This window comes from Rutidosis leptorrhynchoides, chromosome 4 (assembly GCF_046630445.1).
Source record: "Rutidosis leptorrhynchoides isolate AG116_Rl617_1_P2 chromosome 4, CSIRO_AGI_Rlap_v1, whole genome shotgun sequence".
NCBI lineage: Eukaryota > Viridiplantae > Streptophyta > Magnoliopsida > Asterales > Asteraceae > Rutidosis > Rutidosis leptorrhynchoides.
This window is the reverse complement of record NC_092336.1, coordinates 51,700,558-51,772,646: the sequence shown is the minus strand read 5'-3', so window position 1 is coordinate 51,772,646 and position 72,089 is coordinate 51,700,558. Positions and strand designations below refer to the sequence as shown.

General features: G+C 34.3%; 3 protein-coding genes and 1 long non-coding RNA gene across 5 annotated transcripts in view; 1 reads left to right on the top strand and 3 right to left on the bottom strand.

The window, feature by feature from the left end:
- Nucleotides 1-30,689: 30,689 nt before the first annotated feature.
- LOC139840207 (uncharacterized) lies at nucleotides 30,690-34,425 on the bottom strand. The gene is made up of 6 exons (XM_071830433.1): nucleotides 33,942-34,425; nucleotides 32,720-32,848; nucleotides 31,701-31,821; nucleotides 31,529-31,610; nucleotides 31,280-31,433; nucleotides 30,690-31,188 (listed from the first exon to the last, which is right to left on the bottom strand). Exons 1-6 carry the CDS (start codon nucleotides 34,233-34,235, stop codon nucleotides 31,063-31,065), a joined length of 906 nt encoding a protein of 301 aa, XP_071686534.1. The 5' UTR covers nucleotides 34,236-34,425; the 3' UTR covers nucleotides 30,690-31,062.
- An 18,415-nt stretch (nucleotides 34,426-52,840) lies between these two features.
- Nucleotides 52,841-53,951, top strand: LOC139839521 (uncharacterized). The gene is made up of 3 exons (XR_011756976.1): nucleotides 52,841-53,211; nucleotides 53,561-53,724; nucleotides 53,809-53,951. It is a non-coding gene; the product is annotated as an uncharacterized lncRNA (long non-coding RNA).
- Nucleotides 53,952-54,057: 106 nt separating this feature from the next.
- LOC139839520 (omega-3 fatty acid desaturase, chloroplastic-like) lies at nucleotides 54,058-57,087 on the bottom strand. The gene is made up of 8 exons (XM_071829600.1): nucleotides 56,574-57,087; nucleotides 56,292-56,381; nucleotides 56,102-56,168; nucleotides 55,912-56,004; nucleotides 55,284-55,469; nucleotides 55,074-55,154; nucleotides 54,478-54,615; nucleotides 54,058-54,374 (listed from the first exon to the last, which is right to left on the bottom strand). Exons 1-8 carry the CDS (start codon nucleotides 57,038-57,040, stop codon nucleotides 54,195-54,197), a joined length of 1,302 nt encoding a protein of 433 aa, XP_071685701.1. The 5' UTR covers nucleotides 57,041-57,087; the 3' UTR covers nucleotides 54,058-54,194.
- A 9,158-nt stretch (nucleotides 57,088-66,245) lies between these two features.
- Nucleotides 66,246-72,089, bottom strand: part of LOC139839518 (uncharacterized) — a 10,579-nt gene continuing 4,735 nt past the window's right edge. The window contains exons 11-24 of one of the 2 annotated variants that reach the window (XM_071829598.1): nucleotides 71,929-72,045; nucleotides 71,576-71,648; nucleotides 71,017-71,144; nucleotides 70,624-70,909; nucleotides 69,975-70,186; nucleotides 69,774-69,898; nucleotides 68,904-69,021; nucleotides 68,730-68,785; nucleotides 68,506-68,599; nucleotides 68,228-68,423; nucleotides 67,651-67,722; nucleotides 67,460-67,569; nucleotides 67,308-67,370; nucleotides 66,246-66,688 (exon numbers count right to left, since the gene is read on the bottom strand). In XM_071829598.1, the coding sequence (XP_071685699.1) occupies nucleotides 66,581-66,688; nucleotides 67,308-67,370; nucleotides 67,460-67,569; nucleotides 67,651-67,722; nucleotides 68,228-68,423; nucleotides 68,506-68,599; nucleotides 68,730-68,785; nucleotides 68,904-69,021; nucleotides 69,774-69,898; nucleotides 69,975-70,186; nucleotides 70,624-70,909; nucleotides 71,017-71,144; nucleotides 71,576-71,648; nucleotides 71,929-72,045 (1,758 nt within the window). In that variant the 3' untranslated portion in view covers nucleotides 66,246-66,580. The remainder of the gene's footprint in view (nucleotides 66,689-67,307; nucleotides 67,371-67,459; nucleotides 67,570-67,650; nucleotides 67,723-68,227; nucleotides 68,424-68,505; nucleotides 68,600-68,729; nucleotides 68,786-68,903; nucleotides 69,022-69,773; nucleotides 69,899-69,974; nucleotides 70,187-70,623; nucleotides 70,910-71,016; nucleotides 71,145-71,575; nucleotides 71,649-71,928; nucleotides 72,046-72,089) is intronic. The other variant, XM_071829599.1, reaches the window with a different exon arrangement.

The window sequence follows — 72,089 nt, the reverse complement described above, 5'->3', positions numbered from 1 at the left end:
TTTTTAGAAATCTAGGGTTTGTGTTCTTGAGCAATTTGGGGCTTTTTGATATAAACAGGTTATGGCCGATTTTTGTCATGAATTATTGCTAAATTGAGTAGTGTAACATGTTTAGATAGTTAAATGATCCAAACATTGATCCTAAACATGATTTTTGGAGATTAAAGTGAACTTTTTAAGTCCAAAATTCATGAACTTGATTAATTTGATATATTTGCCATTTGAGACTTGTTTAATTATTAGTAATGACTATTTTGACATGATATTTGAGTTAAATGCTTATGAATTTTGTATACATTTTTATATGTGCTTATTTGAAAAGTGTAGAATTGTGAAAATGTGTATAAGTTTAATTTTGATTTAACATGTTATAGTGATTATTTTAAGTTGTTATTTTGCTAACACTAATGCATATTTGGATGCACAAATTTTGTGTTTAATGTGTTTTGCAGAAAGCCGATACTGGAGGTTCAGGAGCATCATCATCTAGACGACCAGCACCAGCACCAGAACCAGAACCAGAAATGCAACACGAACAAGAACCATAACAACAGCCTGATCAGCACATACCTTATTATGATCCGGTACAGTTTGTTGATGAATTCATAGTATTCCTAATGAGGCCGCCAGTAGAATTCCCAACGATTCCTGAGCACACTCTGCATTCTAATCTGAGATTTGATAGGAGATGGAGAGATTACGAGACATATCAAAGGAACAAATTCAAATTGGTAACAAAAAATGTAGAGGTGCCAAGGGTAATCGATTGGGCCCCTTTGGAAACGGTCCATCTAGCTGACCGTGTTAGACAACTTTTGGTACAAAGGTATGGCAGTTCTTCTTTTACAGATTGGGAACGTCTTTTCACCATTCGTAGACCTGTATATAAGGAATGGTGTGTTGAGTTGATGAGTACTGTATCACTTGATACAAATATAGTTAGAATAGATGATAGAAGATTTCTTAGGTTTATCCTTGGCGGTAGGATGTACAGAATGTCCATGCTGGACAAGGCCAGGGCCTTACAGATATATACTCCTGGTGAGTTGCTATTACCCGATTGTACAAATTTGATTCATTATGGTGAGAGGGTAGATAGTAACTTTGACGCTGACGCCATTTGGAGGCGTATGTCACATTTTGATGTTTTTACACGAGCAGGAGGACACTCCTATACACATATTGACAGAGCCGAGCTTCGTATTATTCATAGATTTTTGGCTAACTCGATTACACAGAGATGTCACAATAAAGAAAAAATTACCTTACATGATTTATTCTACCTAAAGTGTATTCGGGATCCTAGAAGCTTTGTCAATATCCCTTACTGTGTTGCTTTTTATTTATCTAAAATGGTAGAGGGAATGCAGGACGGGAGTATAATAGGAGGAGGTATTTTTGTTACTCTCATTGGAGAGTATTTAGGTATTGATAGGAACCAAGGGGGTCCATTACAGCTTTGTAGAGAACAGGTTGAGCCCTTAGGATTGAAAGTTTATGTGGGTGCTAAGGTATTGAAAAGTAGACGTAACCAGGCAGTACCCTATGAGGGATCTCATCCTCAGGTAGAGAGAGGCTCAGACGAGGAAATGGAGGAGGCGAAAGACATTAGGGATGTCTTTCGAGATGCTATTCTTGACGTCCACGTTCGTATAGATGAGGAAGCAATGACGAACGCGGCCAGACATAGTATGTATGAGCAGTGGAACTCCGAGCGAGTATACGAGGATTATAGGCGACGCCAACACGATAGCTGGTTAGTTCATCAGCACCAAATCATGAGCCAGCTATCATATCAGGTACCAAATAACTATGTACCCACTCGACCTGCTCATTTTCCGCCACACAGCTGAAATGTCCCGTTCTTATTGATTAAAAACGTTCCATATTAATTGATTTCGTTGCGAGGTTTTGACCTCTATATGAGACGTTTTTCAAAGACTGCATTCATTTTTAAAACAAACCATAACCTTTATTTCATAAATAAAGGTTTAAAAAGCTTTACGTAGATTATCAAATAATGATAATCTAAAATATCCTGTTTACACACGACCATTACATAATGGTTTACAATACAAATATGTTACATCGAAATCAGTTTCTTGAATGCAGTTTTTACACAATATCATACAAACATGGACTCCAAATCTTGTCCTTATTTTAGTATGCAACAGCGGAAGCTCTTAATATTCACCTGAGAATAAACATGCTTTAAACGTCAACAAAAATGTTGGTGAGTTATAGGTTTAACCTATATATATATCAAATCGTAACAATAGACCACAAGATTTCATATTTCAATACACATCCCATACATAGAGATAAAAATCATTCATATGGTGAACACCTGGTAACCGACATTAACAAGATGCATATATAAGAATATCCCCATCATTCCGGGACACCCTTCGGATATGATATAAATTTCGAAGTACTAAAGCATCCGGTACTTTGGATGGGGTTTGTTAGGCCCAATAGATCTATCTTTAGGATTCGCGTCAATTAGGGTGTCTGTTCCCTAATTCTTAGATTACCAGACTTAATAAAAAGGGGCATATTCGATTTCGATAATTCAACCATAGAATGTAGTTTCACGTACTTGTGTCTATTTTGTAAATCATTTATAAAACCTGCATGTATTCTCATCCCAAAAATATTAGATTTTAAAAGTGGGACTATAACTCACTTTCACAGATTTTTACTTCGTCGGGAAGTAAGACTTGGCCACTGGTTGATTCACGAACCTATAACAATATATACATATATATATCAAAGTATGTTCAAAATATATTTACAACACTTTTAATATATTTTGATATTTTAAGTTTATTAAGTCAGCTGTCCTCGTTAGTAACCTACAACTAGTTGTCCACAGTTAGATGTACAGAAATAAATTGATAAATATTATCTTGAATCAATCCACGACCCAGTGTATACGTATCTCAGTATTGATCACAACTCAAACTATATATATTTTGGAATCAACCTCAACCCTGTATAGCTAACTCCAACATTCACATATAGAGTGTCTATGGTTGTTCCGAAATATATATAGATGTGTCGACATGATAGGTCGAAACATTGTATACGTGTCTATGGTATCTCAAGATTACATAATATACAATACAAGTTGATTAAGTTATGGTTGGAATAGATTTGTTACCAATTTTCACGTAGCTAAAATGAGAAAAATTATCCAATCTTGTTTTACCCATAACTTCTTCATTTTAAATCCGTTTTGAGTGAATCAAATTGCTATGGTTTCATATTGAACTCTATTTTATGAATCTAAACAGAAAAAGTATAGGTTTATAGTCGGAAAAATAAGTTACAAGTCGTTTTTGTAAAGGTAGTCATTTCAGTCGAAAGAACGACGTCTAGATGACCATTTTAGAAAACATACTTCCACTTTGAGTTTAACCATAATTTTTGGATATAGTTTCATGTTCATAATAAAAATCATTTTCTCAGAATAACAACTTTTAAATCAAAGTTTATCATAGTTTTTAATTAACTAACCCAAAACAGCCCGCGGTGTTACTACGACGGCGTAAATCCGGTTTTACGGTGTTTTTCGTGTTTCCAGGTTTTAAATCATTAAGTTAGCATATCATATAGATATAGAACATGTGTTTAGTTGATTTTAAAAGTCAAGTTAGAAGGATTAACTTTTGTTTGCGAACAAGTTTAGAATTAACTAAACTATGTTCTAGTGATTACAAGTTTAAACCTTCGAATAAGATAGCTTTATATATATGAATCGAATGATGTTATGAACATCATTACTACCTTAAGTTCCTTGAATAAACCTACTGGAAAAGTGAAAAATGGATCTAGCTTCAACGGATCCTTGGATGGCTCGAAGTTCTTGAAGCAGAATCATGACACGAAAACAAGTTCAAGTAAGATCATCACTTGAAATAAGATTGTTATAGTTATAGAAATTGAATCAAAGTTTGAATATTATTATTACCTTGTATTAGAATGATAACCTACTGTAAGAAACAAAGATTTCTTGAGGTTGGATGATCACCTTACAAGATTGGAAGTGAGCTAGCAAACTTGAAAGTATTCTTGATTTTATGTAACTAGAACTTGTAGAATATATGTAGAACACTTAGAACTTGAAGATAGAACTTGAGAGATATCAATTAGATGAAGAAAATTGAAGAATGAAAGTGTTTGTAGGTGTTTTTGGTAGTTGGTGTATGGATTAGATATAAAGGATATGTAATTTTGTTTTCATGTAAATAAGTCATGAATGATTACTCATATTTTTGTAATTTTATGAGATATTTCATGCTAGTTGCCAAATGATGGTTCCCACATGTGTTAGGTGACTCACATGGGCTGCTAAGAGCTGATCATTGGAGTGTATATACCAATAGTACATACATCTAAAAGCTGTGTATTGTACGAGTACGAATACGGGTGCATACTAGTAGAATTGTTGATGAAACTGAACGAGGATGTAATTGTAAGCATTTTTGTTAAGTAGAAGTATTTTGATAAGTGTATTGAAGTCTTTCAAAAGTGTATAAATACATATTAAAACACTACATGTATATACATTTTAACTGAGTCGTTAAGTCATCGTTAGTCGTTACATGTAAGTGTTGTTTTGAAACCTTTAGGTTAACGATCTTGTTAAATGCTGTTAACTCAATGTTTATAATATCAAATGAGATTTTAAATTATTATATTATCATGATATTATCATGTTTGAATATCTCTTAATATGATATATATACATTAAATGTCTTTACAACGATAATCGTTACATATATGTCTCGTTTAAAAATCATTAAGTTAGTAGTCTTGTTTTTACATATGTAGTTCATTGTTAATATACTTAATGATATGTTTACTTATCATAGTATCATGTTAACTATATATATATCCATATATATGTCATCATATAGTTTTTACAAGTTTTAACGTTCGTGAATCACCGGTCAACTTGGGTGGTCAATTGTCTATATGAAACATATTTCAATTAATCAAGTCTTAACAAGTTTAATTGCTTAACATGTTGGAAACATTTAATCATGTGAATATCAATCTCAATTAATATATATAAACATGGAAAAGTTCGGGTCACTACAGTACCTACCCGTTAAATAAATTTCGTCCCGAAATTTTAAGCTGTTGAAGGTGTTGACGAATCTTCTGGAAATAGATGCGGGTATTTCTTCTTCATCTGATCTTCACGCTCCCAGGTGAACTCGGGTCCTCTACGAGCATTCCATCGAACCTTAACAATTGGTATCTTGTTTTGCTTAAGTCTTTTAACCTCACGATCCATTATTTCGACGGGTTCTTCGATGAATTGGAGTTTTTCGTTGATTTGGATTTCATCTAACGGAATAGTGAGATCTTCTTTAGCAAAACATTTCTTCAAATTCGAGACGTGGAAAGTGTTATGTACAGCCGCGAGTTGTTGAGGTAACTCAAGTCGGTAAGCTACTGGTCCGACACGATCAATAATCTTGAATGGTCCAATATACCTTGGATTTAATTTCTCTCGTTTACCAAATCAAACAACGCCTTTCCAAGGTGCAACTTTAAGCATGACCATCTCTCCAATTTCAAATTCTATATCTTTTCTTTTAATGTCAGCATAGCTCTTTTGTCGACTTTGGGCGGTTTTCAACCGTTGTTGAATTTGGATGATCTTCTCGGTAGTTTCTTGTATAATCTCCGGACCCGTAATCTGTCTATCCCCCACTTCACTCCAACAAATCGGAGACCTGCACTTTCTACCATAAAGTGCTTCAAACGGCGCCATCTCAATGCTTGAATGGTAGCTGTTGTTGTAGAAAAATTCTGCTAACGGTAGATGTCGATCCCAACTGTTTCCGAAATCAATAACACATGCTCGTAGCATGTCTTCAAGCGTTTGTATCATCCTTTCGCTCTGCCCATCAGTTTGTGGATGATAGGCAGTACTCATGTCTAGACGAGTTCCTAATGCTTGCTGTAATGTCTGCCAGAATCTTGAAATAAATCTGCCATCCCTATCAGAGATAATAGAGATTGGTATTCCATGTCTGGAGACGACTTCCTTCAAATACAGTCGTGCTAACTTCTCCATCTTGTCATCTTCTCTTATTGGCAGGAAGTGTGCTGAGTTGGTGAGACGATCAACTATTACCCAAATAGTATCAAAACCACTTGCAGTCCTTGGCAATTTAGTGATGAAATCCATGGTAATGTTTTCCCATTTCCATTCCGGGATTTTGGGCTGTTGAAGTAGACCTGATGGTTTCTGATGCTCAGCTTTGACCTTAGAACATTTCAAACATTCTCCTACGTATTTAGCAACATCGGCTTTCATACCCGGCCACCAAAAATGTTTCTTGAGATCCTTGTACATCTTCCCCGTTCCAGGATGTATTGAGTATCTGGTTTTGTGAGCTTCTCTAAGTACCATTTCTCTCATATCTCCAAATTTTGGTACCCAAATTCTTTCAGCCCTATACCGGGTTCCGTCTTCCCGAATATTAAGATGCTTCTCCGATCCTTTGGGTATTTCATCCTTTAAATTTCCCTCTTTTAAAACTCCTTGTTGCGCCTCCTTTATTTGAGTAGTAAGGTTATTATGAATCATTATATTCATAGATTTTACTCGAATGGGTTCTCTGTCCTTCCTGCTCAAGGCATCGGCTACCACATTTGCCTTTTCCGGGTGGTAACGAATTTCAAAGTCGTAATCATTCAACAATTCAATCCACCTACGCTGCCTCATATTCAGTTGTTTCTGATTAAATATGTGTTGAAGACTTTTGTGGTCGGTATATATAATACTTTTGACCCCATATAAGTAGTGCCTCCAAGTCTTTAATGCAAAAACAACCGCTCCTAATTCCAAATCATGCGTCGTATAATTTTGTTCGTGAATCTTCAATTGTCTAGACGCATAAGCAATCACCTTCGTTCGTTGCATTAATACACAACCGAGACCTTGCTTTGATGCGTCACAATAAATCACAAAATCATCATTCCCTTCAGGCAATGACAATATAGGTGCCGTAGTTAGCTTTTTCTTCAATAACTGAAACGCTTTCTCTTGTTCATCATTCCATTCAAATTTCTTCCCTTTATGCGTTAATGCAGTCAAGGGTTTTGCTATTCTGGAAAAATCTTGGATGAACCTTTTGTAGTAACCAGCTAGTCCTAAAAACTGGCGTATGTGTTTCGGAGTTTTCGGGGTTTCCCACTTTTCAACAGTTTCTATCTTTGCCGGATCCACCTTAATACCTTCTTTGTTCACTATGTGACCGAGGAATTGAACTTCTTCTAACCAAAATGCACACTTTGAAAACTTAGCGTACATTTTTTACTTCCTTAATACTTCTAACACCTTTCTCAAATGTTCACCGTGTTCTTGATCATTCTTTGAGTAAATAAGTATGTCATCAATGAAAACAATGACAAACTTGTCAAGGTATGGTCCACACACTCGGTTCATAAGGTCCATGAACACAGCTGGTGCATTAGTTAAACCAAACGGCATGACCATAAACTCGTAATGACCGTAACGTGTTCTGAAAGCAGTCTTTGGAATATCATCTTCTTTCACCCGCATTTGATGATACCCGGAACGTAAGTCAATCTTTGAATAAACAGACGAGCCTTGTAGTTGATCAAATAAGTCATCGATTCTCGGTAGTGGGTAGCGGTTCTTGATGGTAAGTTTGTTCAACTCTCGGTAGTCGATACACAACCTGAATGTACCATCTTTCTTCTTGACAAACAAAACAGGAGCTCCCCACGGTGATGTGCTTGGTCGAATGAAACCACGCTCTAAAAGTTCTTGTAATTGGCTTTGCAGTTCTTTCATCTCGCTGGGTGCGAGTCCGTAAGGAGCACGAGCTATTGGTGCAGCTCCTGGTACAAGATCTATTTGAAATTCAACGGATCGATGTGGGGGTAATCCCGGTAATTCTTTCGGAAATACATCGGGAAATTCTTTTGCAATGGGAACATCATTGATGCTCTTTTCTTCAGTTTGTACTTTCTCGACGTGTGCTAGAACAGCATAGCAACCTTTTCTTATTAGTTTTTGTGCCTTCAAATTACTAATAAGATGTAGCTTCGTGTTGCCCTTTTCTCCGTACACCATTAAGGGTTTTCCTTTTTCTCGTATAATGCGAATTGCATTTTTGTAACAAACGATCTCTGCTTTCACTTCTTTCAACCAGTCCATACCGATTATCACATCAAAACTCCCTAACTCTACTGGTATCAAATCAATCTTAAATGTTTCGCTAACCAGTTTAATTTCTCGATTCCGACATATATTATCTGCTGAAATTAATTTACCATTTGCTAATTCGAGTAAAAATTTACTATCCAAATGCGTCAATGGACAACTTAATTTAGCACAAAAATCTCTACTCATATAGCTTCTATCCGCACCCGAATCAAATAAAACGTAAGAAGATTTATTGTCAATAAAAAATGTACCCGTAGCAAGCTCCGGGTCTTCTTGTGCCTCTGCCGCATTAATATTGAAAATTCTTCCGTGGCCTTGTCCATTCGTGTTCTCCTGGTTCGGGCAATTTCTAATAATGTGGCCCGGTTTTCCACATTTATAACAAACTGCATTGGCATAACTTGCTCCAACACTACTTGCTCCGCCATTACTCGTTCCGACACCATTTGTTCCTTTCGTTCTATTAACCCCTGGTCCGTAGACCTCACACTTCGCCGTGCTATGACCATTTCTTTTACACTTGTTGCAAAATTTGGTGTAGAACCCCGAGTGATACTTTTCACACCTTTGGCATAGCTGCTTCTGATTGTTGTTGTTGTTGCGGTTATTATTGTTGTTGAGATGATTGTTGTAGTTGCTGTTGCTGTTGTTGTTGTTGTTGTTGTTGTTGTTGGGCCGTTTGTTGTAGTTGCGATTGATGTTGCGATTGTTGGGATAATTGTTGCGATTACTGTTGTTGTTGTATTGGTGATTCTTATCACCGTTTTCCTCCCACTTTCTTTTGACTTGCTTCACATTGGCCTCTTCAGCAGTCCGTTCTTTAATTCTTTCTTCAATCTGGTTCACTAGTTTGTGAGCCATTCTACATGCCTGTTGTATGGAGGCGGGCTCGTGTGAACTTATATCTTCTTGGATTCTTTCCGGTAATCCTTTCACAAACGCGTCGATCTTCTCTTCCTCATCTTCGAATGCTCCCGGACACAATAGGCACAATTCTGTGAATCGTCTTTCGTACGTAGTAATATCAAATCCTTGGGATCGTAACCCTCTAAGTTCTGTCTTGAGCTTATTGACCTCGGTTCTGGGACGGTACTTCTCGTTCATCAAGTGCTTGAATGCTGACCACGGTAGTGCGTACGCATCGTCTTGTCCCACTTGCTCTAGATAGGTATTCCACCATGTTAACGCAGAACCTGTGAAGGTATGCGTAGCGTACTTCACTTTGTCCTCTTCAGTACACTTACTTATGGCAAACACCGATTCGACCTTCTCGGTCCACCGTTTCAATCCGATCGGTCCTTCGGTTCCATCAAATTCCAAAGGTTTGCAGGCAGTGAATTCTTTGTAGGTGCATCCTACACGATTTCCTGTACTTCCAGATCCAAGGTTATTGTTGGTATGTAGCGCAGCCTGTACTGCGGCTATGTTTGAAGCTAGAAAAGTACGGAATTCCTATTCATTCATATTCACGGTGTGTCGAGTAGTCGGTGCCATTTCCTTCAAAATAGTCAAATGGAACAAGTTAATCATACAGAATATTAAGAGTAGTTAATAGTATTTCGTAGCATAATATGAACTCATTTATAAAAGCTTTTTCTTCATATTAGCGTTTTATAAGTTTAAATTCGGGTAGTACCTACCCGTTAAGTTCATACTTAGTAGCTAATATACAATTCAACTACTACAATTCTATATGAAAAACTGATTATAATAATATTTCGCGTTCAAACTTTTACACAATATTTTACAACTTACAATACCGCTTATTTTACATATAGCATGAAATATAGCACACAATAAATTTGATACAAGATGGTTGTGAAGATAATTCTAGCTAGTACACAAGTCGTTCAGCAAAGGCAATAAAGACACGTAATTCATACGTCCAGAAACAAGTCATGCATTCTGGTTTTACTAGGATTACTTCCCATCCTTGGTCTTGTGGAACATAACCGTTATGGCCGTTGATAAGACAGCGTGTTGTAACGTCGTCAAAGGGACGAGGGTTACGTAATGTCCAACAGTCCCGTAACAATCTAAAAACCTCATTTCTTACCCCAATTACCGACTCCGTCACTTGTGGGAACGTTTTGTTTAATAGTTGTAGCCCGATGTTCTTATTCTCACTTTGGTGAGAAGCGAACATTACTAATCCGTAAGCATAACATGCTTCTTTATGTTGCATGTTAGCCGCTTTTTCTAAATCACGAAGTCCAATATTCGGATATATTGAGTCAAAATAATTTCTTAACCCATTGCGTAAAATAGCATTTGGGTTCCCCGCAATATATGCGTCAAAGTAAACACATCGTAACTTATGGATTTCCCAATGTGATATCCCCCATCTTTCGAACGAAAGCCTTTTATAAACCAAGGCATTCTTAGAACGTTCTTCGAATGTCTTACAAACTGATCTCGCCTGTGATGAACCGAAAAATTTCGACTAATTTAAACCAATTCTCTTTATGATTTAATATTATGTAAATATACATATATGTATGTATATATATATATATATTATAAGATGTACAAGTAAAAACGACTTTCCTACAGTAAAACATTAACTTCATACAGTAAAAATGACTTTGCTACAGTAAAACACTATTTGCTACAGTGAAACCGTATTTTGCTACAGTGCAACACTATTTGCTACAGTAAAATACTATTTGATGTCGACGAACTAGCAAACAAAAACAGAAAAGGCGGCCATGCGATCGCATGGCAAAAACACTAAAAACTCATGCGATCGCATGAGCTACAGTAAATCGAAAAGTACTATAAAAGGTCAGTTTTGCTCGACGTTTTTTTTTCATTCTTATTCTGTACTTAAAATTTATATTTATAATTTTAATTATAATTTTAATTTTAAGTTTAATAATAATAAAGTATATTCGAGGGTATTTTTAATTCGGGTTTCAAACCGTTTTAAAATAAGGAAATATTGGGTATTGTTCGGGGTATTGTTCTTGAATCCAAGGCCAACCATACAGTCGTCTACCATCATTACGTCTACGCAATTTGCCTGCAATATTGAGTCTCAATATTGAACTGTGAGTTATAGTCTCCCTTTTTAAATACTTTAAATATTTTTGGGCTGAGAATACATGCAATTTATTTTAAACGCAATAAGACACAAGTACATACAAAATTATACACTGAGTTAAACCGAAAATCCCTTAGCTTTGGTAACTAGTAGCTGCCAGTACATAGGATATGGACTGGTGGGCGCGAATAATTGTATATGGATCCATAGGGCTTGACATCCCCGTCCGAGCTAGAGCGCTAGCCTTTTAACGGACGTATGTTATTTGAGTTTAAGACACGTTGGTTTGCGTGTATTAAAACGAATGGGGTAATTATCACTATAGCGTTAAGTTTAGTTACCAGGGTGCTCTGTTACGTAGAATCTATTGATAAACTTTTGATGAAATCTTGTGGTCTATCTTTATATATGTTTATGACTCGAGCAATTAAACCTATAACTCACCAACATTCGTGTTGACTTTTTAGCATGTTTTATTCTCAGGTCCTTAGAATGCTTCCGCTGTGATGTGCTTGTTGCCTGCATGGAGTCTCTCATGCTTTGTACAAAGTTTATTGCATTCAAAATAAAACTGCGTTGTGTAATAAATAATTGGACTGTGATGTCAACCTGTAAATTAAAGACTTATGTATTTAGGGGTTTTGCTTATACCTAAGCACTCGCCCACATGTTTATAACTTTCTATGTTTAGAAAGTCACTTATTTTAATGAATGCAATATTTTATCAAAACGTATCATATAGAGGTCAAAACCTCACTGTGGAATCAATGATTAATGTGCCGCGTCAATAGCGATTTTGACGGGTCGTTACATCGCCTTAAATAGTTGTGCCGAAGAATTCTGACCGACTCTAGACAAGATTTCATCAATCATGTCTCCGGGTAGGTCTCTTAAAATATTGGGTTGTCTATCCATTTTGTGTTTTTATACTGTAAAATAGACAAGAGTTAGATTCATAAAAAAAAATACTTATTAATACAAGCAATTTTTACATATATCATAAAGCATAAGCACACTATATTACATATATTACACCACACGAATACAACTATCTTATTCCGACTCGCTTGTTTCTTGTTATTTGGTTTTGGTTCGTTTTGCCAAGTTTCTAGGGATATATGATGTTCCCCTAATACGAGCCGTCGTTATCCACATTGGTTTAGAAAAACCTGGTGGTTTAGAGGTTCCCGGGTCATTGTTACAACTTAAGGACTTCGGGGGTTGACGATACATATAAAGTTCATCGGGGTTGGAATTAGATTTCTCTATTTTTATGCCCTTTCCCTTATTATTTTCTTTTGCCTTTTTAAATTCAGTTGGGGTAATTTCTATAACATCATCGGAATTCTCGTCGGAATCCGATTCATCGGAGAATTGGTAATCCTCCCAATATTTTGCTTCCTTGGCGGAAACACCATTGACCATAATTAACCTTGGTCGGTTGGTTGAGGATTTTCTTTTACTTAACCGTTTTATTATTTCCCTCACCGATTCTATTTCTTCATCCGGTTCCGATTCTTCTTCCGGTTCCGATTCTTCTTCCGGTTCCGACTCTTCTTCCGGTTCCTCTTCGGGAACTTGTGAATCAGTCCACAAATTATTCCAATTTACATTTGACTCTTCATTATTATTAGGTGAGTCAATGGGACTTGTTCTAGAGGTAGACATCTATCACATAATATCAAACGCGTTAAGAGATTAATATATCACATAATATTCACATGTTAAAAATATATAGTTTCCAACAAAATTTGTTAAGCAATCATTTTTCAAGTAAACACGGTCGAAGTCCAGACTCACTAATGCATCCTAACAAACTCGATAAGACACACTAATGCAAAATTCTAGTTCTCTAAGACCAACGCTCTGATACCAACTGAAATGTCCCGTTCTTATTGATTAAAAACGTTCCATATTAATTGATTTCGTTGCGAGGTTTTGACCTCTATATGAGACGTTTTTCAAAGACTGCATTCATTTTTAAAACAAACCATAACCTTTATTTCATAAATAAATGTTTAAAAAGCTTTACGTAGATTATCAAATAATGATAATCTAAAATATCCTGTTTACACACGACCATTACATAATGGTTTACAATACAAATATGTTACATCGAAATCAGTTTCTTGAATGCAGTTTTTACACAATATCATACAAACATGGACTCCAAATCTTGTCCTTATTTTAGTATGCAACAGCGGAAGCTCTTAATATTCACCTGAGAATAAACATGCTTTAAACGTCAACAAAAATGTTGGTGAGTTATAGGTTTAACCTATATATATATCAAATCGTAACAATAGACCACAAGATTTCATATTTCAATACACATCCCATACATAGAGATAAAAATCATTCATATGGTGAATACCTGGTAACCGACATTAACAAGATGCATATATAAGAATATCCCCATCATTCCGGGACACCCTTCGGATATGATATAAATTTCGAAGTACTAAAGCATCCGGTACTTTGGATGGAGTTTGTTAGGCCCAATAGATCTATCTTTAGGATTCGCGTCAATTAGGGTGTATGTTCCCTAATTCTTAGATTACCAGACTTAATAAAAAGAGGCATATTCGATTTCGATAATTCAACCATAGAATGTAGTTTCACGTACTTGTGTCTATTTTGTAAATCATTTATAAAACCTGCATGTATTCTCATCCCAAAAATATTAGATTTTAAAAGTGGGACTATAACTCACTTTCACAGATTTTTACTTCGTCGGGAAGTAAGACTTGGCCACTGGTTGATTCACGAACCTATAACAATATATACATATATATATCAAAGTATGTTCAAAATATATTTACAACACTTTTAATATATTTTGATGTTTTAAGTTTATTAAGTCAGCTGTCCTCGTTAGTAACCTACAACTAGTTGTCCACAGTTAGATGTACAGAAATAAATTGATAAATATTATCTTGAATCAATCCACGACCCAATGTATACGTATCTCAGTATTGATCACAACTCAAACTATATATATTTTGGAATCAACCTCAACCCTGTATAGCTAACTCCAACATTCACATATAGAGTGTATATGGTTGTTCCGAAATATATATAGATGTGTCGACATAATAGGTCGAAATATTGTATACGTGTCTATGGTATCTCAAGATTACATAATATACAATACAAGTTGATTAAGTTATGGTTGGAATAGATTTGTTACCAATTTTCACGTAGCTAAAATGAGAAAAATTATTCAATCTTGTTTTACCCATAACTTCTTCATTTTAAATCCGTTTTGAGTGAATCAAATTGCTATGGTTTCATATTGAACTCTATTTTATGAATCTAAACAGAAAAAGTATAGGTTTATAGTCGGAAAAATAAGTTACAAGTCGTTTTTGTAAAGGTAGTCATTTCAGTCGAAAGAACGACGTCTAGATGACCATTTTAGAAAACATACTTTCACTTTGAGTTTAACCATAATTTTTGGATATAGTTTCATGTTCATAATAAAAATCATTTTCTCAGAATAATAACTTTTAAATCAAAGTTTATCATAGTTTTTAATTAACTAACCCAAAACAGCCCGCGGTGTTACTACGACGGCGTAAATCCGGTTTTACGGTGTTTTTCGTGTTTCCAGGTTTTAAATCATTAAGTTAGCATATCATATAGATATAGAACATGTGTTTACTTGATTTTAAAAGTCAAGTTAGAAGGATTAACTTTTGTTTGCGAACAAGTTTAGAATTAACTAAACTATGTTCTAGTGATTACAAGTTTAAACCTTCGAATAAGATAGCTTTATATATATGAATCGAATGATGTTATGAACATCATTACTACCTTAAGTTCCTTGGATAAACCTACTGGAAAAGTGAAAAATGGATCTAGCTTCAACGGATCCTTGGATGGCTCGAAGTTCTTGAAGCAGAATCATGACACGAAAACAAGTTCAAGTAAGATCATCACTTGAAATAAGATTGTTATAGTTATAGAAATTGAACCAAAGTTTGAATATGATTATTACCTTGTATTAGAATGATAACCTACTGTAAGAAACAAAGATTTCTTGAGGTTGGATGATCACCTTACAAGATTGGAAGTGAGCTAGCAAACTTGAAAGTATTCTTGATTTTATGTAACTAGAACTTGTAGAATATATGAAGAACACTTAGAACTTGAAGATAGAACTTGAGAGAGATCAATTAGATGAAGAAAATTGAAGAATTAAAGTGTTTGTAGGTGTTTTTGGTCGTTGGTGTATGGATTAGATATAAAGGATATGTAATTTTGTTTTCATGTAAATAAGTCATGAATGATTACTCATATTTTTGTAATTTTATGAGATATTTCATGCTAGTTGCCAAATGATGGTTCCCACATGTGTTAGGTGACTCACATGGGCTGCTAAGAGCTGATCATTGGAGTGTATATACCAATAGTACATACATCTAAAAGCTGTGTATTGTACGAGTACGAATACGGGTGCATACGAGTAGAATTGTTGATGAAACTGAACGAGGATGTAATTGTAAGCATTTTTGTTAAGTAGAAGTATTTTGATAAGTGTATTGAAGTCTTTCAAAAGTGTATAAATACATATTAAAACACTACATGTATATACATTTTAACTGAGTCGTTAAGTCATCGTTAGTCGTTACATGTAAGTGTTGTTTTGAAACCTTTAGGTTAACGATCTTGTTAAATGCTGTTAACCCAATGTTTATAATATCAAATGAGATTTTAAATTATTATATTATCATGATATTATCATGTTTGAATATCTCTTAATATGATATATATACATTAAATGTCTTTACAACGATAATCGTTACATATATGTCTCGTTTAAAAATCATTAAGTTAGTAGTCTTGTTTTTACATATGTAGTTCATTGTTAATATACTTAATGATATGTTTACTTATCATAGTATCATGTTAACTATATATATATCCATATATATGTCATCATATAGTTTTTACAAGTTTTAACGTTCGTGAATTACCGGTCAACTTGGGTGGTCAATTGTCTATATGAAACATATTTCAATTAATCAAGTCTTAACAAGTTTAATTGCTTAACATGTTGGAAACATTTAATCATGTGAATATCAATCTCAATTAATATATATAAACATGGAAAAGTTCGGGTCACTACAACAGCCCCGATATCCGACCACCCTTTAACCGGTATGACTATAACCAAGCCTATCAGAACACCTATAACCAACAATGGAACCCACCTGATGAAATGAACTGGAACCTTTATCTTTTTACTTATTCATGTTTAAACTTATGTTATTGAATATACTTATGTAATCTTTATCATTTTTTATTATTATTGTGTACTAATATTTCACATTTAGGATTTGAAAGTGGGATATTAAGTCCCATTTCAAATTGTCATGCATGTTTATATTTGTATGTATGTATATTGTAAATTGTACAAAACAGGGTAAAACAGCGCATTTTCAAAGACTGGCATTAAGTTCAGCAAAAGCTACTAATTTTGACGACAAGATAAATGTGATGTAACAACAGACGGAATGAACAAATGATATGCACCATTTATCATTCAGCAAACAAACGCCAATATGTTTGGAAACTTTGGTAAAATTTAATCATTTTCACACTAATCACCCTCAATAATTTAAATTGTTACTGATTTCTTGCAAATGAGGGCATTGCAAGATCTTAAGTGTGGGAAGGGGTTAAATTCTTTCGGATTTTTTAAATTTTTTTTTACTTTAAACACTTGGTTACCATTAAAAATACTAGTAACGTAGTAGTTGTATTAGAATCTAGTGCTCTCTGATAATAAAGAACAGCCCTAGTCTTATATACTGACTACCCAATTCTAGTAAAATTTTTCAAAATTTTCAATTAAATGAACTCAAAATCATGTTTATACATATTTATGAACGATAAAACTAGGTGTTAACACCGAAATTATTGTTACCTCAGAAAGGACATAAATTGAGAAACAAACCAAAATGTTAAAATTCATTTAAAATGGAATAGAGGACAATAAAAAGGAAAATAAAAGCCAAGTGTGGGAAAAATTACCAAGTTATCTTAAACATATGTCACATATTTCTGTAACAAATAATTGAAGATACTTTTGCTTTGGACTAAACTAAACTGTTTTACCCGATGAAAGAAAAGAAGAGATGGATCTACACGATGAATCAATTCCATCGTTAAAAGGAAGTAAAGTCTTTCGAAAAAGACACACGCTTCTTGATTTAGGTCATGAAGTTGTCGTCCAGACCAGCTGTAGGTTGATGAAAAATCTAGAAAAGTCATCTCTAAAATTAGCAGGAAATCCACGGACCTCAGAATCAAACAGGGTCGCCAAGTGGTCAGATTTATCCTAACCATGAGAAGGATTTATCTCGTACAATGGGGGGCACCGTGTAAATTAGCTTGATAAGACTAATGAATCAGACCCTCAGAAAGGATAATCTCCTTAAAAGATCAAAAATCAGCTTTTAAGACTGATATTACTCAATCCTAGAGATTGACCTTAAAGATTGAGAATTACAAACTCATGGAATTCAATGATATCTAAACTCGAGCTTGAACGATAAAATATTTTGATCAAATTATAAACCGAATTGTTTTCTGAAAACCCATTTTCAATGCGTTCATTACCATTGAACGTAAAATCCTAGGAATTCACCTGGAATTCATTAGGTCACCTGAACCAAATCGGGTGTCAACCGTTAGAACGGTGGTTGCATAGCATTGTCGAAGACAGGACCTTGTGCCAGACCGAAAAATCATAAGGGTGAGCTTTACTATTGCTCCTACCAAGGATAGTAATTGCGTTCGACACGTTATAGACCATAATTAAAAGCATGTCAGGGGACATTGCCTTAACAGTTGCTTGTTCAACGCTTTCCTTTACAACCGGACGGTAGTTTATCAAAAGGTAATATACGGAGCAAGTAAACTGGACGTGTTGCTTTCCCAATACAAGGTTAGCAAGTGGGTGACACAAAACCGCAAGTTTTGAGCTAAAATTTTCAAATCTGAAACCCACCAAACCCACAAAAAAAATAATATTGTAAACACCGGTGAAGGGTTATTCCGGAAAACTTATCTAGGGTAAAAGCTAAATTTAATTTTCAAAAAAAATCAAATGTTTTCATAAAGATCCAATTTCCTAAAGGATCTAAATTTTCATAAGTCATGTGAGACTGTAAACCACATCGTTACTACCATTGTTTATACCGCCGTAAAGAAATCACTGATGTACAAAGTGTGAAGAATAAAGAAGTGATTCTAGTATTTCAAGACTATATTGCTTGAGGACAAGCAAAGCTCAAGTGTGGGAATATTTGATAATGCTAAAAATGAACATATATTTCATTGCATTATCCCTCAAGAAAGACAAGCTTTTAGTTACAACTGTTCTATTTACAAGTGATATTCGTTTAAATGATAAAAGGTGAAGACAAAAGACAGATTCGACGAATTGAAGACGCAAATGACCAAAAAGCTCAAAAGTACAAAATACAATCAATGAGGTTCCAATTATTGATAAGAAACGTCTCAAAATTACAAGAGTACAAGATTCAAAACGCAAAGTACAAGATATTAAATTATTCGCAAGGACGTTCGAAAATTCGGAACCGGGACCAGAGTCAACTCTCAACGCTCGATGCAACGGACTAAAAATTACAAGTCAACTATGCATATGAATATAATATAATATATAATTAATTCTTAAAATTAATATATATATTATATTATATTTAAATAAACGTCGGCAGAAGAAAACAACCAAATGTGGCTCTCCCCAGCTGGCCATGCGATCGCATGGCCTTGAAGGGCAAAGCCCATGCGATCGCATGAGCCCTTTTTCCAGGCCTGTCCTATAAAGTTCGCGAGTTTTGGACGCAAAAACACATCTTTTTCTTCTCCTCATTCAACGTATAATATTTATATTTATATTATAATTTTAATTTTAATTTATAATAATAAGGGTGTGTTAGCGAATGTTGTAAGGGTGTAAGTCGAAATTCTGTACGTGTAACGCTACACTATTTTTAATCATTGTAAGTTATGTTCAACCTTTTTAATTTAATGTCTCGTAGCTAAGTTATTATTATGCTTATTTAATCCGAAGTAATCATGATGTTGGGCTAAAAATATTAAAATTGGGTAATTGGGCTTTGTACCATAATTGGGGTTTGGACAAAAGAACGACACTTGTGGAAATTAGACTATGGGCTATTAATGAGCTTTATATTTGTTTAACTAAATGATAGTTTGTTAATGTTAATATAAAGATTTACAATTGGGCGTCCCTATAAATAACCATTTACACTCGATCGGACACGATGGGTGGGATATTTATATGTACGAATAATCGTTCATTTAACCGGACACGGGAATGAATTAATAGCCACTAGAATTATTAAAACAGGGGTGAAATTATGTACAAGGACACTTGGCATAATTGATAACAAAGTATTAAAACCTTGGGTTACACTCAGTCGACATCCTGGTGTAATTATTAAACAAAGTATTAAAATCTTGTTACAGTTTAAGTCCCCAATTAGTTGGAATATTTAACTTCGGGTATAAGGATAATTTGACGAGGACACTCGCACTTTATATTTATGACTGATGAACTGTTATGGACAAAAACCAGACGGACATATTAAATAATCCAGGACAAAGGACAATTAACCCATGGGCATAAAACTAAAATCAACACGTCAAACATCATGATTACGGAAGTTTAAATAAGCATAATTCTTTTATTTCATATTTAATTTCCTTTATTTTATATTTAATTGCACTTCTAATTATTGCACTTTTATTTTTTGTTATTGTATTTAATTGCACTTTTAATTATCGTACTTTTTAATTATCGCAAGTTTATTTTATCGCACTTTTATTTATCACAATTTCATTATTGTTATTTACTTTACGCTTTAAATTAAGTATTTTATTTATTTAATATTTTACATTTGGTTTTAACTGCGACTAAAGTTTTAAAATCGACAAACCGGTCATTAAACGGTAAAAACCCCCCTTTAAAATAATAATATTACTTATATATATATTCGTATTTTTATAAATTAAACTAATATAGCGTTAAGCTTTGATTAAAAGATTCCCTGTGAAACGAACCGGACTTACTAAAAACTACACTACTGTACGATTAGGTACACTGCCTATAAGTGTTGTAGCAAGGTTTAAGTATATCCATTCAATAAATAAATAAATATCTTGTGTAAAATTGTATCGTATTTAATAGTATTTTCTGCTAAAATTTAATAGTATTTTATACCCCTTAGCTTTAACTATCAAATCTCCACGCGCCTGCAGCTGTAAAAAGTGTCATTTCGTACCCTACATTTAAACTTACCCGTACACGTGTCACAATCGTGTCCATAAACATTGCATCAACGAACTCCTATATAAACCCGCATAACCCTTTTATCTTCACTTTTTTACCTTTGCCAAGATCTAAAAAGCACATTTCTTCCCAAATCTTCATCGCTTTCTTCATCCTTCAACTTTTTAAGGTTTATCGTCGTCCAAGGTCAGTGACACTTCATCTTACTTCTATTTTTTTCCTGTTGATATCTTTTTACTTTATTACCATGGCTTCTACACCGAGTACTGGCCAAGAACACGCAGAGCCCTCTTCTTCAAATGCTGCTGACATTCCAGAAGTTAGCACGATGGCTTCATCACTGACAAGAGAATACTTAGATGGTTTGAAGATTACCTTTCACCATCTTAATCAATTCAACTATGTTCTTCCTACCAACAGGCAAACTGCTAACCATCCTCCTGATGGAAAAATTACTTTATACGCCTTACAACTTACTCACGGCAACCTCCGTGTTCCCCCTACAAACTTTCTCCTTCGCCTTCTTAGATATTATAAGGCCTGCCTGAGCCAAATGCATCCCCACGGCCTTCAAAAAATTATCCTTTTTGAAATGTACTGTAATGCCAGCAATATTAAGCCTCGCATTAAAGTGTTTATCTCTTTGTTTAGAATTCATACAATTAGCGACTGCTGGCTTACTATTGATAGTAAACGAAATACCCATTTTGTTGGTACAAATAGAGTATCAAACTTGAAGGACTGGAAGAGTCCGTTTTTCTTTGTTGATGAGACTGTTATTTCGGAGGAGTTTCCCGTTGTCCGGAAATGGGGTACTATTGATGTTGGTGTAGGAAAAGGTGTTAAGATTTCTACCTCAGAGCAGCGGATAGTAAATAATTTGAAAGAGCTCCGCCTTCCGTCCAGATCATACGAGAAGTATGAGGGGATTCTTATGCTGTGTAGAGTGAGTCAAGAATGGCCAAGCACTTCTGTGCCAGTACTCCGTGAGAAGAATCAGGGTAGGATGTGATATGATCATCCTAATATATATATATATATATATATATATATATATATATATATATATATATATATATATATATATATATATATATATATATATATATATGCTCGTCTTATTGTTCACCATGTTTGCTTATATTACTGTCCATGTTTAATTTTTGCAGCCAACTCCGAGATGCAAGTTCGCTCTGCTCTCTTATCCCTCGATCTGGAGGATGAAGTTGAGATCACTGACCATGCTAAAACTGCTGAAGAGCTAGAAGCAGAGAGGGCTGCAGCTGAGGCTAAGGCTGCTGCTGATGCTGCAGCTGCTGATAAGGGGGAAGAAATCATTGTCAGCAGTTTTGACAGTGAGTCTGGGTCTGAACAGACAGACACTGAACGGACAGCGGATGACACCACCACGGCCGAGCAGCAGACATCAGGCTCGGTTGACATCACGGGTGAAACAAACTCCACTCCTCCTCCAACCCAAAAGACAAGGAAGAAGAGCATAGGCTCTAAGAGGGGGGAAAAGTACAGAGGGGAGCCAAAAGCAGAAACACAGAAGAAGTATGTCTATTCTGCTCTTTCTTGATAATGCACATGTCTTTGCTTATAACCGTTATGCTAACTTGTTTCTGTTAGTGATTTTAGCAGAATCTGACGATAGCCAAGGGAAGGCTACTGAAGGCGGTGAGCAGAGGCCGGAGGAGAACCTTGAAGGTGAAGGAGATAAGGGTCTGAAAACTCCTGACCCAAACTTTACTCCATTTGAGGAATCTGAATTCCATGAAGAGAGGCCGGAAGGCGACTCTGCTTATCATTCTTCTCCTCCTAATACCACTAACCCTGCTGTTTCATCGTCCAATGTTCAAGAGCCATCTCTTTCTGCTCATGTGAGGACATTGCAGGCGATCATTTAGAATCCTGCTACTAAGGACAAAGAATTTTCAACTCTTCTTCAGGTATGAATGATAAAACTTCCTGCATGTATATACTTACAATTTATTTATGTGAGTTGCTTGAAATTAACCACGAAATTTTTATTCTACAGGGTTATGCTATCCCTGAGCTAAAACCCCAGTTCACCGCTCTCCGCTCTGAGCAGCTCAGGGAATCAACCGCTGCAGCTTATGTATTGTTGACCAACCATCTGGATTCCGTGCTGCAACTGCAGAAGCAACAGGAATCCATACTTGCCTTTGCCCGTGCTGAGATTGCTCAAGGTGCAAATGCTCGCAAAAGAGCAATTGATGCTGAACGTGCCTTGACTGATGCTCATAATATATTGAAGGCTAGAGAAGCTGAACTGAAAAGTGCTCAAGATGCCGCTGTTGCTCTGTAAGAGGAGAAGGACAGGTTGGTAGATGCTGAAAAGAAAAGGTTTGAGGAGGAGCAGGTGAAGGTAAGTGAGCTAGAGAAGGAGTTGAGTGCAGAGAGGGAGAAATCTGCTGAGCTTCTCCAGAGGGCGGAGAAGGGTGAGAGTAATTTTTCTGAGCTTAAGAAGGGGTACCGAGTGTGATAGCGAATGTGCTTGGATCCAATCTTGTGGGGAATCCCTACAATGATTATGTTGAAGCTGTTCGCACTCATTTCATTTCTGATGTTACAAACAAAATTACCAAACTCCTTGCACCAAACCAGACGCTTCCTGCTGCTATTGCCAACCTTATGCGTCCTGGAACTATGGAGAAGGTGGATGAAGCCAAAGACAGATTAATTAATCTGAAGATAGATGTTTATGATGAAGTGTGTAGCAGAGAGGAGTCATATGCTCAGGATGTACTCAATGTTCAATTTTCATAAACTTGCAGCTATTTGATGAACAACTGTTTGTAATGAACGTTGATAATTTGAATGCCATAAACATATACTTATTGTAGTGATTATGCCAAATACTTTGATGTTTGTTGTTTATAACCCATCTGCTATGCACTGAGCGTATCATAAAATTTCATGTACAATTGTATATTGTACAACTGAACAAAGCATTTTGAAAAGTGTTTAAGATAATTCGCTTTTGGGTGTCTTGCATTGTTAACTTCAGTTGAATGAGCAACATATCAAAAATTCACTCTGCAAACACTATGCCTTCAAGTATTCAGTAGGACACTCGTAATCTGTTATACGCTTTCCGTCATCAAATTAATGAGGAATAATTATGAAGTGTTCTTTAAAGAGTGATTATAAAATAATCTTTCCGCCATACGCCTTCTGTCATAAAGTACATGAGGAAGAACTTTTGAAATATTGTGTGAAGATTAGCTATGGGTTAGTGATCTATCCGTCATACGCCTTCCGTCATAAAATATATGAGAAAGAATTGTGTAATATTTTTGGCCTTCATATAAAATATAAACTTCTTTCGTTCTGTGAAGTAAGTTTTTATAATGTTTGTCATGACAAGTATCTGAGTTTTGTATTTTGCCTCGGTGCGTTCTAGTAAAACTTTAACGTTTTCTAGCCGATCCCTTGTGCCTTTGCTGGCTGGCACAAAAGCTTCCTCCATCGGAGGTATAAAAATACTCTCCTTCTGAGGGCAGGATATAAATGCAATGTTTTACATTTGTCACAGGCAGCACTTTGCATAAGAAAAATATAAAATTTTATTGATCAGTATTGTGCAATACATAAACAATTGACGACGAATTTAGGTGGATCAAGCTTAATTAGTACATCATGAACGTTTAGTGTATGCAATTGAAAACATAGGCACTGTAAAGATGACCACAATGGTCTACAGTAAATTGATAAATTTTGTTCTTCAGAAATGCTAACAAATTGCTCTTATTGAAATGATAAATTTTGCTCTTGATAAAATGCTAGAAATTGTTTCTTCAAACGCCAAGCGCCTAGCGCTGTCCGGCCTGAACACTTGATCATGGTATAAAGAACTCCTGAACCTCATCCTCCCTGAATAACCGATTACGCCTCCTCTGATTCATATTGCCTTCTGGTAAGTTTGCAAAGGTGGATCGTTCCCTTGTTGGTGCCACATACTGTGAGTGTATGGCGGCTACTCCGTTTGGAGTTGGGAATCTGATCTCTGCATGAGCCGTTGATGTTATCGCTCCAAATTTAGCTAACGCTGCCCGTCCAAAAAGGACATTAAATCGAGAGTTGCCATCCAGAATAGTGAAATCGATTGTTTCGGTTCTCAATAGTGGAAATGTTCCCAAAACGACCTCCAAACGAACTCGCCCCATTGCATTCACTGGCATTCCTGTTAGCCCAGAAACCTTCAAACTCGTCCGCCTAGCTCTAACCTGCACATGCCTTGGAAAAGCCTTGAAACAATGCCAATAAATGATGTCAGCCTCACTGCCTGTATCTGTGTAGATATGGCTGATGAACTTGTTTGCAATTTCTGCTGAAATGACCACTGGCTGAACGGACAAGGCCCAGTTTTGAATTGGTTGAAAAATGATTGGGGCATATCTCCAGTTATCAACATTGTTATCCGACTGCTCACCATCCTCATAGTGACTTCCATTCAACCACACCATTTTGATTACAACGTATGGAGTTGACTCACGCTCCGTGATCCGGTTTCGGTACTGGTTTCTGTTATCTCTTCCGCCATGCTCTTCCCTTCCCCCGTTCTCACCTCGAAGACCTCTTCCACCATCATTCTTTTGCCATCCAAATATCCTGCGAGGATCATTTCTCCTATATTGTTTTCCTGGCAACAAGTGGTTTAATTCTCCTGCTTTGATCTTTGCAATGATTTCTCTCATCAGAGATTTGCAATTATCTGTATCATGACCCCATGCCTCATGAAAGTCACACCATAGCTCACTTTTTGGACCCTCTCTTTCTTCCATAGGTGCCGGAGGATTGAAAGTGGTTCGAATTGGTTCGGTGAAAAGAATCTCTTTGGGAGTTTTAGTCAGCGCCATTATCAAAGGATGCCTTTCTATTGGCCTCCTGTTGTGATGAAAATCGTTGGGATGATTGTTGCCTCTCCATCCACCATTAGAATTATCATTCCTTCTCTGACTTCGATCAAAGTACCGCCCTCCGTTGTGCTGCTTGCTGCTACTGCTGCCATCAAACTTGTTCATCCCCCGCTCACCGGCTCGAACATGCTTCTGTGCAACTTCCAACGCCTGATGCAGAGTTTTTGGCAAGTCATACCTTAACGCATGGACAAGTGCACTAAACCGTCGTTGATCCAAACAGAAAATGAAACCAAATACTAGCTGAGATTCTGGACAATCAGGTATCTTCTGTGCTTCAAGTGTGTATCGCTTCATGAAATTACTCAAGGACTCATTGTGATCTCATGTGCATCAAGATGTGTCAAAGTGCAGCTACGAAGATTTTGATACTGCATAAAAAAACTTTGCACGGAGGTCCAAATAACTTGTGATGCTTCTAGGCGGCAAGCTAGCAAACCATTCCCTTGCCATTTTCGGCAGCACCATTGAAAACATATGACAAGCTACCTCGTCATCCCAAGGCTGCAACCTCATTGCACCTTCAAACATAGTGAGGAAATCTTCAGGATCTGTTGTACCATCATAAACTCCAATTACCGGTATGCCAAGATTCCTGGGCAACGAATAGTTAGCAATTCGATCAATGAAACACTGAGTGGATTCTGCCATAGCTGGTGGCTTTTTAGCTTGCTCTCCAGTAATGAGGGCGAAGAAATTATCTACAGCCACAGCATGGACAGCGGGCTGCGCTAAGCGTTGCTTATACTTTGCCGGAGCTGTCTGCTTAAGGATGTCATTTAAGAGCAACACTGCCTGCTTCTCAGACATGAACTCATCTTTGTCAATTTCATCGTCAGAATCATTATTAATATAGCTCAAGTCATTATCATCCTCAGAATCATCAACAAGACTGCCCAGCTTGTCAAGTAGTCTGGATAACCTATACTTTGATATAGATTGCCTTTTCATGATTTGCCTGTCTTTGCCATCCGCCATCCGTCGAAAAGGTATAAATGATGGACATCGCCATGGTTGCATCAATGGTCGCCTCTCTGGATTAGTGACAAGGTTTGGAAGCCTTTCTGCACTTTTGGTTGTTGTTTCTTCGATTACTGGTCTTTTCTCTGAATTAGTTGCCAAACGCTTAAGCTTTTCTGCAGTTTCAGCCACTGTTTCTTCAATTGTACCGTCCGGTGGCAGAACAGGCACATCTTCAATAGTTATCATGTCTTCAGTTAATGGATTGTTGACTGCTTCAAGTACAAATGGAGCTTCAGTTGTTTTTGTTACTTTTCCGTTTCGCATGTTCTTTGCATTAGTGGATGGCGCCATTGTTAACACATATTTCCTTATGAGGTAAGGCTTAGTATGTCAACACGATACTAGAAGTAATCTAGCTTTAAGTGGGCGAGTGTTGCCGATTGATGTTTGCTCTTGGGAAATAATCCCTGCAGACCCGGTTCACAAGTGTAGAACCTTGTGGGGTGGCTTAATCAATCTGTCGTCCGTAGAGCGTAAAGTGCTAGCCGGATGACTTCTAGTGAGAGAAAGTGTTAGAGAGAGAGAGAGAGATGAAGTCTCAGCTCTCAAATTTGACAGAATGTCTCAACTGTGTAAAATGACGACCCAAGGGGTCTATTTATAGTGTCAGATCCACCAGATTGTTCGGGGACACGTGTCAGATGATGATACGTTCTGTTACTTGTGTTCCGAAATTTACGCTGAAAGTGGCGTTCTACTGCCAGGGCTTACGCGCTAGGCGGCCTTCAGGGCTTACGCATGACGGAGCAGCCTGTACAGCGGAGAACGTTGGACGGATAATTCCACAAAACTGTTGTTTCCAGCCTTCCTGATGCTACTTTTATGCAACCAATATGCCTTTTATGTGTGTATACGATAGGATACACCATTATATATGTATACGAAATACACGTCTCAATAAAAGGTTCTAATGTAGGCTTTTATGACAAAAAAAAAGTAATTGTGATGAAAATTGGAAGATGATGGTGAGAGAATAAATGTAGTTCATTTATTCCGACCAAGTTAAGTACATCAATGTGTTTGTAAAAACAACAAGAAGTTTTTTAGTCGCAATCCGTTGGGTCATTAAACTAAATGACTTTAGCGTTTAAATTCACTTAATACCTAAAATATACTGTTGGAAGCTTCGACGAGCCCAACACACCCACTATAGAGGATCTAGACTATACAAGACTCACTACACCAACACTTTGGCGTTGTTTAGCCTTTAATTTTATAAATCCTTAGTGCACAATGTACTTAGGCGACAGTGTCGACCATATATCTTTAGGCGGTATAACCGACCATGTATTACTTAGGCGGCAGAGCCGACCATATAATAAGAACAACAAAAGTGCACAAAGAATTTAAACACAAACTAAGGCTTGATCGGGAAACTTAATAAAAACACTTATATTAAATTACAATTACAATATTACTTACAAGCTTTCTCTTCTCTACTTTCGCTAACTCACACTCTTCTTCTCTTCTTCACAACTCACTTCTTATTTCACTGTCACAACTTCACACAACACAAATGAAATCTCCTCACATATTTATACTACTCCATGGAACATTCTAGAACCTAGATATTTCCATGGATATATAAATATCTAGATATTTCTACAACCTACAAATATCTAGATTTTTCTTTTACATTTCAATTTCTAGATTTTTCTTTCATATTCTAATATCTAGATATTTTCTTATACATATTAATATCTAGATATTTTATCCATATACATTTACTAATTCCATATTATTCTAAATTTGCATTGTATTTTAACATATACCATTAAACTGTTTCGTTTAAACAAACCCGTGATTCCACGGGTCATTTAACTAGTAAATTTTTACTTACCACGTTCTTTTCAGCAAACTTGAAAATACAATAAAAATATAACTTAAAAAAACACATTTACAGCTTTTAAAAAATGTTCCAGACAGTATCATTTATTAGATCTACCAAAAACACATTTACTATTCAATCAAGTGTCATTTTACTCTTACAAGGGTTTACTTAGAGATTATATTTTAGGGGTCAAATCCTAAAGAGAGCATGACTTTAAATCCTAAAGAAAGCACTATTATATTTTTCTGCGTTAGCTTACGAACTATTCGAGCCGTGTATGTTCAATTACTCGTTTGACTCTTAAACGAGTTTTCGAGGGAGTCGAGCTATGTATAATGTATGTTCGATTACTCGTTCGACCCTTAAACGAGTTTCAAACGAGTCGAGTCGAATACTAAATTTTTTAGACTCGGCTCATGAAATTTATCGAGCAATATTTTTAGTTTGAACTCGACTCGAGTTTCAATCATTAAAGCTCGAACTCAAAATAAACGAGTTCGAAATCGAGTAGCTCATTAAATGCTCAGTTCCTTAATGTAAATAATATGCGGCAACTTTCAACCCATTTGAGTGTCGGCCCTTGTAACATATTTCTTAACTTTACCCGTTTGACATATAAAATCCAAACTCTAATGTAAGTAAAAAGATATCCAGAGTACGTAACTGGCAAACTTTAAGATCTTCGAATACTTTTGCACATCAACAACAACAACAACAATACCCAATCCCGCACAGTCGAGAAAGAATACTTTTGCACATATTTAGCAAAATATATTCTTTATTTTGCAACCCATTTCGTTAACCCATTTGACTGTCAACAACAATACATCATTGAGGGTCATCTATACTAGGTCTCGACTCGTGGGCTTGATTGATCAGGTGATTCACATCAATTCGAGAGAATCTTGATAGTAAATGAATCACCCTAGTCAAGAAACTAAGAGAAACCGTCCATTTGAAGGGTGAAAATGAAAAGGATACAATTGGACACCTTTTAATATGAACATATTAATCCCTATTAATCCCTATTAATCCCTATACATACTAAAACACGTTGGGTTTTTGGTCGTTTGTTCAACACAAAAACGACAACAGTTAACAGCCTCTTTCACACTTTGATTTTCCACTTTTTCCCCTTCAACTTTACCCAACTTACAGAAAATTCACCAAACCTCAGGGGGTAAAATATAAATTCTCTAAATTAAATTAAAAACTCCACTCAACCCTTCGACAGCCCGTATCTTCCTCTTCGTTCCGAGTTAAATTTCACCAAGCACTCCGTTAAACTCGAAATATTTTTACGAACAACACGAAACTAACTACGTTCGAAACGGACACTTTTTAAAAAACGCTAAACACAACGACAACCCGTCTCTTCCCGCTTGCCGCGAGGTAAATTTTTCCGACAGCACCGTCAGACTCGAAATAATTTTATTAACAAAACGATACTAACTAGGTTCGAAACGGACACTTTTTAAAAAAACGCTAAACATACGACAGCCCGTATCTTCCTGCTCGATGCAAGTTAAATCTTTTCGCCAACACCGTCTGGCTCAAAATACTTTTATCAACAAAACGAAACTACCTACGTTTGAACCGAACATATTTTAAAAAACACTAAAGACGACGACACCAACAACGACGCATAATACATGAGCCGTTTTTCCTTCTGTAAATAAAACTGTGTTAAATATGAATACCGGCGGGCCGGACCTTAATAGTAGATGAATAAATATTAACTAAGATATCATGAATAGCATATTCTCTTTTTATGTTCTAACACCAAAATAAATAAAATGTTTTTTTTTTTATAAAATTAAAATATCAATTGTAAAGTTTAAATTATTCCTTCAATAAGTACCAGCCCATTAAAACCACTAACCCTTTATTCTCCGTTTAACTTAAAGCACCGCACACTCCAACTGCAAACGGCTCCAACCACCAACTGAAAAATTCACTTTCTCTCAAATGAATTCAAATCCTAAAATCACTCACCTGAAAACCACCAACTGAAATAAGTAAATTCAACGTAATTGCACACACAAATTTCAAAAAATATGGGGAAATATATGAGGCGGAAATCAAAATCTACAAACGAAGTATCATTAATGGAAGTTCCTTCATTCAGTGGTGTTCTTACTCGTGCTAAAACCCTAGCTCTTCAAAAGGCCGTCGGCGGTAACTATATTCAGCTGAGAAGCCGCCGACTTGTCAAACCGATTTCGCCGAAGAAAGATAACGACACAAACCCTAGTTATAACTATCATACACGAAACCTGTAGAGACAAAACAGTGTCATATATTTATTGATCTAAGACGAGTTTACAAGACTTTGGTATTGGAATCATACCGAAAATCATAATAAGACACCATCTAGCAACCTATATACAGTACCAAATTAGTTACTTATACAAGAATAAATCAGCTTATAAATAGTGTTTCGCAGATCTATCAAGGGAATCGATAACTGTAGACAATAACTAGTCTATACAAAATGTGGTACTTCGAAGAACTGACGCTGCCCTTTTAATTTAATCACCGACCCATAACATCTAAAATGTCACCATCTTGAGAAAGCTGTTTTAGGTACCTCTAAATTAAGAACAAAAAGCTTCTACTCTGTAATGATGTTTAGGTTTATCGTTGTGTTGGCTACACAGAAGGAGGTATTCCGTGTTTATGAAACCATTCAGGCATGTGAAACTTTTCATATAGCATGGGTCGAACATCGGCTTGCTCAGAAAGTTGCTTTAAAAGAGGAAGAAGGACCTCGAGAAGCTGATCATAAAGATAACCAACGATAGCGGTTAGTAAATGATGAAAAATCTCTCTGAAAAAAAAAAAAAAAAAAAAAAAGAGGTTCGGATACCTGATCATCGTGTGGTTGTCCAGCAGAAAAAGGTATGCAGGGGATGCCATTGACTGGTTGTAATAAGAAACTGAATGGATTGTTGTCGACAATAACAATTCGGCAGAAGTTAGTTGATATACACGAAAGATCCTTCACATGTTCCCTGAATTCCCTGTGACCCACGAAAGAATGATCTTAAAATTTAAATAAATTTCAAGCCGGTACAAGATTATATTTGTAGAATATATGATGAGTAAAGTCAATTACGTGGAGCTTGTTGAAGGTCGATAAAGTCTGCGACTAAATTTGTTTTCAGCATCTATTTTATCAACAAGTGGTTTAGCGTAGCCTGCAATGGTGTAATAATGACAGAAGAAGAGAAGTAACATGAGTTGAACAAAAGATAAAAATAAAAATATAAAAAAAGTGTATGACAGACCTTCAAGACCAGCAGTAAAGAGGACAAGATCAGCAAATGTACTAAGTTCAGTTAGAAATTCATGCAATCCGGGACGTTCAAATACCGTCACGTAGTTTACCTTGGGTTTGCCCTCACATTCCTTCATAAATGAATTTATTTATAAATTAAGTATTATATATATATATATATATATATATATATATATATATATATATAGGGGCAGGATCAATGGGGAAGTAACCAATCGGGGGAAGCAGGGGGAAGCAAATTTTTTTTTTTTTTTTGGTTTTTTGGAAAAACCTTGTTCACGAACATTATAGATTGGATGAAAATAAGAACATTTAGAAAAGACACTTCGTGATGAATGTTATTAATTGGGCGGGAAAACGATCGACAAAAATAAATTTCAAGATAATATTGTTCGTGAAGAATGTTAACGTTTTTTTTCTTCATGTTTTGTGAAGTAAAATTTAGCCCGATTTAGAGTTTAGGGTTTAGGGTTTGGTGTTTTGGGTTTATTCCATAAACCCAAAACACCAAACCCTAAACCCTAAACCGTTCGTGTTAAAAACTCAATCTAAATCTTAAATCTAAACCCTAAATCTAAACCCTAAATTTCTAAACCCTAATATCTAAACCCTATAAACCCTAATATCTAAACCCTAATATCTAAACCCTAATGTCTAAAACCTCAATATACGCTCGAAAAACACGATAATTGTTATATATTACTTCTTCGAGCGTTTTCCCGCCAAAATAAAAACATTTATCACAAAGTGTCTTTATTAAATGTTCATATTTTCATCCAATCTATAATGTTCGTGAACAAAGTTTTTTCAAAAAACGAAAAAAAAAAAAAAAAAAATTTGCTTCCCCCCGATTGGTTACTTCCCTCTTGATCCTACCACTATATATATATATATATATATATATATATATATATATATATATATATATATATATATATATATATATATATATATATAAATACAAAAAACCTCAACAAAACGAAATCATAACCAGCATCAGTGCATCACCTTATCTGATGAGATACATTCTAACTCAAACCACTTTAACCCAGCATCTATAGCTTGATTACGAACAATGGCAGGCAAACTACAAGTCTCATATGCACAAACCAAAGTTTCATCCAAGTCAAGAACTACCTGCGCCCAGATCAAGTTATTGTGAGTTAAAACTCTAACCAATCTTCTAAAACGGAAGTACACATGCAATGACTGAAAAAAGCAATACAGCCAGTGCAGACAAGCAATCATCATACTATAGCAACAGAAATGTTATATGTTGAAACATCTAATCTACTAGATTTTTAGAACACTTGGGTGAACGTTCCAACAATTTAGTTGGCAACAAAAAATACAAACAATACAAAACAACACAGGTAACAACAAAGGATGTAAATGCAGTTCAGTTTGCAAATTTTAACACCTATTCTGCAAAGTCCAGCACCCACAGTGCTTGAGCAGTTTCAATGTAAACTACCAACACTTACAACTTGTCACTTCTAAGTATCCCTCTTATTAGATCTCCTAAATGCATATCCTCTTGATTTGGAACTTGGTTTCACGAATATATCCCCTCATAGCATTGACATATGTCACGTTTATCGAACGTTCTTCTCAATGAAGACTTGAATCAAGGCCTTTTCCGAACCTTCTCACGGCTTTAGATCTTGTTTGGTATACTAATCTTGATTATATGATAAACATCACCTACTACTCTTCACAATTTAGGATTGTACATTTGATAATATAGTATCCAACACTTATGACCAAGTGGTTTATAGAATCCATGTAAAAATCAAACCAAGAATACCAAATACATTGAAACTCATCATATTAATCATTTTAATACTTCCACTTTATGTTCGGCTGCCATAATGTAAAATCATATCAACTGCTCGCTTATAAGAGCATTCTATATGAAACTATACTATTAGTATTATATTAAATGCAATATACTAATATAAACACTTTAGGCTGTTACTGTTATTAGAGTTAAAATTCTCAAGTATATGATCTATTAATTAATTTTTATGTTTTATATCAATCAATTCAATTTATACCTTAAAAAAAAAAAAAAAAAAAAAAACGTACTTACAAACCAATACATACACCTAACCGTTATTATTATTTTCATTCATCTAATTAAAGCAACAGCTTATATAAGTGTACAATTCTGGAAACCTAGTTTAATTCTTTTTTTAAAAAAATTAAATAAAACATAAAATCAACTTACGGTGAGTTTTTGTGAACGATCATAATCCGGACCGGCAGGCGGAATATGTACGGTAGAAGCAGCATACGATGACGGAGTTTCAACAGATTCCGACAATTCAATGACCGGCAACGGTTCAAACGACGGCGATGAATGCGATGAATACGATGAATAATTGATTAAGTTAGGAGTAGCTCTAATGATCTGAATGAAGATCTGAAAGAAAAAAGCTAACCAATTCAATAGCGTTCGCCATACTTGTAAGCTTTTCTTTGGTGCGTATACTTCTGTATCTGTTTGACCTAGCTCCACCATCACCAGATAAATATAATACACACAGTTAGTTACACGCACAAATGGTCACTTATTTTATTTATTTATATAGAAGATTAGATAGAAGAAGATTTTGATTTGGTTTTTGTATTGGTGCAAGAAGACGATGGGGGTTGAGAGTGTATGACACGCGCTTTAAGGGTGGGAGTGGGGATTGTGCAAAGTTGCCGTGAAGATGGAGTTGGGACTTGGGAGTGGCTAGTTTTGTTTTCTGACAGTTGGTGATTACTCATTAATTTGAATTTTTTATTTTGTTAAATGTGGTACCTAAGGTTTAAATCGTTTAACTAAAAGCACGAGTTATATGATGTGTTTGTGAATTTGATTGTTTTATTTTATGTTTTTTTTTTTTTTTTTTTTTTAAAGGTATCAAAACTTTTCATTACTAAAAACAAGAAATACAAAACAGCATGTGAGGGCATGCTTAAGTGAAAGATCATGACAGGAACAAACAAAACAACAAATTGAATGCTAGCTACCATCCTGGACAAACTGAGAATTGAAACCTAATATTAACCATGATCGTCGAACACACTTGGATTTAGAAGCCATTGACCCCAATCAAAATTAGCCTTTCTCGATCTTCTAGAAATTCACTCAAACGATCTAATTTGAACTTCATTTAGAGTCATGGGACCATTACTTTTCTTTTGTCGAAATAATGTGTTGTTTCGGTTGCGCCAAATTATGTATCCGCACACCCATTCGATGGCCTTCCATATGATTGAATGTTGGTTGACTTGTGAGGAGCTATGTATGCCACGAAATAGATCTTCCAGATTCGAATACATAGGTCTAGTTGCTTTCCACCATCTAAACACTCGGGACCATAAATCCTTCACAAAATTACATTGGAGAAAAATATGTTCAACAGTTTCTAGGCCGTTGTTGCAAACGGGGCATCGAACCGAATCCAAATCGACACCACATTTGTCAAGTTCGACCCGGACTGGGATCCTTCGCTTTTTGACACGCCATACAAGAATTCCAATTTTTTTAGGTAAGAGATGAAGTCGATCTGTTTCCTCTTGTGAGTCAGGCTGTTGCAGCAGTTTAGAGTCAATCAGTTTTAGGTTATTCATTCGTGAATAATTTTATATTTTCAAAAGAGAGTAAAACATGTAAGTGAAGAACTATTGTTTATTTCTTAAGTTGACATATGTTTTGTAGTGCGTTTGAGAAAAGTTGTATGTTCATAATTTACGATATAGTATAAGGTCGTAGGATATTAATTCAATCGCGCTTAAGTAGAGACGTGAGAAATAATTTATGTGAATATGTTACTACATATATTTTAGTAATTTCGACCTCATTTTAGGCGATTTTTTTAGATTAACTTGTTAAGATTCAAAAGAAAGATGTAATGTTTTATTTATGTAAGAAATGTTTATTATTTACTTTATCATATTAAATGATTGGTCACTGGAATTTAGAAAGAGTCGATATCATTTTTATTAAATGTATGAATTGTCATAACTTTGTTATCATTACTAAATGGAAAAATATATACATACGAAGTACAGGTTATCCTAAAATAATTTACAGTACTTGTTTATATTATATCCCATATTACTTTAGAATTTTATTGTTACAAAACATTATTAAAAATTTATAACGCGTAATTTAATGGAATTTATAACGAGTAAAACTATTGTGGTCAAAACATAAATTTTAAAAGTTGGAGGTCTGACTCGATCGACGCGCTGAATGAAGTAGGCTGTTAACGATAGAGTCGACCAAAAAGAGGAAAAGGAGGGAGAAGAGTAACTATGTATTGACCAAATTAATGCACATCGTAAATTTAAATTTTACTACTACTATTTATGGATAAATTTTTAACCGAAAAATAAAATAGAAATTTAATTGAATTGAGATGTATAATGAAACAAACCTAAATGAGGTAAGCACATAAAGTCGAGTTCCATAAAAAGAAGGTAACATTTTCAAAAAAATCATAACTTTCATACACTTGATTTGAGCACCATACATAAGCATTACCTTAGAACACGATTTTTGTTTTCAATAACACAACAAAAAGGGAACAATAACATTAGACATTTTTATGTATCTTATATATATATACTCATCCCGTCTCAATTTAATAGTTTTTTTTTATTATTATATTGTTTCAAATCAATACTACACTTATATAAACATATTTAAATAATGTGGTTAAGTCTTATTATACTCTTACATTATGCATGTAAACAAAAATGTAAGTAAAAATTAGGAGAAAACAATCAAGTAAATAAAAAGTTTAGCAAAATAATGATTTTTCTAACTATGTATTTTTTTGTCCCTAGATTATTAAAATAGAAAAGGAGGTGGTATCTTTATACTAACTCTGTTCCAACTCTATTATTCATTATTTAATTTTGAGATGTCAAATATTAATTGTTCACTTCTATAAAGAGATAACAATAATGTAATAAAAAAATTTACCGATACTTTATTCATGTAAGATAAAAAGATGAATAAAAATGAAGGGGTAATACTAAAAAGTTAATAAAAAAAATACACGTGACACATCACTACCAAACATGACATACTTCATTCTCATCATATACCTCACTAAATTAATTAAATAATTTAATTTACAAGTGACAAAGGTGTGAGTATAACTACATCATGCACAAATAAATGAAGAGATAGACAGAATTCGTTCTGGATTATGCATTGTGAAAAAATAGTTGAGGACAAAACTGAAGGAAATGGGTGAGGGCAAGTTAGGGCACAACCATTATCAACGGTGCCTTCGAAAATTTGGTTTGAGGGCGGGTGAGGAAGCTTACCATTGAAAGTGGTTTTATAAATTTAATTTTTAAGAATGCAAATGAAAAAAAAAAAAAAAAAAAGTGATAATAGTAAATCAAACATTTTAGAGATACTGATCGAAGTCCTAATATACTTACAAGGTAGTATTATATATGTTATCAATCCAAGAAATACTAGAGTAAGCCTTGAGAGGGAGGTGGCAACCCACCATTCGCTCTCTAGCTTTGTATTTTCTACTTATTTCATCATATATATATATATATATATATATATATATATATATATATATATATATATATATATATATATATATATATATATATATATATATATATATATTTTTAATTTGCAGTTTTTCACTTTTTGCCCTTTAAACTGTTTTGCCCAATTTTAACTCTTTAATATTTTTAAATTAGTCCCCTCCCATTTATTAAAAAAAAAAAAAATTAAATCCTCCCACACTTTGACCTAATTTTTTTATTCTAAACTCTTCAACCATTTATTTTCAAGCTTTTTTTTAACCCTTTTTACAATGTTTTCTAAAGGAAAAATTATTTCTTTACTCAGATTGTATCATACATATAATTAGTTAAGTATATAATTACAATTGTATGAGATGTTTGATATGTTAGGCTTATTATTGTTTTTTTATTTTATTGAAAACATATAGTTATGTACGACAAGAAGCTCCTCGTACGCAGCAGAGGGGTTGACGCTGCAACGCGACTGACCCTGTTTATTTAAGCTCAAATCTTCTTATAACATATCTTAGGGTGCGTTTGATTATACTGAATAATTTAGTGTTGAATGGTTCATAATCTGAATGATTCAAAACCTCTGAATAAACTTGGTTCTGATCATCATTTCGAATGAACGATATGATTTGGGTAAAATTACCTTATTAACGTGTTACATGAATAAAAAAAAGTCAATATACTTGTTTGTGAAGTATTATGGATATGATTTGAAGAAAATATTACAGAAATTTAGGTGCTTAATGGTTAGGAGGGTGCTTCAACTTTGAATGGTTCAGCACGGAATGCTGATCCATTCATCATTATATGTCATTCATATGTCAGACACAAACGCGTTGAATGATTTAACATTCAGCGCGGAATTATTTGGGTTAACATCGCTTTATTAAATATGTGTTAAAATTCGATTTTGACCCGGTTTGACCCAAAATATACCCGAATTTGAACCTTTTTAGCAGTTATGAAACTGCCATTCGGCAGTTATAGAACTGTCATTCGGCAGTTATGGAACTCCCGTTTTTTGGTTATTTAGTCTGGTACATTTAATCAAATCCATATATACAAAAACATATTTTCTTTGTTCAACAATTCTGATTTTTATCCGATTAGAGATTTCGATAATGTTGAGAAAAGCGACACCGAATTATAGCAAACCGCTAGTAATAAATGAAATAGCGACAATAAAGAGACACTGATATTTAACGTGGAAAATCTAAATAGGGTAAAAACCACGGGCATGGAAAGAAACGTTTCACTAATAAGAATAATAGGAATTACACTTCTCTTTAATTACAAGGATAAGCATTAATCTTTATATCTCTTGTAATTAGGAGATTAATACTCACTAACTCTCTATTTAACTCTTTTAGTATACAATGGAGAATGTGTTTTGGAATGAACAAATGAGCTATATGATGGCTCTATTTATAGTAGTAGAAATGGGGTTGGTGTAGTATGAATGCATGCAAGTAGTTAAATTTGCCTAACACAAATTGTAGGCACCAAATACCATTCAATTCCCATGTGAGTATTGACTCACCTACTCCAATATTCAACAGATAGTATCATCGAAATACTTTGATCAGAAAGTGATTACACGGCTCTCAGAAATCCGAATTTGAAACTCTAATATACAACAATCATTCAGTGCTGATGTGATGACCCGGAAAATTCTGGCCAAATTTAAACTTAATCTTGTATGATTAACGTTTCCGACACGATAAACAAAGTCTATGAAGTTAAATCTCAAAATTTTGAACTGTTCAATTAACCTTCGATTGTTCTCAACGAAACGCGAACAATTATATATAGATACATATACTATAACTTGAAAATGTAACAAAGTGTTGAGGATATGATACTGTGCATTAAACTTATTGGTTTGATTATCTGATTGATGTATTTAACTACAGAGTTAAAAGATTATGCCAAATGATTCTAGTAAAAGATATTTACTGAGTCTCTTAAGAATTATGATATTATTACGTGTCTCTGTTGAGAGGTCCACGTTGATTTGAGAAATCATTCATTTTTAACGGTATTCGAAATAAATGGTGAATTATTTGTTTAAATAATGTAATTTGGACACATACAATAATAAGGAATATTAACTGATAAGAATTAATTATATGAATAACTTGCGATACGTATTTTAAAACGTGTTTATAAATATTGAGAATAGATATTAACTTGGTTATTAAACGTTTGATAAATACTATAATATTAATAAATAACGAGACAATGATTTATAGAAGTAAATGACCAAAATACTCGAAAGTTTAAGACACACACACACACACCAATCCATCTATCTCCCTCTGTAATATATATTTATATATTATTATTATTATTATTATTATTATTATTATTATTATTATTATTATTATTATTATTATTAATTAATATTATAATTAATTTTAATACTATTAGTAGTATTATTATTAATTAATATTATACATAAAATACTACGACGAGGTCATAAGCGTGTCACTTCAAAACAAGTTTTTCGAGCTGGATAAAGCTAAGGAAACTATGGGTTATAGCTATGGAGGTTAGGGGTAATATTCGTGGGTAATATTCACAAGTCAAACCTAGTGTTTATCATCTCCGTTACGTCTACGTACTTTTCTGAAATATTGAATCACAATAATAATACGTAAGCATTTATATTTTATATTTTATAAATTAATTGTGTATCCATGTCTAGTGCTCGAGTATATATATTTATACAGGCTTGTATGCTAAATTTCGTCGTTAAACAGTTTATAATGAATCACGAATTAAATACATATATTATTGGTAAAAGGTATATGATATACCTGTTTTTGGAAAGCTGGCGAAAAATCAATAACTTTTCATTTAGAAATCGCGTAATTTCGATGAACGAAACAAAAGATATGGTCAACTGAATTATAATTGACGTTAATTGGAATTGCTTTTGAATATGCAATTAATATTTAAACAACTTGTTGGTAAGATTGATAAATTGAATTTTTGAATATTATCAACCGAGTAAATGAATCCTTATATAAGGTACGTCTCGTTTTGTTGAACTATTGTCAAAATTGACCTTTCGAAATGACTTTGGATAACTTTTGTATGTCGATCTCGAGCATTAGGATTGTGATACACTATGACCATACCTAGCTTGTTAAACATTTATTGACCAACATATGTTCTCTAGGTTGAGATCTACGGTTATTTGGGTATTCTGAGTTTCGATCACATTTTGGTGAACAACTTTATGTGCTGCTAAGGTGAGTTTCATTTGCTCCCTTTTTAAATGCTTTTGCAATATATATTTTTGGGCTGAGAATACATGCACTTTATTTTAAACGCAATGGATACAAGTACATACTAAATTCTACACCGAGTTTGAACCGAAAATCCCTTAGCTTTGGTAACTAGTAACTGCCAGTTATAAGAACTGGTGGGCGCGAGTAGTTATATATGGATCCATAGGGCTTGACATCCCCGTCTGTTCCAGGTATAGAAACCCTAGCCTGAACTATAAAACAGACGTATGCTATTTGAATTTAGTACACGTTAGATTGCGTGTATTGTACATGTTGGTTGCATGTATGTTAAAACAGGGGTACTTATTATAACGTTAAAGTTTAGTTACCAGGGCGCTCAATCTTGTAGAATATTTTGATAAACGTTTCTGGATGAAACAACTGAAATCTTGTGATCCATCTTTATGTAAATATTATGCACAACATTAAAACTATGAACTCACCAACCTTTGTGTTGACACTTGTTAGCATGTTTATTCTCAGGTTCCCTAGAAGTCTTCCGCTGTTTGCTTATATGTTAGACAAGCTATGTGCATGGAGTCTTACATGGCATATTTTTCAAGAAAACGTTGCATTCACCAAATCATCACCATGTATCTTATTTTGACTGCATTGTCAACGGAAGTACTGTTGTAAACTATTATTTATGGTGATTATTTATATGTAGAAATCATCAGATGTCGAAAACCTTTGATTTAAATATTCATTTATGGTGTGCCTTTTTAAAAGAATGCAATGTTTACAAAACGTATCATATAGAGGTCAAATACCTCGCAATGAAATCGATGAATGACGTGTTCGTCCATATGAATTTGGAGCGATCGTCACAGTTGGTATCAGAGCGTTGGTCGTAGCGAATCAGGTCTTGCATTAATGTGTCTAACTGATAGATGTTAGGATGCATTCGTAAGTCTGGACTTCGACTGTGTCTGCATGTCATAAGTTTTACTTATCATTTCTTATCATTTCTAGTCAAAGACACGTTTTACTTCATTGATTGCATGAATAGTATATAGATAAAATTCGTATCTTAGTGTATCTGCTAATTTATATCTCAGCGTATATGTTACTGTAAACTTTGCCTGACAGCTTTCGAAAAGTTCCTCCGTAATTTACGGACCCCTTGTATTATATATAGTTATTCTATGTAATTAGAATATCATCCGATATCCAAAAATCAATTTATATCAAAAATCCTTTATCCAAACCGTGTAAGATGAATTCCGCATCTAGTTCGAATTCCTCAGATGCTGACAGCTATTCCGATATGGATTTTCACTCAAACTCCGAAGGTAGTGTAACCGGAATGGATCAACCAATTAGCCATCATCTATTCTGGATGGATTGGGGATGGGTTCGTAGCCTCCTCAATCATTGGAGACAGGAAGACGGTTGAAATGTCCCGTTCTTATTGATTAAAAACGTTCCATATTAATTGATTTCGTTGCGAGGTTTTGACCTCTATATGAGACGTTTTTCAAAGACTGCATTCATTTTAAAACAAACCATAACCTTTATTTCATCAATAAAGGTTTAAAAAGCTTTACGTAGATTATCAAATAATGATAATCTAAAATATCCTGTTTACACACGACCATTACATAATGGTTTACAATACAAATATGTTACAACAAAATAAGTTTCTTGAATGCAGTTTTTACACAATATCATACAAGCATGGACTCCAAATCTCGTCCTTATTTAAGTATGCGACAGCGGAAGCTCTTAATATTCACCTGAGAATAAACATGCTTTAAACGTCAACAAAAATGTTGGTGAGTTATAGGTTTAACCTATATATATATCAAATCGTAACAATAGACCACAAGATTTCATATTTCAATACACATCCCATACATAGAGATAAAAATCATTCATATGGTGAACACCTGGTAACCGACAATAACAAGATGCATATATAAGAATATCCCCATCATTCCGGGACACCCTTCGGATATGATATAAATTTCGAAGTACTAAAGCATCCGGTACTTTGGATGGGGTTTGTTAGGCCCAATAGATCTATCTTTAGGATTCGCGTCAATTAGGGTGTCTGTTCCCTAATTCTTAGATTACCAGACTTAATAAAAAGGGGCATATTCGATTTCGATAATTCAACCATAGAATGTAGTTTCACGTACTTGTGTCTATTTTGTAAATCATTTATAAAACCTGCATGTATTCTCATCCCAAAAATATTAGATTTTAAAAGTGGGACTATAACTCACTTTCACAGATTTTTACTTCGTCGGGAAGTAAGACTTGGCCACTGTTGATTCACGAACCTATAACAATATATACATATATATTAAAGTATGTTCAAAATATATTTACAACACTTTTAATATATTTTGATGTTTTAAGTTTATTAAGTCAGCTGTCCTCGTTAGTAACCTATAACTAGTTGTCCACAGTTAGATGTATAGAAATAAATCGATAAATATTATCTTGAATCAATCCACGACCCAGTGTATACGTATCTCAGTATTGATCACAACTCAAACTATATATATTTTGGAATCAACCTCAACCCTGTATAGCTAACTCCAACATTCACATATAGAGTGTCTATGGTTGTTCCGAAATATATATAGATGTGTCGACATGATAGGTCGAAACATTGTATACGTGTCTATGGTATCTCAAGATTACATAATATACAATACAAGTTGATTAAGTTATGGTTGGAATAGATTTGTTACCAATTTTCACGTAGCTAAAATGAGAAAAATTATCCAATCTTGTTTTACCCATAACTTCTTCATTTTAAATCCGTTTTGAGTGAATCAAATTGCTATGATTTCATATTGAACTCTATTTTATGAATCTAAACAGAAAAAGTATAGGTTTATAGTCGGAAAAATAAGTTACAAGTCGTTTTTGTAAAGGTAGTCATTTCAGTCGAAAGAACGACGTCTAGATGACCATTTTAGAAAACATACTTTCACTTTGAGTTTAACTATAATTTTTGGATATAGTTTCATGTTCATAATAAAAATCATTTTCTCAGAATAACAACTTTTAAATCAAAGTTTATCATAGTTTTTAATTAACTAACCCAAAACAGCCCGCGGTGTTACTACGACGGCGTAAATCCGGTTTTACGGTGTTTTTCGTGTTTCCAGGTTTTAAATCATTAAGTTAGCATATAATATAGATATAGAACATGTGTTTAGTTGATTTTAAAAGTCAAGTTAGAAGGATTAACTTTTGTTTGCGAACAAGTTTAGAATTAACTAAACTATGTTCTAGTGATTACAAGTTTAAATCTTCGAATAAGATAGCTTTATATGTATGAATCGAATGATGTTATGAACATCATTACTACCTTAATTTCCTTGGATAAACCTACTGGAAAAGAGAAAAATGGATCTAGCTTCAATGGATCCTTGGATGGCTCGAAGTTCTTGAAGCAGAATCATGACACGAAAACAAGTTCAAGTAAGATCATCACTTGAAATAAGATTGTTATAGTTATAGAAATTGAACCAAAGTTTGAATATGATTATTACCTTGTATTAGAATGATAACCTACTGTAATAAACAAAGATTTCTTGAGGTTGGATGATCACCTTACAAGATTGGAAGTGAGCTAGCAAACTTGAAAGTATTCTTGATTTTATGAAACTAGAACTTTTGGAATTTATGAAGAACACTTAGAACTTGAAGATAGAACTTGAGAGAGATCAATTAGATGAAGAAAATTGAAGAATGAAAGTGTTTGTAGGTGTTTTTGGTCGTTGGTGTATGGATTAGATATAAAGGATATGTAATTTTGTTTTCATGTAAATAAGTCATGAATGATTACTCATATTTTTGTAATTTTATGAGATATTTCATACTAGTTGCCAAATGATGGTTCCCACATGTGTTAGGTGACTCACATGGGCTGCTAAGAGCTGATCATTGGAGTGTATATACCAATAGTACATACATCTAAAAGCTGTGTATTGTACGAGTACGAATACGGGTGCATACGAGTAGAATTGTTGATGAAACTGAACGAGGATGTAATTGTAAGCATTTTTGTTAAGTAGAAGTATTTTGATAAGTGTATTGAAGTCTTTCAAAAGTGTATAAATACATATTAAAACACTACATGTATATACATTTTAACTGAGTCGTTAAGTCATCGTTAGTCGTTACATGTAAGTGTTGTTTTGAAACCTTTAGGTTAACGATCTTGTTAAATGTTGTTAACCCAATGTTTATAATATCAAATGAGATTTTAAATTATTATATTATCATGATATTATCATGTATGAATATCTCTTAATATGATATATATATACATTAAATGTCTTTACAACGATAATCGTTACATATATGTCTCGTTTAAAAATCATTAAGTTAGTAGTCTTGTTTTTACATATGTAGTTCATTGTTAATATACTTTATGATATGTTTTCTTATCATGTTAACTATATATATATATCCATATATATGTCATCATATAGTTTTTACAAGTTTTAACGTTCGTGAATCACCGATCAACTTGGGTGGTCAATTGTCTATATGAAACATATTTCAATTAATCAAGTCTTAACAAGTTTGATTGCTTAACATGTTGGAAATATTTAATCATGCAAATATCAATCTCAATTAATATATATAAACATGGAAAAGTTCGGGTCACTACAACGGTGATCCCTTCCATCCACCAAATTTTCCTCTTGGCGAAGAACCTGAAGCACTTACCGGCGAACCTGTTCGTAATACCATTTTCTCTCTCATTTCCAGAGTTTCTCATCACGATTATATACTACATCGAATTTTAGATCTTATTTATCCGCTCGTCGGAACCAATCATCCCGGTATAATAGAAGAAGTCAACGAGCTTCGCGCTCGGGTAATGACTTTGGAGAATATAGTGCGAAGGTTACAAACACCAGCAGCAGCACCAGCAGCATAACCAGTATCACCATCATCAACACCAACAGGATCATTACCACCACCAACAACCACATCCGCATCACATGCCTCAACATCACAAACTGTACATCGGATATCAACATCATACGCACTATAGATACCAAGGAGTATCAACAACAACAAACGATGAAGTATGGATTCATAAATTCATCGGAGAAACATTCTGCGGTGATTATATAATCTCTAAAGTCATAGAGATTATCTATTCTAGCCTTAACCATAAATCAGATAGAGTAGAAACCCTGATCGGAATGGTGTATGATTTACAAGCTAAACTTGTTATACCACAACATCAACAACACCGTCAGCCTCACCAGCACAGTCAGTGCTGTCAACATCGTCAGAATCAGCAGCACCTCTAACATCATAAGCTCCGTCAGTTCAAGAAAGCACCGTGGAAAATCATTACGAGTCAATAACGCGTATATTGTATCAACGAGTTATGAAATATTAACTCATTCCTTCTGAAGAATTTATATGTATATCTTATATATATAAATTTTTAAAACTATAATAAATCTTTCTGTACTAAGCTATTATGTATGGAACTTAACTACTCAGTTAATTCATAGTAATAATATGCTATGATGTACATTCTTCGTTAGCAACTTAATCATCGTTAACTACAATCTTTGTTTCAAATTCAATGAATTTCATTTCATAATAAATCAAGTGTATTATTCAATAACATGTCTGATTTTACACTTTCATCTTCGGTACCCTCGAAACTTTCTAGACAACATCATTCGTACCTTGAAAAGTTAGCGAGAGTACTATGAGTACCAACATCCTTCACCAAGGAATAAGAATAAATAATGAAGTATTGATTTCATTAATACTCCGCAAGATTATGTAATCTTTAATATTTTAGAGATTATTCATTTCTATGTCAAGCCAAAAATCAAATGAGCTTAATATGATATTAACTCAATCCGAATTACATCCGAAGAAAATATACATACAGATATTTTCATAAAGACTGTAATGAAAATTCTTTTGTACAAAATATTAATTGTGAAATCTTTAACGGGTAGGTAATACTCGGAAAATATATAAGTTCACAATTAATATGCTACATTGTACATTCTTCAATTTTGATTCAAAAATCATTAGCTATACTCACTATCTTCACAACGATATACAATCGTTTTCATACAAGTTCAATTACATATTCTGATATTGACGAATCAGAATCCAAGTCATAACTCTGAACCAGTAACATCATTCTTAGATCTCTACATCTTTCAAAGCTATACTTTGACTTCAAAACTGTGCAAGATCCTTTAGCGTTGTTAATTTCGAAAATAATCTTGCCATCCTTTTCAAAGTATCCAGTTTTATCACACTTTCAACTAGTCAACTTTGATTTTTCAGATTAGCCTTATTGTAACATTGACATATACGTTCTTGTTACTGGGAACCTTTCATGTTCCACTACATTAGCAGTAAATTTACCAACAATTTCATTTATCCTTGACCTTCCAAAAAATCCTTATACTCATTGAAACCCTATCATGTACTCATCCACATCTAGTAACAATAATGGTCATACGAATTATCGGGAATTAGCAATCAGTATTTTAAAATCTTGCAGCACGTCTACACCAACAGTTATATGAGTACATATAACGTCTACCTCCTGGACTTACATACTTCGAATGTGAAGTTTCTGAAAAACACCCAAACTGCAAAACTAGTTCTCCGAATTTTGGAAAAATGCTGATGAAGCAGCAAAAGCTGTAAACGACCTTAATAGTCAAAAGTTTGATGATAAAGAATAGTATGGTGGTAAAGCTGAGAAAAAGAGAAGGTTTGAAACTGAAAATGGATTGAGCAGACCATGAAGGAGGATGTGAACAAATCACAAAGACTAAACCTGCCTTCAAAGAATACAAATGATTCAGTATCTGCTGAAGTCATTAACGAATACCTTGCTCCTGACTCAAAATCCGTTACGAACAAATTTTCTTCATCATCCTTCGATATTAGAAATTCTAAGATATTATCATATCTTTCATTATAAATATCTTCGATATTTCTGAAGATATCTTCATAACTATTATCATCTAAAATTATTTATCTCTTCACGCTATCTGTGTTACATCATAAAAGAAACTATTTTAGTTTCTAATTTCTGAAAATTTCGAAAAATGAATGTTTTTGAAGTAGTGTTGGAAATTGAAGCATGAGTTAGTATAGTATAATGACACTTGATCAACGTGATTATATTACAGTAAGTCATGCTGAGTTTCTAATGGAACGTGATAAAGGTTCACAAATCACACCCTCATCATGAACCATGTTACATAACTCTTTCATTCTATATAATCTCTAAATATATCAAGAAAATATACTTCTTGATGATTCGGTCTTTTCCAGATATTCTGGTAATTTGACAAATCAAGATCGTGCCATTACAATTTATTTCTTAGAACATTAATTATGTTCATCCGAAATTCATACCTACAAATTCTGGACCATTATCCGCTTGACATAAGGTCGGGAAGAGAAATCGAAAGCATGGAGCTCTGAAATAAAAAGGAGAATATAAGCCCGATAACAACTCCGAAATTTACAAACCGTGTATATCAATGCGTATAGCAATATAAAGACACGGAAGAATGAAAAACACTATAACCCCAAGGTAATGGTAAAATAAAGTAACTTCCTCTGGTGGTAGATGAAAAAGAAGAATGACAGATATAAAAGTTAGGAGTATATAAAGAATCAGAACTGGATGAAGCATTTCACAATCTTTTGGAAGTATGAAATGAGGAAGAAGATGTAGGAGTGGTGAAAATAATGAAACAGAAGAGGTCAATTTATAGCGAAATAACAGACAGAGCAATCAAGACAGATGACCACATATAATTAAAGAAGATCTTAATCTCCTTAATTCCCGAAGAATCAAATCTTATTTAGATTATGAAGACTTTCTATTCCTTAAATTCCGGAAATCAATCGTTACTACGTCAAGAGATAAGACGCATCTCTATTCTCTATTTCACTTTATTACGATAAATTCCCTCATACGCTTCAAGTAATTGGATTGTTTTATCCATATTATTCAACGGTAATAAAACTCTATTTATCGACTCATATTCGTCATAAAAACATTTTTATTGTTAGCCATGACAACCTCACTCAAATTTCGGGACGAAATTTCTTTAACGGGTAGGTACTGTGATGACCCGGAAAATTCTGGCCAAATTTAAACTTAATCTTTTATGATTAACGTTTCCGACACGATAAACAAAGTCTATGAAGTTAAATCTCAAAATTTTGAACTGTTCAATTAACATTTGATTGTTCTCAACGAAACGCGAACAATTATATATAGATACATATACTATAACTTGAAAATGTAACAAAGTGTTGAGGATATGATACTGTGCATTAAACTTATTGGTTTGATTATCTGATTGATATATTTAACTACAGAGTTAAAAGATTATGCCAAATGATTCTAGTAAAAGATATTTACTGAGTCTCTTAAGAATTATGATATTATTACGTGTCTCTGTTGAGAGGTCCACGTTGATTTGAGAAATCATTCATTTTTAACGGTATTCAGAATAAATGGTGAATTATTTGTTTAAATAACGTAATTTGGACACATACAATAATAAGGAATATTAACTGATAAGAATTAATTATACGAATAACTTGCGATACGTATTTTAAAACGTGTTTATAAATATTGAGAATAGATATTAACTTGGTTATTAAACGTTTGATAAATACTATTATATTAATAAATAACGAGACAATGATTTATAGAAGTAAATGACCAAAATACTCGAAAGTTTAAGATATACTTTGGGTGGTATAATTTAGGGATAATTTAAGGCTATATTCTGACAAAGGTACGTGTCCCAGAATGTAAATTACAAGTTTTCTCAGCGTACGAAGGGACACTCGAAAAACCGGAACCGGGACATAAGTCGCGTAACAACGTATGACTTATCGGAACAAAAATTACAAGTTAACTATGCATGTGAATTTAATATAATATATAATTAATTATATAAATTAAATATATTATATATATTATTAATAATTATGTCGACAAACAAAAATACAAAAAAATGTGAGCTGGATTTTGGGGTCATGCGATCGCATGGAAAATAGGCATAAAACCCATGCGATCGCATGGGGTCAGATTTCAGGAAAAGTTTATAAATTGAATTCGTTTTGCTTCGAGACACACACACACCAATCCATCTATCTCCCTCTGTAATATATATTTATATATTATTATTATTATTATTATTATTATTATTATTATTATTATTATTATTAATTTTAATACTATTAGTAGTATTATTATTAATTAATATTATACATAAAATACTACGACGAGGTCATGAGCGTGTCACTTCAAAACAAGATTTTCGAGCGGGATAATGCTAAGAAAACTATGGGTTATAGCTATGGAGGTTAGGGGTAATATTCGTGGGTAATATTCACAAGTCAAACCTAGTGTTTATCATCTCCGTTACGTCTACGTACTTTTCTGAAATATTGAATCACAATAATAATACGTAAGCATTTATATTTTATATTTTATAAATTAATTGTGTATCCATGTCTAGTGCTCGAGTATATATATTTATACAGGCTTGTATGCTAAATTTCGTCGTTAAACAGTTTATAATGAATCACGAATTAAATACATATATTATTGGTAAAAGGTATATGATATACATGTTTTTGGAAAGCTGGCGAAAAATCAATAACTTTTCATTTAGAAATCGCGTAATTTCGATGAACGAAACAAAAGATATGGTCAACTGAATTATAATTGACGTTAATTGGAATTGCTTTTGAATCTGCAATTAATATTTAAACAACTTGTTGGTAAGATTGATAAATTGAATTTTTGAATATTACCAACCGAGTAAATGAATCCTTATGTAAGGTACGTCTCGTTTTGTTGAACTATTGTTAAAATTGACCTTTCGAAACGACTTTGGATAACTTTTGTATGTCGATCTCGAGCATTAGGATTGTGATACACTATGACCATACCTAGCTTGTTAAACATTTATTGACCAACATATGTTCTCTAGGTTGAGATCTACGGTTATTTGGGTATTCCGAGTTTCGATCACATTTTGGTGAACAACTTTATGTGCTGCTAAGGTGAGTTTCATTTGCTCCCTTTTTAAATACTTTTGCAATATATATTTTTGGGCTAAGAATAATGCACTTTATTTTAAACGCAATGGATACAAGTACATACTAAATTCTACACCGAGTTTGAACCGAAAATCCCTTAGCTTTGGTAACTAGTAACTACCAGTTATAAGAACTGGTGGGCGCGAGTAGTTATATATGGATCCATAGGGCTTGACATCCCCGTCTGTTCCAGGTATAGAAACCCTAGCCTGAACTATAAAACAGACGTATGCTATTTGAATTTAGTACACGCTGAATTGCGTGTATTGTACATGTTGGTTGCATGTATGTTAAAACAGGGGTACTTATTATAACGTTAAAGTTTAGTTACCAGGGTGCTCAATCTTGTAGAATATTTTGATAAACGTTTCTGGATGAAACAACTGAAATTTTGTGATCCACCTTTATGTACAGATTATGCACAACATTAAAACTATGAACTCACCAACCTTTGTGTTGACACTTGTTAACATGTTTATTCTCAGGTTCCCTAGAAGTCTTCCGCTGTTTGCTTATATGCTAGACAAGCTATGTGCATGGAGTCTTACATGGCATATTTTTCAAGGAAACGTTGCATTCACCAAATCATCACCATGTATCTTATTTTGACTGCATTGTCAACGGAAGTACTGTTGTAAACTATTATTTATGGTGATTGTTTATATGTAGAAATCATCAGATGTCGAAAACCTTTGATTTAAATATTCATTTATGGTGTGCCTTTTTAAAAGAATGCAATGTTTACAAAACGTATCATATAGAGGTCAAATACCTCGCAATGAAATCGATGAATGACGTGTTGGTCCATATGAATTTGGAGCGATCGTCACAGCTGAATTAATCAATTAAGAGGTAAATAAACACACTCTTAAAGCGCTGAAAAGGGTAAAAAAAAGAATGATCGCGTTCATATATGATATAACCGAAAAAGTAAATCAAAGACTATACGTGGAAAAAATTGAAAACAAACATATCATAAGGAAGACTTATTTGATAGCACAGATGTAAGTGGGGTAAAAACATTAGTTACTTCATACTCCAGGGACCATTTTTGTGGTTCATTCCAAATAGATTTTATTCCAGTGTTTTGGACTTCGGACAATTTGAACGAAAACAACGGTTTATTTTATCATATATGAAGCGCATAAAATTTGTAATAAATTTCTCCTTTATTGCAGTACAATCTTGAGCCAGTATCTTAATCTACGTCTGGGATTCAAACTAATAAGATGATTGCAGGTGCGTATATATATATATATAGCCATATAGGCATCAGGTGTGTGTAATGCTGCATATCAACTGTTTGATCAAATGTCTAAAAGAACTTTCATTATCATATCAAAATAACCCATGCTGAATGTCATCTACCTGAGCATATATTTATTTAGGAATGTGTAATGTGATCATTGTATTAAATTGAAGTTGGTTCTTGCCAAGCAATTCTCACTAACATTCATGTAAAGCTCATATGATAATGTAATCCCATTCCTGATTTCAGGGTCAAATGTGGGTTGCCATTATCAGACCAGGAAGATTTTCTTTCACAAGTTGCAATATCCGGGTACGCTGGTTGTTAAGTGGTATAAATTCGTCTATACTTTACAACAAATTGCCCAATTCATAATTAATTCAAATGTTTTGTTTATTTAATAAAAGGTGCAAGGAACATGATGTATTACATACATCATGCTCACGTTGTATGAAAAAGAAATCACTAAATTGTATATTACAACGATCGACTGAAGCCTCTCCAGTTAATAAGAAGGATGGACATGGTAGACTTTTGGTTAAAATGTGTGGAATTACATCTGTTACAGATGCTGCTTTGGCAGCATAAGCTGGCGCTGATGTTGATGCATATTTTGTATGGCCGTCGCTGAGCGAATAACGTTTATTATTATATTGTGACTGTTGGGCCGTTCATGTCGATAGGCCCATTAGGGTAACCTAAGCCTAGGTCGTCTATATATATATATATATATATATATATATATATATATATATATATATATATATATATATATATATATATATATATATCAGTTTCACATGTGTTTTAGGGTCAAGAGTAGAACCCTAATTGGGGTCAAGCGTAAAACCCTAATTTAGGAGAGCTGTTTTGGCGTTATCGTGCATAGGGGATATCATGCTCGATCTCCCCTGGCCAACCACTATTTCTCTGTTTAGATCAATAATGTAATTGTAACGTCTATTCAGTAATACTGATATATACATTGATTCATTATTTACTCTTCCATCTCATTACTTTTGTTCATAAAATGTTCAATCGATGCTTTGTGTATGATCTAAAGATCCCTGTTGGCGAATCAAGGGACCAACAGCTGATTTAATTGGAATGATCATTTGGCCTAATTCTAAACGTTAGGTTCCGGTTTCTACTTTAAAAGAGATTTCAAAAGTTGCACGTGAGTTGGTGTAAAGCCAGATGGGGTATTTGTTGATGATGATTCCAGCACAAATTTGAAGGCTTCTGAAGATGCCGATCTTGAGTTTGTGCAGGTAAAATCTTGAATGTCAGCACTTAAGGCTAGAGGTGGTAAGATAGGCGGAATGGGTAACGGGTCAAAGTGGGTACTATTTCTGTGCGACTGTGCAAGTTCAAATGGGTCTGGTTGAGCTGACCTTTAAACATTTTATACCCATCATATGATTGATTTTTCATAACGAGGTTGTGTTGATTACAAAAACTATATAACCCAAAAAATGAGCTAACTTTTTGATTAACCGGTAATTAAATATTTGACTCGTCTGAGATTAAGATTTAAGCGTACCCCAACTTAACCTATTTCTTACCAAATGGGCCAATTACGACTTTTATTCAATTGATGACAATCTATAGCCCTAACAGCTTCATGGAGATGGGTCACGGTCTGCATTTTCAACTTTAGCAAGGAAGAGGCAAATTGTTTACGTTTTGCATGCAAATGAGGATGGTGAACTTCTGAATCACATATATGATGAATGCTGTTCTTTGGCTGATTGGGTTCTGGTGGATAGTGCAAAAGGGGGCAGGTACTCTCACTTACTCGCATACTACTTAAGTGTGGCAAACTGGGTGGGTTATGTAAGTCTCAAAAGTGGTAATCTTTTGTACAGGTTGAAATGGGTTGTGTTGAGTTGACACCCTTTCTATCTGGTGAGTCTCATCTATCAATCTATTATTAAGCTGGGTGATATTAGCCAACTGTATGATAAAATGACATTGCACTTTTGATCATCTGTCTACTTCCTAATCATAGTACAAAAACATGTTTCATATTGTTGTTTGGTTGTATATTTGTAATGGGTCCCCATAACATGTTATACATGCATTTTTTGTGAAAGACAAATCTGAATGGTGTCGTTTATGATAAAGATATATGTGAACAACAATTATTGTACTTATCTTTGTGCCTAACTTTGTGCCTATATAGAAAACTAAAAACTTTAGCTATCCATGTTACAACATAACCCAATATATTAACATTATCAATTGAGGGTGACTATTTTGACTCACTCGCGAGCTTCGGGTCAGTTTGATAATATACAACGTTTCCTTCATCACTCACATAATGATCTTTTTTGATACTATTTGCAAGAAGTCCAATTAAGTGAAATGGAAGAGGCCTTGATTTCTTTGGCTCCCTGTAATATTTCCCAAGAATTGGCTTAGCAGCTTCAGTCTACATTATAATAGAATTGTTAGTGTTTCGATTAATATTAATATTAATATTACTATAAAATTTAAGAATGTAAAATTATGTTTAGGAAAATAGGAATACTCACTGCCTCTATTAAGTGATAGTGTGGGATTTGAGGAAAAAGATGATGTATAACATGTGTTCCTATGTCATGATGGATGTTATTTATCCATCCGTAGTCACGATCAAGTGTTGTTAGCCCTCCTCTTAGGTAACTCCATTCCTGTTGATACAAATGAAAAGATATCAGATCAGATAATCAATTACATAAAGACTGAAAACTATGCTAGCCCTGATTGAAACCGAAAAATGTCTCACTTATCTTTTGTTAATGAGCCTGTGAGGCAGTTGGGTAACGGTTCAAATTGAGTGTTCTTTTACATAACCAACTAGTGTGTCAAATAGGCATATTACTAAACTATCATTTCCATAAAATTTACTATTTTTGGATGGTATTTTAGGATTTTTGTTCAATATAAATACAGTAGCTGACTTTTGACCCATTTGACCCTATCCTTTTTGAAATGTTTTACTATTTGACCTATTAGAGATAAAATTACAACACAAACTAGTCTTTCGTAAGTAAATTCTGTCAAAATTACCATCTCTAAAGAATAGAATACGATACAAGAAACGTATAATTGACATAAGAAAAGGCCAAATGTTGGGGCAGTTTCGTACCTTGCCACGGTACCATGGAAGTTTGTCTTCATGGCCATGGTGATGCAAGTAAGTTACTAGATCCAACCATATAACAAAACCCTGAATTAAAATATAACAATAGTTAGGAAATACAAAAAAAAAAAAAAAAAAAAAAAAAAAAAAAACATTTCAACACATATTTCTAATTTCTATTAGATTTGAAAAGCGGTTCTGGGAAAGTTAACTAACCCAATAGGGTATGCCATAGAGTTTAAGTATTTGAAGAGGACCCATGACAAAGGACAAACCCACAAGCAGGGCAGCCATGGCTGACCAACAAACCGTTGAGGTGATCACATCTGTTTTTTCCTTAGGCAGAAACAAATCGCTGCTCGGGTGAAAATGAGACCCTTTCTTTCCTGGACTTCGACCCCACTGTTATTGAAACCCGAAACAAGCATTAGGAACTTGAAATTAAAAGACTGATTCTTTCAATCATCATTTTTAGCTATTTACTATTAACATTCTTTCTTGTTAAAATGCGGAATACTGTAAAACGTCTGTCTCAATTGACAATTTTGTATCGGTTCTCTGTCATAAAGTACAGATGAAATCTTGACCCATTTAAATATAGGAGTTTTCTAACGACAGCCTTTAGAGATGTCGTTAATGTGCATCAATATGTTGTACGTAGCGGTTAATATTGACTTTTTAATGTAGATTAATTAAATGCAAGTCTTTTTTGAATGTTAACGGCAGCTATAACTAGATTATTACTCCTTATTATGATAAAAGATTTAATCGTAATTTTAACCCTTACTAATTACTCAAAATGTTAGTGAGTCACGTGATATTGATAAAGATGGATGGGACTCACCAGATAGAAAGGGTATGCAAGCATGGGAAAAGGCAGAGTGAACCTCAACATCCGAGTAGCCGTGTCTAAACTTCTATATATCTTCTCAGATAACTAGTAGAAATACATAAGTAAATTATGTTAAAAAAACAAATTATAAGTTATAAATACTATGCCAAATACGTGTTTATAAATGGTGACATAGACTTACTGGATGCCAAGATTCATCATTCTCAACATGTCCATGGTTCTGATGATGAGTTCTATGGCTAATTCTCCTGTGATTACAACCATATTAATATTAAGTGATATTAATTGACTAAAATATTATAACAAAGACAAAGATTATTTTAAGTAATATTTAGTTTATTTCATAAAATGAAACTGAAACCAAAACCTACCATCCATGATAAGGTACAAGTATAGAAGAATGAAGAAAATGCCCCACCACACTATTGAGTTTTGCATTATTAGAAAAGCTTCCATGACCACTGTCCAATTAAAAAACAGATCATATATCTATAGTTAGAATTTAGGATAATAACTAACACAAAAAGATGAAATCTTGACAATGAGATGTTTTGATTTAAAAATTAAAAATGTCAACTTACTATTAAAAATTTAAAACACATTCACAACTGTTTTAATATCAAAAAACAACAAAAAAAGATGAGTTGTTTTACCAATCATGACCAAGAACAAAGAAAGCCCAAAACATTGTTCCTTGAGCAAACCAATACAAAGGCCAAACAAACATATTGTTAAAATAAGCCGCCACAGCCGCCAACCCGAAAACCACCACCACATCTCTCAAAACATAACTCATGGACCGCCACGGGTCCTTAACCCAACAATGTTTCGGTATAGCAGCCCGAATATCAGCCAATGTGAAAGGTGGTGGTGCACCAGGGTTGAACCCATTTTCACCATTATCATCAAACCCTTTCACTCTTTTATTATCACCATCATTTACTAACTGAACACCGGCCGGTGCACTCACTCTGAGTGCAGGATAATTCGGCCTGATTTTTCTTGAAGGTGATATGTTTATTGAATTTGGAAATTTGGATATTGAGTTTCTTGATGTTGGGCTTGGATAGTGTTTTGGAAGTGGTCTTAATCCACACTCTGTTATGACCCTTGTAGCCATTGATGTTTAAAACTGAAACAAGAAAGTCTGTTAATATTCTTTTCAAAAAAAAAAGGAGTCAGAGTTAATATATCTGGAATTAAAGTTTATGAATGAGTTTATTGGAGTAGAAGATTAATAGAGCATGAGGAGATAAAATGCACACGTCTTGAAGGTGCTTTTTTTAATGGTCGTCAACTATAAGATGTTAATATGTTATGATGCATATATATACGGAGTAAAATAATAGTATGAGTATCTTTCTTGCCACTTTCCCTAGTTCAGTTGACTTTTTTTTTTAAATCAACTTTTGTTGTTGGTGTGAAAAAGAGAAACTCGATGTGTAGGTGTGAAATTGTGAAGTAGTACAGTGATTTATGTTATGGTACAATAAATAATTTAAAGTAGTTAATTTGACACTGATAGTTGAGTATTGTAACCAACGACCAATTGGTTGAATGGTACCCGGCTCCCATGAACCCCGGGCCCGCAGTTGTATACCCCTTGCCAAATATGGGGTGCAGGTTCGAATCTGGCCTGCGCCAACTGTTGGGTATTGGGGGGAGGAGTTTTATACGGTATACTTAGCCCTTACGGGGTGGGCGGTATAGGTGCTACGGCACACGGTGTCAGGGTTTCACCGCCAAATTAAACCTTGTTGCCAAGTATTGTATATGGGAGGTGATTTGTACGCCATTATTTTTAGTCATACACCATCAACTATCAACTGTATGGCTAAAAAGTGGAGGTGTACGAATCATCGTCCATTGTATATTAGTAGTGTGTAAAGTAAATGTTATACGAGCTTTGTTAAATTTAAATTTTGGAGTTAAGCATGTCATGTAAACATGCTTAAAATTTGTATGTAAGAGTTGGTTTTTAACTTTATGATGATACTTACCCGACTATACACATGTATAAAGCATGTTAGCAACAACTTTAAAGACGGTTGTTAGCAAAATCTTTAATTTTCTCGACATTTATGTTTTAAAAATATATTTAGCACCAAATCTATATTTTAGTTTAAAAAAAAATTTCTAAGAATTTAGGGTTGTGATTAATATAAATAATTGTACTGTAGCGGTCAATATTGATATTTTTGTAACAGTTGTCTAAATGTACAATATATGTGCATACACAGGGGCGAAATTGGGGGGGGGGGGGGGGAGCAGGGGGCGCCCACCCCCAGTCGATTTCGAAATTTTAGCGTAAAAAATTGAATTTTTTTTTTATTTTGCCCCCAATCCAAAACTCATTTGCCCCAAACCCAAAAGTCATTTGCCCCAAAACCTACATATTTTGCCTTAAAACCTTCAAATTTTGTCCACAATTCTCTAAATTTTGCCCCAAAATCTTCAAATTTTGCTCACAAACCTTCAAATTTTATCCAAAAACCTCAATATTTTGCCTAAAAACCTTCAATTTTTGTCCCAAAAACTCCCTATTTTGCCAAAAAAATTGCTACGTTTTAAAAAAAAATTTCGCCCCCAGTGAAGAAAAATCCTGCTTCCGCCACTGTGCATACACCTTAACGACCCTAAAGGTTGTCGATTAAAAAATATTTTAATTAATAATTACGGTATATAGACTAAAGTTAATTTGTTATTTATACTTAGTATTAAATTAATTAAATGATAATAAGAGATTAAATTATTTATAGAGGAAAAACTCAAAAATATCTCAAATAACATTATAGATTGTATTTTTAGATACTCATAATATTATCTTATTAAGTCGTGTTTAAGGAATAATTGGTAAAGTATATATCTAATATGGTCATAATATTACCTTATTAAGTCGTGTTTAAGGAACAATTGGTAGGTGATTGATTAACTTATTATGGTACTTTGTATTCTTAATAATATAAGGGAAAATGAATGTGGTGTTTATACAAACATTTCAAAATTAACAATATATTGGTGTGTGTATGTTTTAAAACAAGTTTGGTCTATGTGTTTTAAAAGAAATTTAAATATAAATCATAGTGGCTATTTTACAAGAAGTGACATTGACATTGACATTGATTTGAACGATATTAATCAAATTAATCCATCATTTTATCTTTTATGTAAGTTTTGCCGAACACTATTGATATGTACTATTTTACTTTTAATAAGATGAGTATCATTCATGGATGGGGAAATTTTTAAAGAAAACATGGGAAAAAGTTCTTATATTTCTTTGTTTCAAATTCGATAACATTTTTCAAAGTTATTTTACAAGAGAAACATTAAAATATTATTTTGCACGACAATTTTTTGACATCAGTAAATCATTTATTTCAACGTCTCTCATCATTCGCACGTAACACATACGTTCGGGCGGAAATCCGAACCCGATCGACGGTACCGGGGATCACATCCATTCGGGCAGTATTCGGGGTAGAGGTCCGTGAACAAATCCGGTAAAACCTCCCTATAAGGTCAATATATACCACCATAATTGGTGTTCAATTGGTTTAAAGAAAATCATGTCATCCCTAAGGATCGATCCTATGACCTCTCCCTATCCCATGACTCAAAGGACATGGGGGAACCGTTAGGCTATGCTCGCAAGTTCAGAAACATTAAAATATTACTATTATTTGAAGGAGTTTGACATATAAACTGCGAGGTGTTGGTGCATTGATGATGACCTACCTTTCCATAAAAGAAGTTAGGGGTTCCACTCTCATGTGCTGTAAAAATATTTTTATTGTGGTTACTCATCCATATCATGGACATCGGAGGTTCAGGACGTCTACGCGTTTGAGTTTCACTTGAGGGTGTTTTACCACACGTGATGCCCATACAGATTCGTCATGTGGGTTTACTCTTGAGGGACTGTATGACTGTATTGGTTCGTCATGGAAATGATCAAGTGGGTGAATTCCGACATTGCGTTCGTACCCCTGTCAATGACTTCTAGCCGTTAAAAAAAGTGTTTGATATATAAGACCATGGATAACGTGCTGCATCTTGACAACCCGCCTCCCATGTGGCACGACAACAGCCACCACAAACGCCAGGAGTGGGCTTTTGTCGGCAGTCGTTTGTCAACAAGAAACACAGAGGAGAGAGGGCTGCAAGGCGACGTGGCGAGCTGCGATTGGACCAAGAAAAATTGAGACGTTGGGGTATCGGGGGGGGGGGGGGGGGGGTTAAATTGTAACAAAAAAATATTTTATTTAATAATACTCTATATATATATATATATATATATATATATATATATATATATATATATATATATATATATATATATATATATATATATATATATCACATATTTAACATACATCAACACAAAACACTCTCAACTATATCAAAATCTTCTCCATTCATCTTAATTTTTTTCTATCAAATGGCAAACCCGAACAATAACTCAAACTCAAATTTTAACGACAATGAAAACGATCTCTCCGGTTTACCGAATTCGTTTACCAATTTACTCTAAAGAGGCTCTTCTTCTATCCCGAACACATATGGTGGTTCATCTTACCCGAACACCTTTGGTGCCTCTTCATCCAACCCGAACGCAACACCATATCCTAACTTTCATAGTTATTTTCCGAATCAACGTCTCACTCTTGAACAACAACAACAAATGATGCAACAACAACAACTTCAAATTCAACAATTTAACTTACAACATATGTTGTATCAACAAGCACGTCAACCAAATGTGTTCACTTCGGGTCACCAAGAAACTCAACCGACATCCCAACCGCAAAGGCAATCCCAACAACAAACGCAATCACAATCGCAACCGACTTCCCAAGTACCCAACACTCCTACTCGAAAGACCCGAAGCCATAGGAAAAAAACCGGTGGTATGATATTTTTATTATTTAATATTTATGTTATATATTTTATTTCGTGTATATGTATATATGTAGTATGTATACTCTATATTTAATTTTTATATATGTAATGTTATATATGTATTTCGTGTATATGTATATGCAGTATATATATATTTTTATTTAATTTTTATATATGTAATGTTATATATGTATTTCATGTATATGTATATGTAGTATATATATTTTATTTAATTTTTATATGTAGTATGTATATTTCGTGTATATGTATTCGGAACATATGTATTGTTTATTTATTTTTGTATATGTATTTATGTAGGTCCATCGAAAAAAGAAATATACAAGAAAAAGATGTGGGATCCCGAAGAGGAAGCGTAGCTAGCAACATGTTGGATAGACGCGTATGAAGATTCGAGAAAAGGAAACTCTCAAAGCTTTCGACTTTGTGGGATTCGATTCATGAAAAGTTTAATAGCAATAACCGTGAGTGGTTTAGGGGTGCTGATCAATTACAATCGAAATGGCGTCATATAAGTAAAAATTGTAAGGAGTTTAATGGTGTGTTCGATGAAACGCAACACAATTGGGGTAGTGAGAGGAATGATCGAGATTTGATGCAAAGTGCGTTGCTTAATTATAAAAGAAAAACTTTGAAAGACTTTAAGATGGTTGAAGCTTGGGATGTTTTGAAAAAAAACATCCAAAATGGTATGTACCACCACCGGTCGGGGGAGAAGATGTTGATGAGAATGATGACGATGATAATGATGATGACGGCAATGAAGGTTTTGATGATAGTTTTGGTGTTGATCTTTCTTCCGACGCAAGTCCGATCGAAAAAGAGTTATTTGGACCCGACCGTTTGAAAATACCAAAAGGTAGAGACAAAGCGAAAGAGGCCGCAAGAAGATCGATTTTTTCCGATGCGGGAACGGAATCTCGTTCAACAAACTCTTCAAAGTCGTCCAAATATTCGGAACATATGATTGAAGAAAAAAAAGAGTTCTCTTGCGGCGTTTAAAAATGCAGCTTACCTACAACAAGCTGCGCAAGGGATCGAGATTCTTAAAACGGACACCGAGGGGTTAAAAAAGAAAGACAAAAAAAAGGGTTCAAAAGCTACAAGAATGAGTTCACAAGCAATTTAATGATATCATCCAAATTTCGTCGTCCGAAGATGAAGACGAAGATGAAAATGACGACAACAATGACGATTAAGCTTATGTTTTATTTTATTTTATGTCATTTTATAAGTTTATACACTTTTTTTTGTGTGTTTAATTTTTAAGTTTATGTACTCTTATTTTTAGTTATTAACTATATTTTATCTATTCAATTTTATTATTTTAGTTAAATAACAAACAAAAAAAAACAAAAAAATTTAAGATTAAATGCCACGTCACTGTCATCCTTTGACAAAAGCCACCCACAGGGGCGGAGCCAGGATTTCGAGTTAGGGGTGGCTTATACAAAATTTGAGATTCACCAAAATAATGTGAAAAATGTCTAAGATTTCATAGAGATTGCAATGATCCTCCGATTTCGAAACATAAGTTTTGTTAAAGTCTTTTAAAATTGGCTAAAGTTATGTTGTAAGTCAATCTATTTTCTTATTGAGCATCATAACATTTAACATTACTATAAAAATGAAAAAAAAATAGTCATAACCATCATAGAATAAAAGAGAAATGAGTATTTATACCTAAGTGTTCTGTTAGTTCTTATATTTGATATATTTTAAAAATTAGTATTTTTAATTCTATATTTAATACTACGTATTTAACTTTAAATTTAACACTTTATTAAAAAGGTACTGCAAAGTATAAGGGGTAAAACATAAATTAACAGAACTTCAAGGGTCATACGTGTTCAATGACCATTTTCAAAGATGCATCGGGTCCATTAGTTATCTACCGAAAACCCTAATTTGATATCTTCATTCCCCATCAAAAAATTCAGCACGAACAGATAATTAAATACTAAAGATATGATTGCACTTAGGGGATGCTCAACACCCCTAAGCTACCCTACTAGCTCCGCCTCTGGCCACCCATTACAACTCTCTCATTTTCCTGCCATAGTCCAGTTACTGACTTGCCTCAAAAAATGCATCTCATCCACTCCACGTCACAGCCACCATTATCTATGGTCTAATATGTATAACAATAACAATAGTTTCAAATAAACATTTTAATAAAGCTACATAAATAGTTTCTCATTAAACTAAAAAATATGGGAGGAAAAATGAAACCATTATAATACAACGAAGGAAAAAACTTCCCTATCTAAACGAAACAAACGAACAAAAACACAATAACCTAATGAAGCATGTTTTTGTTGATAATTGAAGGAAAGAAAGATTGACCAAAATTCAACAAGAATTGAATTGAATGAATGGTTCCAAACCGAGTGGAAGACCCTCGAATTGATTATGTACAATCAACGTTGTCATTTCCTAACTACTTTTTCATACGGAGTACTACTTAATCTTGTCTAGTCATATATTCATCCAAGCAATACGTGGAAAACGTTATTAATATGCTTTATACATTTCGTATTTTTTTTTATACAATTCGTATTATATACGAAGTATATACTCCGTAATATACTTAATTATTATTTATAATGTAATTGTAATAATTTTTAAAAACTACTCACAATTAATAATATATCATTGCGTTTCTATCTATTCTTAACTAAATCATTATATCTATAAGTCCACACGAGTCACGACATTCAAAATTCGTTTCATTACCATCTTTTGTAATTCTCCTTTTCTAATCCATTACGAGTTTCTTGTTTTAAAATTGAAGAGAGTAAACATTTCCTTTACGTAAATAAATGAAATTCTTTTGTACTAAAGTAAGTAGAGTTTGATCAGTTTCCTTTTTCTTAAAGCTATCAAATAAAGATTTAGTATATAGAATAGATATAATCATGTTGTTTGTTTTCATATACACTATAAATACTGATAATACCTAGGAGATTCTAGGTCCAAAAGGTGTATATATGGTAGGGACACCCCGACCCTTTGTTTCTTTTGAAAATTCACCAGATCCACCCTGAAAGAGTCGTATGCCGAAAAATTGCCTCAATCGGGTGCCCATACATGTTACAGGAGCAATAATTATCCCACTGCTACAAGAGTTGTAAATTCTTGTCGCGAGTGAAGATTAAACCTAGGAGATATTCCTACATTGGTATAACTACGGGGTTCTATTCTCAAACACTATTAACACCTTTTGTCTGTTGCTCATTGTTTACTGTTTCAATGTCAATTGTTCAACCTCTAATAGGTTCCCACGTGGAGTTACCCATACCTTGCTAGCTGTAAGTTGCACGCAAACCGAAATATAGGTGTACATGGTTATAAGACCTGTTGTATCGGTACATGGCCACGACGTTTGTGGCCTACGTGGCACAATCAACGGGATATAATTTGGGGTAGTGGTGCGTGGCCGGAAGAAAAAAGGGATATGGCCGTGGCCTGGCAACGCATCCAGCAACGGAGTGGTTGCAATTTTTGTAATTTTTTATTAATTTAAAATATTATTTTATACCCTTTTTTTTTTTGAAAGGCAAGCTTGCATCAGTCCGAACCGAAGCCTAGTCATCATTTGCACACACACACGCGCTTTCGGGCAGGAAACCCGAACCACACTCTGAGGATCCGACCCTTAAACCATCCCGAGGGGCAGGGGGCCGGACCTTAGTCCCGGAGCGGGTCGGTAAAACCTTCCCTTTGGGCCACCTTCAAGGAATATATTTCAATTCCTAGAGCGGGTGACGAGGTTCGAACCCGAGACCTCTAGCCCTGCGAGTACACAAGTGTAACCGCGGTACCCTTTTTAATATCTAACCCAATTATAATTTAACAAATTATCACAATACTCCCAACCCACACAAAAAACCCACACAACCAATACTCCATAAAAACAATTCACACGTCCTAGTCATCAAAAAAGTACAAAAAGCAACTCATGCCCCCAACCCACACCCCCACCACTACAAATAGTCTAAGGTGTAAAGAGGTGGTTTAATTTCTTCCGTAAGTCACACTCAACTCGAATATGCTTGATCAAATGTGATATTGTATTCAGATATTAATCGAGAAAACGTTTTGTTAATGTAATATAATGGCATGACGTAGATGCTCAAATGTGACTTTATTGGCCACTAACTTTTTCTATTAAATATATTTTCGTAAACGTATATTTTCAAAACCACATTATTATCATGAAGTCAACCGAGGAATTAAGACCAAAAGGGTAGAAAGTCAAAATGGTATTTGTAGTTGACCGAGCTCAGAATTCCGACTTCCCAATAGTTCATCACCGTCCAGGCTAGCGCCTGCGCCACCATGACTTTCACCGTCCATTTTTGTACCGAAAAGTACGTAGAAAAGAAACACAACAACAATATTCACAAATATTATTAATTATTAAAGATTTAATTTTATTTATAAAATTCTAAGACTTTCAAAACACTAATGTACTAACTCAATTGGTTTGCCTCAAAATTATTGTTCTAGAATCTTGTTAGGAATATTTATTTGTTGATGTATTATACTCTCTCAAAATAAATGTTTTAGTATCTGTCTCCAAGTAATTGTTTCTTTCCAAAAATAAAAACTAGCTTTACCATTAGTTCCATAAGTACACGTCTAGAGTAAAAGGTCGATGTAACATTTAATTTTTAAAATGAGAAATCTTTATACTTGAAGCTATTTAAAAAAAAAAAAAAAATGAATACTCATATAGAAACGAGATCGTTTTCAAAAGAAAAACACCCTCAACAAGAAAAACAAAAAAGACGGGGAAACGGGGAAGCTCACACATAGAAAACAACAATATAAACGAAACTATCTATAAACGAAACCCCCCTAGCAATCCGCAAAACCATAGAGACAAACTAACCAAGCAAAACTGATTACAACACGAGAAGAGGAATCACATCAAACTACAAACAAACCCGACCACTCAGCCTGGAGGACCCGCTCTTTTCAATTTACCGTTAACCGTCTCTTTTAAGGAGTTCTTCCCAGATCGATTCTCTATCTTGTACAATAACACATTGGCGGATCTATCACCCGGTGTGCTCTCGCCGGCCAAACGTGTCATCATAACATCGAAAGCCGCAAAAGCCTCCACGGACATATTACCTCACCCGATTGTCGATGAACCGCCTTATTTACCAACTTGAGGACCCATAAACAAGTTTTGAATTGCGTCCCCGTAATCCAAGTCATCAACCTTATCTTTAAGCTTATAAGTATCCGAAGTAGAAACCTCGTTTGACTCGAGTACAACCCAAACCATAGACTAAAGACGTAATTCTGAGCCATGATAGGCCGATGGATCATGGAGTACTAGCTTTATTCAAATGAAGATGTGTGATTATTTGATTAAAGGTATTTCGAATAAAAGGTTATAAAGTAATTATAAAATTATTTTAGTTCTTACACTTTGAATGCCTTTGTTGCATTAACCAGTGATGTTTAATACAATACATATTTCAGAGTGCTTAAGTTGAGGGGCTACTAGCCTCTTTAGGTCAAACTGTAAAATCATGTAAGCGAAATGAATGGACCAAGCTTTCTATAAACTAAAAGAACAAGTACACAAATAATTCAAGTGTTGGTAGTATATGCTTTATCTGGTTTGTAAACAAATTATAAGGACAAAATGATTAAGAAAAAATGGAAACTAAACTGACCAACCCAATGATTTGAATTGATGGCCGAGTTCGAACCACGTTATTCACAGCTGCCACCACTTTCGGTTCTCCATTTGCTTTGCAAGCTGACCTGCCATTGATGCAAAGTTTTCGGACCCACTTGCCAATTCTTCAGAGTTTTCTTTTAGTTTCTGTTTTGAATGATAAAAAATATTACTATTCGTGCTCAAACCATCACAAAATAGCCCAGTGGTTGGGGTCCTGAGTTCCTTGCAAGAGGTCTCAGGTTCGAATTTTGTCTAGGACGAATATTTTGTGGTGGTCAGAGTCGGGGAGTAATCCCGCCGGGCTGCATACATCAAAGTAAGGAGTCGGATTTCTCGCCCTCCCGCGTAGCCCGAACAGGAAAAACTACCTTTTTTAGTACTAGTGCTCAAAATCAATAAAACTGTACTTTTGTAACTTGGTTTCGGTTTATTTTAATATATCTCCACTTTCTCGACTCTACAGAAAACGAAAATTGAGCGGATTAAATCAATTTCCCAGATATGCAAATACCACCACCAAGGCCAAGATAAGTAATGGTGATAACAGAGTAGATCAATCATTAGCTACAAATGGGATTAGTCTTGGTTGTTAATGATTGATCTTCACATTATTGTTCAAGAAACTTATTACTACAATAATGACAATACTTTCATATACAACTTAATTTAATTAAGAAGTTTATTGTGAGAAATCCATATATATGATGTTTAATGTTTAATCACTTGAGATAAGGAAAAAAAAAAACAGAGATGGGACGCATACCTCAAGTTTCATTTGGCGTTCGAGAAGTTTGTCTTTCGCTTCTTGAGCTACAGCCGCAGTATCCTAAACGAATAACATTATACAGGGTTACTAAATAAAACAAACCATTACTTCAAAGTTATGAAATGTTTTGTTTTCTCGAGTTATATTACCCCGATCCCGCTCTTTCGATATTTCGCCTTGATTTCGTCTGCGGTTCTAGCTTTTGGTTCGGGATTAACAGAGCCACCTTCAAATAATTTTTCCCTCTGCGTCGTCTCATCTACATCGAACAACAAAAAATGCTAAGTGCATGCCAAAGCCAGAATATATTCTGCAAAAGCTTTCGGATAGTCTAACATACTTTTCTCGGTCTGGCTCTGGCTCTGAGATGGCTGTTCAGGGGACATGGGTTCGACCTCGATTTTCTCTACAACTAAACAGAAAGTCAACACAAGTCAAGAAAGCAAAAGAATATGAATGGCAGCTAGAGGTAAAGGTAGTAAAATCGGTGGGCCAGGTTATGTGTCAATACATACTCGTAATTTTTATAACAGGGGACCGAAACACTTTTGTCCATCTTCAAGTTTAAATGAGTGTTAAAAAGTACAAATTTTAATTTGAATCTTAGAATGAAGCAATCTGGAAGATTTGCCAGTGGGTTATCATGTTATAATGTGTTGAATCTGTTTACAAAAACCATATTAGTAACCCGCTTTATAAATGATCTATGATGGTATATATATACCAACAAAACAACATAATTTGAAGCTTGGACAACTTTAGGACTGTTTGACCCATCTTCTTTGTTACAAAGTTTTATGAGTACACCAGTTTGACCCAGTAGACATTGAACATAGCCCACATTCGCTCAATTATAAGTAAATGGATTGAAATTGCCACAACTAAGTGGAGGAAAAGGTGAGAGACAAATAAAGTACCTAATTTGACTGGCACATCAAAGTCATCTCCTATATCTCCTAAATCCAAATCTGAAACTGAAAACGGGGATCTTGAAAACAAGGCTTCTAGTTTAGGAACAAGAATGTCTCGAGTTTCTCCAATGTGAGCGTTCTCATTTTCTTTTTCTCTCTTTATACCTTTAATGATCCCACCAATTATTCCTGTTGGTGCACTCTGTGGAAAATAGAAAGTAAAATAAACGTTATGAGCAGTTCAAGGAAACGAAAGAAAGTTCTAGAACGTAATGTAACGTAACCTGTTTACTCTTCTGGCTGAGAGAGAATTTAAGAGCAGCCTCTGCAGCTTCTGCAACATCTTTATCATGAAGGCGAGGTAGAGCCTCCGGGATCCTAAATAAAAGCCATGAATCAGTAAGTGTGTGAATTTATGTGTCAGAGTGTGTGTGTGTGCGCGCGCGCGCGCGAGAGAGAGAGAGAGAGAGAGAGAGAGAGAGAGAGAGAGAGAGAGAGAGAGAGAGACCTGAAGTCATTTTCGGAGTTGAAAATAGAGATAACAGCAAATTCACACCCGTACACCTGATTAAAAATCAAAACATCATGACACGAAAATATAAGAGCAATGAACATTGCTAACCATTGCTTCAGCTGAATACAAGATAAAAAGTTAGGTTTTGATAGTAAGAAACATGCTAACCATTGTTATGTGCCCATTACCAAACGAACTCATGGTGTTTTCCATATTAGTCTTGAAGTTCCATCTGAGGATGGACATTATAGAAGTTTCTGCTAGTACTTTAAGATCGGGCAGTGACCTGCAGCAAGATAGCATCATTAGACAGCCACATATTTACTAGAGGGGCAGATTCGACCCACTTACCTAAGAAGGGTCAATTTGGATCTAATCTATCTCAAACGGGTCAAATTCAAGGTTCAGATTATTTGAGTTATAGTCAAAATGCTTGCGGTCAATCCAATGACCCGACCCATTTTGACAGGTACTATATATGATGTTCCCACCGGAACCCATGAAATGTTACCCTACTTGCTCGATCCAGTCATCTAACCACCTTCACTTTTATACGACCCACAGAAAAACCACATGTTTACATTTTCCACATATGTCAAATAAAAATATTTTCATGTACTTTTAAAAGTTAAAAGTGATTTCGCGAATTATTATTTACTAATGATTATAGATGGTGTTTTTTTTACCTAAAAGTTGATATTTAATCTATGTTAAATCACATGCGAAAAACATTACGAATTTCAAACACCCATTAAAAATTAGAAAAAAAGTTTGTCGAAAGAATACTGTTTGACATCTCTAATTGTAGACAAGATGCCGATTCTGACGATATGACGTTTATAATCTATAGACATGGGCTTTGAAAGATATATAGTTTCTAGAAAATAGGTGAAAATGAGTATTTGAAATGAAGCAATCCTATTGGTTCCTCCATTCTTCAAAGATTAAGCATTAACTTTCCTCCTTGGATATATCAATAAAGCTGACAGTTGAAACAACATAATATGCACAGAATACAAAAGTGAGAACAAAATTAACCTGATTTCAACTTCTCCTGTCGAATATACTAAAATCACTCCGAACTCCATTTCATTTTTCTTGAAGATTGTTGTCCATAAACATGGTTTCTCTAAATCAATTATTCTTCTGACGTTTAACCGCCCCTGATACGTGATACTTCAATAAAATGCATTATCATAAAATTTAACAAAACAAAGATGATAAAGAACCAAATTGAACCTGAATTAGAGACTTGGTTGAGTATAAAAGCAATGAATCTTCACAACAAACTAAAATGAGGGAGTCTACAAAATTCTTCCACAATTCAACGACTTCACTCGAGGTATTAACTTCCGCTTCGGTTGAATCACTTTCTGGCTCAGTAATTGATTCTAAAGTCTCTTTCACTTCAGTATTCTGTTCAGATAAATCTGGAACAGAAATATTTTCATCTGTATGCAAGCGTATATCATTAGAAAAGATGACAAAATGCATATTTAGACGAGCTGGCAAAATGGGCGAGCAACTGCATTGGGTCAACCTTGGTAATTTGTGTTCATGGTTGTAAGTCGGGTTGGTTTGAGCTGAAACACTTTTCATACAAGATATTATACTTTCTTAACAGACAAATAATGGCCCTAAAATGATTGCAGAAAATATAATATGTCAATAGAAATTTGGTTTTTGATAAAATGATTTAGACAGTTTTACACACAAATAATTCATTTTTTGGAAATTTTCAACTCATTCCACCTGTTATACTCATTAAATAACATACCTCAAATCCACCCAATAGTAAGTAATTTGACTGAAATTACCACCGCTCTTCTAGACATTAACATAAATATATTATATAGTAAAACTTGTACGTGTAAGGAATGCAACTTGCCTAACATGTATACTGATATTGAAGCTGACTCGTTCGGGTTTACTGACTGAGAACAGATCTTATAACCACTATTACTATCTACAAGGATGACATGTCCGTCTTTGGTTAATATAAAACCCACTTCCTTTTCTGGATCACTTGGTGATGTGGATCCAGAACGTTCCGGATCATCAGTTTCAGTTTGTAAGTATCTTTTCATGGCCATAGAAACCACCGAGGAACTAGAGCTGGGTAAACAATCAGTAATAAACAGTACCGATGATGATCGAACATCGAGTATAGCAACCTGATATGAGGTAAAGAGTTAGAAATGATGTTTTGAAGCTTTGAAAATCTAATAACTTATAACCTTATAAAATTATAAAATTAAAAAACTGCAGTTGTGATGCTTACCTTACCGCATTCATGCCCGACAACAATTCTAGCTCCAGAAAATGTGTATTGTAGGGTTCGTACGGGAGAATTTATAAGAGAAAAGATAGCTATTGATTGCCATCCATTCCCATGGTGCAACTCAAGTTCTGTATAATGCATGCAGTGTCCACTTAATTAATTAAAGAAGGTTAACTAAAGAAACACTGAATGGCAATAGAGGTTTATAATGTATAATTTAAATTTAAATTTCAAGTATTCAAGAATAAGACCACGACGGTTCCTTCGTTATTTATGGAAATTCAAGCACTCGCTTTTGATTGGATCTCGCGAAGACATAAACACTGGTGTTGTGAGTGGCATAATTGGTTTACAAAGCCGTTGGTGGTGTAATTGCTTCCTTTGCAATTTAGTCGTTTGTTTAGATGGTTAATCTCGTGTTCGTGCAATTCGTTGTTTGTATAGATTGTAGTCTCAAGTTGTATTATGCTGTCAAATTGACAACCATTGTACTCTTGTACTATTTGTGTGAATATAATTCATCTTGCTTTTCAAAAAAAAAAAATAAAAGAAAGGTCACCTTCGTGTTTGGTTTCTGTCACAAAGTGCACAATATGCTTTTCAGTTTCACCAACTAGCTTAAGTAAATGAACCTATATATGCCACAAATATAGAACATTAATTAAATAAAAACTACATAAACTCAGACAGTATCATCCTCTAAGAAGTTAATACTTACTCCGTCCAATAAAACCTGCAACAATTACGTTTGCCCAAAGTTTTCAGGCAAAACTACATACTTTGCGGTTATTATGATAAAAAATAAATGTCTTGTATAAATCTATCTTATATATATTGACATGTCCCCAGTAATACGTTGCGAGTTTTACGGATCGAAGAAAGTTTTATTAAAAAAAAAAAAAAAAATTGTACCAGACCACGATCATTGCCGATAGCTAAGCTTGTCGTTTTCGAGTGAAAATCCAAGGCTGATATTGGTTCACTTGCACCGGGAACTTCAGTACCATCCACCTGGGGACATATGTTAAGCTTCAAGGAGTATGTTATTGCCATTCATTGTTGATTAGATTCTA

Bases quoted from the DNA above. Each gene is read 5' to 3' on its own strand.
- LOC139840207 (XM_071830433.1), bottom strand. From the start codon at position 34,235: ATGGTGGAGCTAGGTCAAACAGATACAGAAGTATACGCACCAAAGAAA. The intron at 32,849-33,941 runs GTAAGTTGATTT...ATCTGGGCGCAG, and splicing joins ATCGTTCACAAAAACTCACC to GTAGTTCTTGACTTGGATGA. The intron at 31,434-31,528 runs GTAATTGACTTT...CGTGGGTCACAG, and splicing joins CGACCTTCAACAAGCTCCAC to GGAATTCAGGGAACATGTGA.
- LOC139839520 (XM_071829600.1), bottom strand. From the start codon at position 57,040: ATGGCTACAAGGGTCATAACAGAGTGTGGATTAAGACCACTTCCAAAA. The intron at 56,169-56,291 runs GTAGGTTTTGGT...TTGTAATCACAG, and splicing joins CTTGTACCTTATCATGGATG to GAGAATTAGCCATAGAACTC. The intron at 54,375-54,477 runs GTGAGTATTCCT...ATTATAATGTAG, and splicing joins ACTATCACTTAATAGAGGCA to ACTGAAGCTGCTAAGCCAAT.